Raw genomic sequence first — 60,948 nt, 5'->3', positions numbered from 1 at the left:
CGCCGAGAAGGACACAAGGTAACTTGTTCCCTGTTTGGCCTCGTTCTCAGTCTTTTATGATTATAGCTAGCTGGAATTGTAGAGGTGCTGGAGGAAGAGGTTTCTCCCGTATCCTTAAAGAAATTGTCAACAAGCATCATATTGATGTTTTCTGCCTGATTGAACCACGTATCAGTGGTAATAGAGCAGACACAGTAATGCGCAAACTGGGTTTCTCTCACTGGATTCGTATAGAAGCCTCAGGCTTTGCTGGGGGCATCTGGTGCTTGTGGAACGATGCCAAAATCAAAGTTCAGTACTTATCCTCTAACACTCAGATTCTACACTGCAGTATTTTTTATTCTAATTCTCAGAACTCCTCGCTCGTGTCTTTTGTGTATGGCGAAACTACTCCACTGAAACGAAAAGGTCTTTGGGATTCTATTTCTTCTCTGGCTGGTGTTGTCAATGAACCTTAGATTCTCCTAGGGGATTTCAATGCTTACCTTTCTCCTCACAACAAGACTGGAGGAGGAAACATAAATTGGAATTCCATCCATGACTTCAACAATTGTATTAACTCCTGTGGTCTTCAAGAAGTCCCGGTCGTAGGGGATATATTCACCTGGGAAAGAGGAGCAATTAAGGAAAGGTTAGATTGGACCTTCTGCAACTCTCATTGGGCTGACACAAATCCAACCACCAAGATATTCCATTTACTCCGTTTCAAATCTGACCACAGAGTCACTCTCTTGGCTGACACTGTTGCAAACCCCTCCCACATAAAAGTCAAACACTTCAAATATAATGCTGCCTGGGCTATGGAAGAAAGCTTTTCCCAACTTGTCGCTCAGTCTTGGGAAAATTCTACATGGCAGGAAGGGTCCACGAATTTTGCTATCTCTGCTCTCGCCTGGAATGATCAAAATCTTGGGAGTATACCGAAGAAAAAAAGAGAGACTTTGAGGAGATTAGAAGGCATTGACAAAGCAAGAACGCACAGTGATTGCAATGGGTTATAGAAACTGGAATCATCTCTCTGGAAATCCTACAACAAACTTGTTGCTCAAGAGGAACTTTTATGGTGGCAAAAATCTCGACAGAAATGGCTTCAATTTGGGGATCAGAATACGAGATTCTTTCACTCATCCACCATCATTAGACCTAAGAAAGAGAGAATCGACTCCCTTTTGAATGAACAAGGTGTATGGATAAGTGACCATAATAGTCTAAAGCAGATGGCCTTTGACTTCTTCAAAAAGCTCTACACCAAGGAACCCCGTCCTTATCAAGCTGATTTCTTTGCAAAATTCCCTTCTCTCCAGGTTCAAGACATACAAGCGATTGAAAGCGGAATTTTAGATCTAGAAATAAAAAATGCTGCCTTTTCAATGGGTGCCTTTAAATCTCCTGGCCCAGATGGTTTGCAACCTCATTTCTTCCAAAGCCAATGGAACCTTGTTGGTGATAAAATTTGTAGACTGATCAAGGAAACTTTTGACCACCCAAGGAAAATGGCTGAGTACAATCAAGCCAACATTATCCTCCTCCCTAAAGTTGACCATCCCACTTGTCTGAAGGAGTTTCGACCAATCTCCCTTTGCAACGTGAGTCTCAAAATCCTCACTAAGATCCTTGCAAATAGATTGAAGAGTCACCTTGACCATATCATTGATCCTCATCAAAGCAGTTTCATCATGGGAAGACAGAGTTGTGACAATGTTATATTGGCCCAAGAAGCTTTGCATACTATGAGAACAAGGAAAACAAAGAAAGGGTTCATTGCCATTAAAGTGGATCTGGAAAAGGCGTTTGACCGCCTGGATTGGGATTTTATTAGAGAAACACTCAAAAGCTTAAATTTCAGTGACAAGTTCATCAACCTCATCATGTGCTCTATCACTTCTGCCACCCTCAAAGTGCTTTGGAATGGTGATGAGACTCAAACCTTTTTCCCAACAAGAGGTGTCAGACAGGGTGACCCTTTGAGTCCCTATATCTTCGTGCTTTGTATGGAAAGGCTCAGTCAACTCATTTCCTCTCTTGTGGCAGATAAAAGGTGGAAACCTCTTCTCTTCAAGGCTAGGGGACCGAGCCTATCTCACCTTTTTTTCGCTGACGATCTCTTCCTTTTCTCAGAAGCTTCTTTGGACCAAGTTGATCTTATAAAAAGCATCATGTCTGAATTCTGCATAGCTTCAGGTCACAGGGTTAACCTGTCAAAGTCAAAAATCTTTTGCTCTCCTCACATCAACCATAACCGTGCCGTGGAAATTAGTCAACACTTGGGGGTTGGTCTAACTGTCGACCTGGGAAAATATCTTGGCGTGCCTCTTATTCATGGCAGGGTCACCAAGAATATCTTCACCCCTCTGGTTCTAAAACTACAAAAGAAGCTTACGGCTTGGAAAGGGAATTTTCTAAATCTTGCAGGGAGAACTATTCTAGTAAAATCTGTGTTGAACTCTATCCCTATACACTTAATGCAGACCATGCTTCTACCAAAAGGGATTACTGAAGAGATCTCGAAACTTAGCAGGAAATTCCTATGGAATGAACACACAGGTTCACGCAAAATTCACCTGGTCGCTTGGGAGAACGTTTTGCAGCAAAAAGACAAAGGAGGACTTAATATCAAGGACCTCCATTTGCAAAACCAAGCTTTCATCCTCAAGCTCTATTGGCAGCTTCTCACGAAACCTCATATGCTCTGGGTTCAGTGTTTAAGAGCCAAATACGGCTGCAATTTCAATGGTTTTTCCCAGATTCAAAATAAGAAATCTGCCTCTCTTACCTGGCGCAGCATTGTTAAAATGTGGGATCAATTTCTTGAAGGAGTGGGAAGGAAAATTGGGAATGGTTTAAATACTAGATTCTGGTGGGATAAGTGGTCTCCTTTAAACAATCCTCTCATTTGTTATATAGATCCTACCACCAACAATCTGGACACCCAAGCCTCTGTCAATGATTTTCTTCTCCCCAATGGAGAATGGGACATTGCTGCCTGCAATAGAGTCCTCCCTCAGGCAATTGTAAACAAAATTGTCTCCACCAGAATTAATAGACAGCTCTCTGAAGACCTATATTGTTGGCGACCATCCAATGATGGAAACTTGTCAGTCAAAACAGCTTATCAGTTTATTAAGCACAGTCCTGAATCGAACTACTGTTCCACTTGGAAGAAGATGTGGAAATGTCCAGTTCCAGAGAAATTAAAATACTTCCTCTGGCAGGCTATCCATGATAGACTCCCTACGAACTACTTGAGAGCTCAAAGGAAACTCACTTCTGATAGTTCTTGTCCCTATATGTGTGATTGTGAGGAAAACACTATTCATATCCTGAGAGACTGTGAGATTGCCAAGAGTGTCTGGAGAGGAATTATTAAAACTAACGTTTCTCGTGATTTTTTTGCTGGTAACTTGCAGGTGTGGATGGATTGGAACCTCAGAAACAAAGCTGGAACACATCTTCAGAAAATGGTCATGGCAACAAGTCTTCTGTACCATCTGTTGGTTACTATGGACTTCAAGATGCAGGAAAGCGTTTGAAGGGAAAGTATGCCACCCCTCAACTATCAGGAATATCTATCTTCATAAATTGTTGGAGGATAGAGATCATCGGAACTTTACCAACACGATCCTCCAAATTTCAAATAGAGATACCGCAAGATGGACCCCCCCACAGCGTGACTTCATCAGGATCGACGTAGACGCTTCTGTCACCAATATTCAACACGGAGCATGTGGAGGTATCATTCGGAACTCAGAAGGCTTATGGGTGCTAGGATTCAAACAGCGTTTGGGCTTTGTCTCGCCCACTGAAGCTGAACTACTTGCCATTCTCACTGGACTTCAAACCTGTAAGATGAAGGAATTTCAGAAAGTCTCCATGTTCTCCGACTCTCTTGAAGCCATTAATCTGATTTTTAGAGATGGTAATCAAGGCCACCCCCTTTGGAACATTATCCAGGAAATTCGCCTAACTATAGCTGAGATCTGGACATTTGAACTGCATCACTCACCCAGAGAAGCATTGACATGTGCTGACCTCCTGGCAAAAAATGCTCATGATGCGGACACGACACCAACTTTTTATGACTCTGTTATTTCCGTTTGTGCGGCCCAATGTGCACGTGATATGGGCTAATCCCCCCTAGTCTTTTGTTTGTTTCAAGCTTTGCTTGCCGTTGCTAATTCAAAAAAAAAAAAGAAAATGGGCCCATGAATTTTGCCATTAAGTTGACCCCAAAAAGAAAAAAGGAATTTTGTTTTTTTAAAAAATAAAACTGGCGCAATGAACATGGAAAATTGGAAATGCAGCTTCAACGCGGTGAAATATCCCTTTACCTTTCCAAGAATCTAAAATTTCGCTCGCGGCTCTCACCGGTATTTCTGTAAACTTTTTCTATGGCTTCTCGGTCTTCTTGCTCGCAAATCTGAATCTTCAAAACCCTAGCACGCGTCCCGATAACTGCTCCACCAATGGCGAGAAGATCAGCGTTACTTCTTAAACAGCTCCTCGCGGCATCACAATCGTCCGACACTCCCAACATCATCTCTTCATGCTCCCGATTTATTCCCTCCCGATCCGTCACTTACATGCCCCGACCCGGGGATGGGGCTCCACGCGCCGTGACCCTCATTCCCGGCGATGGAATTGGACCTCTCGTTACAGGCGCTGTTGAGCAAGTGATGGAGGCGATGCACGCGCCGGTTTACTTCGAGAAGTATGAAGTACACGGTGATATGCCGAGAGTGCCGCCGGAGGTGATCGATTCGATAAAGAAGAACAAGGTTTGCTTGAAGGGTGGATTGGCTACACCCATGGGCGGTGGTGTTAGCTCGCTGAACGTGCAGCTTAGGAAAGAGCTTGATCTGTATGCTTCGCTCGTGAATTGCTTTAATCTTCCTGGTTTGGTGACGAGGCACGAGAATGTTGATATTGTCGTGATTAGGGAGAATACGGAGGGAGAGTATTCTGGCCTGGAACATGAGGTCGTTCCTGGAGTCGTTGAAAGCCTTAAGGTATGTGATAAACTAGGTTGTTATTCTATGCTGAACTTTTTGAATGGAGAGTAATTGATGATCAACTAACGTTTTGCTCTCTGGTAGCTCTGCTATCAATGGGATTCATTTTCTTTTGATGGATTCAATGGTGTCAAGACGTAGGGTACTGTTTGTTGAACTAATAGCTTTCCCATTCTAATGTGTTCTGTTTAGACTAGCTGAAAATTATTGATTGAATTGCTTTTATTTACACTTGTAGGCAGGTACCGACTACTAATCCAACGCACTTTTTTTTTAATCATTAATTCCACAACCTTAAAATTAACCTTAAAATTATTACATACGAATATATGTTAGTAAGAGAAGAAGATAAGATGATATTTAAGAACTGATAGGGAATTGCATCTAATTGTTCATGAACTTGGTGGATGGTTCTGTTTTAAACTGTGATTCATGGATAGTGGATAACTTAAAGAGATGCTAATAAGTAATCCATGAAGTTGATTCAACATGGATATTTATCTAAAATATTTCTAGTTCTTCAGACTGGTTGTTTTTATTTGTCAGGATTTTGGTGACCATGTTCATGATGATATCCTTTGATAAGGAGACCCTGTCTTAGTTGAACTGCTGACTGAAATGGATAAATATTTAAATTAGGTTATAAATAAGTGCTGCTTCGCATGGCAGCTTTTATTTGTATTCTTATGGTTTTCGCCAATCTTCTCCAGAATATGTCTGGTAAAATTGGTTTAAAAAGATGTTTAATAAGTTTATCAACTGACCTTTGGTTGATAATGCGATAAATTTTTGTTTCCAAGTTCTTATCTGAGTGTTCAGTGTTCTATCTATATAGCAAATGCCATCCAGATATGTTCCGATTTATACTTTATAATGGTCTGCTCATATTTTGGTTAAGTAATTGACTGATTTTCGCCTATGATTGTGGATTTTTTGTGTATATCATGAAGTTGGTTGGGACCTCATACTAGTCTTCTGCTAGGTAATCACAAAGTTCTGCTCAGAGCGTATAGCTAAATATGCTTTTGAGTATGCTTATCTAAACAACAGAAAGAAAGTGACTGCTGTGCACAAAGCAAATATTATGAAGCTAGCAGATGGTCTATTCTTGGAATCTTGTCGAGAGGTTGCTACAAAGTATCCTGGAATCAAGTATAATGAAATTATTGTGGATAACTGCTGCATGCAGCTTGTTTCAAAGCCTGAGCAGTTTGATGTCATGGTATGTGAATCTACAGTTGTGTTGTTTGTTTACAAACTTGGATCTATGTAATTTTTGTCTTTTAGCTTGCTCTTTGATTGATTGACATCTGATATTCATTTTCATTTGGGACGTTGGAGCCATAGGTTTGGCGTTTCTTCTAAAGTACCTGTTAGTGGAAAAGTGGCCTGAGAAATGAGCGGTAGTGACTGAAATTCAAAAGAATATGAAAGACAAGTATTAACGGAAGTGGAAATAGTAAGACTATTAAGATTAATTATTTATCAACTCTTGGCCTTTGGGGAAGGATAAATATGACTTATAATAATGAAGGAGCTTGGACCCTATGGATATGATATTAATATTATTGGGAAGCATGAAGTTTGCCCTGCTTTATCTATTGTCACGGATGAGAATCATTTGATATGTTTTTGATGATTCTATCTTGCAAGTTGCAATTCACTGACTTTCCTTCTGGCACTCATTTATCTCTGTTTTTGCTGCCAACTGAATACGTTCTGAAGTTCATGAATCCTGCTTCAACTTGCTAGGTAACCCCAAATCTCTATGGGAATCTAGTTGCAAATACGGCAGCAGGTATTGCTGGAGGTACTGGAGTAATGCCAGGAGGTATGGTTTTTATTATTTACAAAATTTCATTCCTTAGCTTATTGGATGCTGTTCCCTCAGTTATACCATGTCTTCAAAATGTCCGATTAGTTCCCACCTTTTGATAGTATGAGAATCAAGTTTGAACTTTGTTTGCATGTCAAAATGCGCTAAGCAGTCGTGAAGACAATTGTCAATGTGGACATAACGGAATTGCTCGTGGTTGTAATAGCAGCAATATCAAGGTGGTAATAGTTGTGTTGGACTGGTGGTGCCAATGCTAGGTTTGTACGGAGATGGGTTTATTGAGGACAACAAATTGGATGATGAACTGGAGTGAGGTGGCAATTGCCTTAACATAGAAGTGGTTGCTTAAAAAATATTAAATTCTACAATTAACCTGTTTGTTTCGCCCATGTGGAAAGGAATTGCTTTTCCGCTGCACATGAACAAGATTTATAATATTTATTATACTGGTATAATTATTATTTATCTCATTATTATTATTATTATTTAGGGAGATAAGTGTCTATTTACTATATAGAATTACTTTTGCTTCAATATAATTTCGTTCTGTATACTAAACTGAAGATTATTGCATAAAAGTCACTAAGAATGGGTGTTATCGTTGCAGGAAATGTGGGGGCTGATCATGCTGTGTTTGAGCAAGGTGCTTCCGCGGGAAATGTCGGTAATGAGAAATTATTGGAACAGAAGACAGCAAACCCAGTAGCACTGCTTCTCTCATCAGCCATGATGCTCAGACATCTTCAGTTTCCTGCTTTTGCCGACCGATTGGAAACTGCTGTGAAACGAGTCATTCTTGAGGGCACACACCGGACTAAAGACCTCGGAGGGAAAAGCACCACCCAAGAGGTTGTTGATGCAGTGTTGAATGCTTTAGACTGATACAATATATTTCTGCTTATCTGCTGCACAAAGGAACCCTCGTACATTCCACACTAAGCTTTCATAGTGAAATTATCCACTCTTGGCCCTGAATAATGCCAATCCAATACAGAAAATGATGCAATTTTCTGAAACGATTTATTGAGGAGGTGATCACAAACGGCGTCACTCCTTTCATGACATTATTAATTTATGCTTCCAGCTCATTTTGTTCATGGCGTTTTCATAGAAACTCGTGTTAATTTTGGAATGACTTTCCATGTAATAAACAGAGATTAACTTGATCAATTAGAAAGCCCTCCGCTTTTTGTCTACGGATCTTCTTTTAAATCATGAAATGGCACATTCACTTCTTAAGTTCTGAATATAGACATCCCCGATGGATTAGGTTGTGGGCTAAAGGTTAACTACAATCATAGGAAGCTGAAATCAATTGTGAACAGGACTATATTTATATGTACACAAACTAAAACGAAATCGAACCCTCACGTGTTCCATGCTCATCTGCAATTGGAAACCATAAAAAACATTCACGTTTATAATTATATCGAAGACTCTTGTTGGGATGTTAATGTTAACCCACCAGAATGGAGAATCTGATGATTTGAATAAGCGGGAGTGGTTGAGGCAGAGGGAACGTGTGAGTAGGTTTTTCTTCGACGTTGGTTATGACCTGCCAGTCTTTCCCTGCAACTCCTTTTGCTGCCATCGAACTGTGCCACTTCATGAAACCTGCATCATCATCAGCATCAATATCAAGAAAAGAAAGCAAGGACGATGGATATATATATATAAAAATAAAAAACTAAAGATACATACTTGCTGCACTGTTGACAGAATCTCTGACGAATGCCAAAAACTAGAACCACAGAAGCTTTGGAATGTCTGTCACAAACCCTGTGCCTCTGGTGATACTTCTTCGCCATTGTCAAGTCCACTCCACATTCGTCTGCTTGACAACGCAGCATTGACCCCTCACTCTCACCCCCCATCTCTGTCTTCGTCCTTGCCCCAAAAACCACCCTTATCACTATCTTCTTCTTCTTCTTCGTATCGCGATCTTCTTCTTCTTCGCTTTTGAATGATCTTTTGGCCATTAGGAACGTCACCAAGGCGCCAAACTGGAGAGAAAGCAAGGAAGGATTTTGAGAGAGGGGAGAGAGGAGTGAAATGGAAGCGACTGGGTGGATGCAAGACACACAAAGAGAGACGCAATTTGGGGCCTTGCAATTCCGTACGATGCGTCATGGTCCTTTCTGCACCGGTGACCGAGCTATGATTCCATGCTTCGCGACGCTGATTTGTTGTTATGTATACTTTAATTTTCTTAAAACTTCATAATTAGTTTTTTATTCGTGATTTTTACATTAAATTTCCGGGTTTTCTTTTTTGGACCAAAATTAAAGTTCTGAGTTTAAAGCAGTTAAATGTTATATTTTTCTAAAAGATTAAAAGTCAAAATGCATTGTTCAAATTATCATGCTTAAAAAATGCATTGTTTGTATAAAAATACATTGTAAAATATCCGTGGGCCTCGTAAAATGTATTATTTATGATAGACCGCAGATGACCTCACCGGTGAATATACACCGTTTGATTAGAAAGAAATCGCTCCGCAAGGATTTGAGATGTGCAAAATCGGGCCGTACGATCTTTATGATCGGCACGCGTACGCAAGCATCTCTGGCTCAGTGGCTCCAGCGACGTACCGTACGGTAGTGCACAGTAGTTTTCACATGCATTTCGGGCTCCAGCCTCTCTTTTATGCTATGTGTAGGCCCAAAAAAATATGTGCTTTTATTTTGTTAAAAAGGGAAAATCCAATTTTTATCCTTATACTTTGCCTCACTTGTCCATTTAATTTCTAAATTTTAACTCAAAACAATTTAATTTTTATAATTTTTTTAGTTTAGAATAATTTAGTGCGTAACGATGAGAATGTATAATATACATTTGAAAAAATAATATTTTTATTAAACATGTAGGAAGAGTTTTATTGAGGTTGTGGATAATGAAAACCTAGAGATGGAGACGAAGGATGAAGGGATAAAGCAAAGAGCCAAAATAGATAGAACTTGCGATCTTAATGCCACTTGAAACCAAAATCAACTCTGTATCATTGTAATGACTCATTACTTTTCCTTCCAAGTCCACAGAAACAAGTCCCCCACTTGCCTCCATAATCTCTGCCACTGCTTCATGCCTCAGATTTGACGGCTGCCATTCATATCACAAGTAAATTGTAAAACAATGCAGTTTAATCAATAGGCCTTCATCCTAATGAAAGGGATTGTGATCGCTTAAATATGAGTTTTTGGATTATTATAAAGAAGTGGAGGGTTAGATTCAGAATTACCATGGCCATGGCAACCCAATAACGTTGTGATTGTGCATCATAATGAATGTTATCGGGGAAACCAGGTAGATCTTCAATAAAATTTTCAATTCTCCCCTTCTTAGAGCCCTTTATATTATACTTTCTGCACCTCGTCCTGCACAGTCGCTCAGCCATCATTTTTAATTCAAACCACACACACATGTGGAAAATGGGCTTTAAGTTTGATTGGAAGTGCGTGTAAATAGATAGATAGAGATATATATATATATATATATATATATCTCACCTTGGGGTTTCACAGAAGACCACAAATTGTTGATCTGGTGAGACTGCAACTCCATTGGCAAAGTGGAGATTGGAAGCCAAAAGTGTGGTGCGGTTGGTTGATGGATCATAGCTTATGAGTCTTCCATGAGGCTTCCCTTCCAGAAAGTCGAACATGAAATTATTTAAACTGTATCTGTAGGAAGCGTCTGTGAAATAAATGGTGCCATCTTCTGCAACATCCACTCCATCTGTTAATTTAAACTTTACTCCTTCAACCTCATCTGTCAGCAACTCAATCTTCCCTTCTCTTGTCACTCTCACCAAGCCCTGCATCATTCGCTTGAATTTTATATATCTATCTATATATATATATATATATATATATATTGAAAGTTCATGCAGATACATGTGAAAAAGGTATCTACTCAACCATGAAACTAAATGTGAATGGAAGAAAATTACCTTGTATGCATCACCGACTAAGATATCACCATTGAGGCCCAGAGCAAGACCGAGAGGTCTTCCTCCAGTGTTGACCCAGTCATGGACCACCGAGTCGGCCGCCGAATCGTTCACCGTGACTCGCTTGATCCACCCATCGCTACACCCTGTATATATCACGCCTCCGCCACTTGAGTCATAAAGCAAGTCTTCAGGTCCCTCCACTTGTCCCAGTGCCATAACCTCCCATCGCCGGCATCGAACCGGAGCCACCGCCATAGAGAACATGATGGTAAATACCACAGCCAAATGCCTAGCTTGATTCGGCCAAGGTGACATTTGGCATTGATACGAATGAGCTCTACGGGTTAGTACGATATTTTACGGACGGAGTCCAACTTTTAAGATATTAGATACGGAGAGAGTTTAGAGAGAGTAGATAAATAGAAAAACTAAGTACAGCGAAGGAAATTCCATCCCCAGGAAATTAGATTCTCTATTTAGAGAAAAGAGGGTGCTCGATACAAACGAGTGAGATCGAGTTTAACTTTAACTTGCGTATAGCTTTATTGTTAGGTCTTAACTGTGAAGAGGATCCGTATTAGGCACCTGAAGCGTGAGTGTGCTTAGCACTCCTACATGTGCAGTTGTTACCGGGCAGTTAGGCCCCTTACATGGGCACCAACGTAAGACAATGATTTTGAATCAATCTTCTGAAATTTGGGGTGAAGCTACGAAGAAAGTGGCAATGTCTGTCTTCATGACGTATGAACCTCGGTGTCAAATACTGGTGGCAAAAAGAAATACATGTTTATAAAACAGCAGAAAGAAAAAGAAATATATGTTTACAAATTCTGAAAAATTAACTATTGAAAGGAGAACCATCCTACTTAAATATCTCATGTCTTAATTTCACTGTTTAAGATTATTGCACAGTTACATCCACTGATAAACTCTAGGAAAATTCTATCTTCATCTTGCAAGGCGATGCCTGATTACTCCTCGCTCCTCATCCAGAACAAAATTGGCTCTTGCAAAGTGAGTGCTACTAAAAAAGGGTCTAAGATCATAGATTTCATGCTCTTGTGCCTGCATAACGCAAACAAACACGAATACCAATCATTACTATCCAGTTTGAAAATAACCACATCTTATTGTCTGCTCCTTTATTGGACATGAATGTTACCTTGTTGGAGAGATCATCTACTCTGACTTCAATGTGCGTGAGGTTTGAAGTAGATCCAGTAACAATTCTTTCAAAATGCAATGCATTCTTTACAAGCTCACGAAGAAGGAACAGAAGCAACTCATTGTAGTCCTTCTTGAAAGTCATATACTTCCTAAAGCTCTGCAAAAGTCCACTTTCTAGATTAAGGCCAAGGGCTGAATATTGTCACCAAGTCCAATCCAAATTCCTATGGCCAGAAAAGAATAAAATCGTTTTTCCACAACTACTATGGCATGTTAGTCTGCATCAATCGTTGTGGATTTAACATCATGGATAATAATGCTAAAGACACCAAAACAGGCAGGGATGGAACATTATGCTGGAGAAAATCCAGAAGAGTTTAAAGTGCAAATGAGGTAAATCCCAAAAATAAAAAAAAAGGAAAGAAAATAACCTTCTGCAGGGCTTTTTGCACCCCAAATTTCTGGGTTGAGATGAATGAATCAAGTAGAACACGAATTGCCATGTCCACGTCCTCTTGCGTGATATGCTGCCTGAGATGCATTCTAGCATGGGCTTCGGACATCCTTATCATTGATTCTATGTGCCTTACAGCAATGGGAACTCCTTGTCCATGCTATATAAAGATAACGAGCACAGCATGTTAGCAAAGCTGATATGAATAGTAATCACTAGCAGTCAATTGGTAAGCAGAAATGAAGCATTACTGAAGATTCTCTCCGTAGTTCAGCATAAACATGTGTCAGTTTATCCATATCAGCATCATGTAACCTTGGGAACACGTTCATCTTGGCATATGTGAGGTACTTCTTCAGCAGGTCTTGAGGAAGTATCTGCAGACCGAATTTAAAAGTATAATAGATATGGAAGCCACAAACTAATTATCCAAAGTCAAACTACTGACAGTATTTGGTAATGACCTCTGCATCAGCAGACATCGAAGCCGCAAGAACTTCTTCATGCTCATGTAAGGAATCCATGTTAGCACCCTTAGGCTGTGACTTGAAGTGACTATCAACTACAAACTTTGCAAGCATTTCATCAGTGACCGGATCAACAACATCCTGAATAATCAAGAGTTCCCTCTGTTAATATAATAAAATAAAGTGTTTCATGGAGAAACAGTGAAAATGATCATAACCTTGACAACACAGAGGATATCAAAACGAGAAATGATAGGATCCGTCAGTTCAACATTTTGAGAAAATGTTTTTGAGGAGTCATATCTGCCAAATAAACAAAAACTTCAAGTTAAGAGTAGTTCATGAGAGAAATGGTTGGAAAATGCTACTATACTTTCTGAAATAATCCACTAGTCATCTCTTGTACCACATGTATTGCACAGTAGTCTACATTATGGCCATATGCACACTCATTTAGAAGATTTCCACTTCAAGTTAATATATTGCTCACCTTCCTCCAATAGGATTGGCAGCAGCAATGACAGAGCAACGTGCCTGAAGAGATGTGACAATGCCCGCTTTTGAGATGCTTATACTCTGCTGTTCCATAGCTTCATGGATACTCACCCTGGTATTGCATGAATATCCTTAAGCTTAAAAAAAAACATGTGCTTACAATCTCCCTTCCTCTAGTGAAGTTGGGAGCTAGCAGCATCCATTGGAAATCACAAGATTACAAGAATAGTATATATATATTTGTTACCTATCCTGATCATTCATCTTGTCAAACTCATCAATAAGACAAATTCCTTTGTCAGCCAGAACAAGTGCCCCTCCTTCAAGGGTCCACTCCCTTGTGACTGGATCCCTGTGAACTGCTGCAGTAAGCCCTACAGCGGAAGCCCCTTTACCAGTAGTATAAACGGCTCTCTGTCCAGTCTTTTCAACATACCTGGAAAGTGATTGTTGTAAGAGGCAATGCCAGATCACCATTACTATTGCAGAGAAATCTTTAAAAGAGAATCGCTAAACTCTTACTTCAAAAATTGTGACTTTGCTGTTCCAGGATCACCAAGAAGAAGAACATTTATGTCTCCTCGTAGACGGTGCTTTCCTTCAACATTCTTTTCTAGACCTCCAAACATAGCTAAAGCTATTGCAGTTTTTATGTCTTCATGACCATAAATTGACGGAGCAATAGACTTGACAATCTGAAATCCAATTTACAGAATGTTTCAGATTAAATTCTTAATGCACCAAAATGACAACACATCATCTACTAGAGAACAAACCCTTTCTCCGATTCTGGGATCTTTGGCCAACTTCTCAATCTCATCTTTATCCTCCTGTGTGAGTTTGTAGGAAGAAAAGAGATCTTGCTTCTTTGAAATATAATTTGCCTCAACCACAGTGGCAAATACTGGGAAACCGTTCTTTGTGTTCAGAGACAAGTCAAAGTTGTTTGAATAAATACCTGTGACCTCCTGCAAGTTTTATAGTATAGAAAGCAAAATAAGGAAATCATTCAGTAACACACAATGCTAGCTAACTAGTCCAGGTAAAGGTTAATACAATCTCTTCTCCAGGTCTCGCACAATCAATCAGATCATTCAGTAGTATCACTTCTTTGTATCTTGGAAGTCGACCCGCAGGCACTGTTCCTGGACTTTCTTGGAGAGTAAGCTTCTGGTAGTTCCTATAAATTGTCTACAAAAAGTAAAACAAGATTTAATTAGCTTCTCAGAAACAAAGGTTGTTTATGAATTTTGTAAAAGAGAATTCGTAAGTTATATCATTTGGGAATCAAAAACAAGAAGATCAACACGCCCTATACAGCTGCCTAGCCAAGTTCAAGCAAGGATTAGTGACAAATCCCTTATATAGTTTCTGTCATCAAAATTTTCATTTGATATCCTTGTTTTAAACATAAAAGAAAAGAGAACTATGTAAGGATTTGGGAAGTAGTACCTGCTCAATATTGACAGTGAATGGTCCTTTTGATTGACACTCGGGGCAAGATCCAACTTTCACTTCTGAATAGGAATTCTGGAAAAACGGTCCCAGGATTGATCCACATTTGTTACAGTCATATTTTACTTGTTGCAACTGGGGGAAGACACCAGAACGCCTTGTTACAACCCCTCCAATCCGGATCATGGTGTTCAAGTGGATCTGCCTGCTCTCAATAAAAATTAAAGATTAGGCTTTATCCTTTATCAAATTCAGGTAAGGGGAGGATGGGGGAATAACACTTCAGCTTTGGTTGGAGTACCTTATATTTCGAATTTGATCGTAAACTGGCAAGTTGGTTATGCGAACATAGATTTTTTGATGTATGTTTCTGTAGTTGGGATGTAATTGAAACACAACCTTTTGGGCAACATCCTCCATTACTTCTAGAACAGATTGAGGCGCGTCAGCCAGCCAGATGGCAATGTTGGGATGAACATATATAAATTGCTTGTAATCAATCTCCAAACTGCACTTATTAGCTGCATGTTAAGGACACTTGGTTAATTTGATGGATACGACAAACTAATTCATACTTCATCAGAGATCAGCAAGCAAAATACAGGTGTTGGCGTTAACTGTGACAATTCAAACAATCTAAGTTTATGCATAATAGATATACCTGAGACCATCTCATTTATCAGCCGCACATATTCAAATTCGCCATGTTCATTCTTTGAATTAACATATTCAAGTAAGAAATCTTTGAATTTTTTGGCAATGAAGCGGCGCACTTCATCTCTGGTCACCCACTCTCTTAGTGTTCCTTGAACACGATACATCTCATATTCACTGTCGTCACCATATTCATCCTACAATCCAGGTATCCTTGTTAACTGTCAAACGAGTCTTAACAATTTATCCCCAGGATACAAAATGCAAAGAGTCAAAATATTTGTTACATCGTATCGATCATCCTCTGTTTGATCAGTCATTGGAATGTCCTCTCTTGAGTGCCCTTGGGACCTTCCAGGTGAACTTTGTGTCCCATCAATATTATCATTACCTCCACCACGCGGAGGCCTGAAATCAGCTCGAGCCCTTTTCGAAGGCCTATAGCTGTCATCATCAGTATCTGCAATACAAGCAAGAATAAATAAAAATTGACCATCAGGCCATGCTTCAATGCTTCATAATATTGATGCTCCACTCCTTGCTCAATTAGAGCCAATAAATAATGAGGTTCAGGCAAGGCTCTCCTATCACCAATTCACCATAATAATGTCACAATTCCAAGAAACCAGTATCATTCTCCACATTTAATTTGTAACCAGCAGCAGCTATTTGCAAATAAACGGCCTCAAGCTGATACAGTAATTTACATAGTAAAAATAGAGGTATGGGGTTTCGTTTAATCTATTCGAGTCGAAAATTCAAGATACAGATAGCACGATTGAGAGGGTTCAAGGAAATGTGCCCTGTATCGGCGTTTAGCATCAAAGGATTTATGATAAAAATAAGAAATGAAATGGCATTACCCTGGTCGAAAAGAAGCTGAGGAAGCTTGCTGCGAACGGGAAGGCGACCATCTCGGCCTTCGAGCTCCATCTCAGCAGCCCTTCGGTCCTCCATGATCTGATCAAAATCCCTATCATCCTCCAAGGAGTCATCTAATCCAATTGATTCGTACTGGTCATGTTCCTCCATCCTCCGATAGTCACTAAAATTCATTTAAATATCAAGTTAGAGAACATCAGTAAAAATTGGATAGGTTTACTAAGAAAATTGCAAACAGGACTTACTCCATGAAATTGTCATTGTAAAGATCCTCCCCATCTTCCTCTTCCTCGAGTTCTTCAGGTTCATCCCGTACAATCTCTGGATCAACGGAAGCCTCGGCGTCGTCCTCGGATGCACGGCTTGTGTAGGGAAGTTGATCGGTATTGAAGCCAACCGAAGGAGAGGTCGGCGACTCCGGTGATGACGGATCCCCTGGAGTTGACGCTTCTCCAGCCATATTTTTCTATGCTGATTCTTCCAATCCAGATAGAGTACTGTCTCTTCCTCCGTTAGGGCAAAACACAGATGATAAACCCCCAAGGAGCAGGCGGGGTCGCTCTGTGGCGGGAAAGTTTCGCGCCAAAATGGTGTGCTGTATAGCGTGGATGCCACGCGCGTATGCACATTGCACAATCCCGCGCTCGGAGAGTTTTTTCTTTTCCTTTTTCTGGTAAATGCCCGAAAACTTTAATTATCTTTTTAAAATTATTACATTGTTTTTAAAATCAAAAGCAAGATAAAATCCGGAAAAGATAATCAAATATAGGTCTCACAGAAGACAATTTATTACTCTGAGGTCCCACGAAATGTCAAAATCACTGACAAGTCCCAAGGAACCTCAGAGTAATATTTTCGATTTGTAAAATGACATTACTGCCCCTCATATTCCAGATTCACATTTGCTCTGTCATTGCGATTTACAACCTCAGCAGCGACTATTAACAACCTAATGAGAGGGCGTTAACAACCCTAGCAGTATCCGTTAACAACTTACTTTATAGAATCATATAACCTCCACGTAAGAGTAAATTATAACCAAATAGTATAATACAACAACTTTAACACTAAAATGGGAAGCTTTTTGATATCATTAAGAATTTTAACTAGATCCAATAGGATTATAGTAATATTTTAATGCGAAGATCCATTTACAATCTCAACAGCGACTATTAACAACCGAATGAGAGGGCATTAACAACCTAAGCAGTATCCGTTAACAACTTACTTTATAGAATCATATAACCTCCATATAAGCGTAAATTATAACCAAATAGTATAATACAACAATTTTAACACTAAAATGGGAAGCTTTTTGATATCATTGAGAATTTTAACTAAACCCAATAGGATTATAGCAACATTTTAATGCGAAAATCCATTTACAACCTCAACAGTAAGTATTAATAACCTAAGTAGAACTGTTAACAACCTCAGCAGTGTTTGTTAACAACTAACTTTATCAGATAATATAACTTCTAACTATAACTAACTAAATTATAACTAGATAGTCTTAAAGTTAATCTTATATAGTTGTTAGAGGTTATATTATCCTATAAAGTCAGTTGTCAACAGATACTGCCTAGATTGTCAACAACTCTCTTTGGGTTATTAATACTCACCATTGAGGTTGTAAATGGATCTTCGCATTAAAATGTTGCTATAATCCTATTGGGTTTAGTTAAAATTCTCAATGATATCAAAAAGCTTCCCATTTTAGTGTTAAAATTGTTGTATTATACTATTTGGTTATAATTTACGCTTATATGGAGGTTATATGATTCTATAAAGTAAGTTGTTAACGGATACTGCTTAGGTTGTTAATGCCCTCTCATTCGGTTGTTAATAGTCGCTGTTGAGATTGTAAATGGATCTTCGCATTAAAATATTACTATAATCCTATTGGATCTAGTTAAAATTCTTAATGATATCAAAAGCTTCTCATTTTAGTGTTAAAGTTGTTGTATTATACTATTTGGTTATAATTTACTCTTATGCGGAGGTTATATAATTCTATAAAGTAAGTTGTTAACGGATACTGCTTAGGTTGTTAATGCCCTCTCATTCGGTTGTTAATAGTCGCTGTTGAGGTTGTAAATGGATCTTCGCATTAAAATATTGCTATAATCCTATTGGATTTGGTTAAAATTCTTAATGATATAAAAAAGCTTCCCATTTTAGTGTTAAAGTTGTTGTATTATACTATTTGGTTATAATTTACTCTTATGTGGAGGTTATATGATTCTATAAAGTAAGTTGTTAACAGATACTGCTAGGGTTGTTAACGCCCTCTCATTGGGTTATTAATAGTCGCTGCTGAGGTTGTAAATCGCAATGACAGAGCAAATGTGAATATGGAATATGAGGGGCAGTAATGTCATTTTACAAATCAAAAATATTACTCTGAGGTCCCTTGGGACTTGTCAGTGATTTTGACATTTCATGGGACCTCAGAGTAATAAATTGCCTTCTGTGAGACCTGTACGTAATTTTCCCTTAAAAATAATAATGGTTAGAAACAAAATTTGTAAATAATATTTTTTTCAATGTTATTTTAATATGGTTTAGTTTGTTACAAATATTAATTGATTGATTGATGTTAAATTAAACTGACTATTTTACAAATTAAATTGTTGTGCTTGGCGGTTGGCACAATGACAAATCACTAAGGATTTATTCCTGTAATTTATTCTTCGACAAGGCAATTTCCTCTAAAAGGATGGCTTCGGCTTTGCCCAAAAAAAACGAAAGAAAACAAAGGGAAAGGGATGGCTTCTGAGCAAGGATGCTTTGCCAAACAAGTTGTCTTGAAATTGCTTGTCCAGAGCAAGATCACGATAGTATATTATGGCAATTGATATAAAAATAAAGGATTCCATTAAAATTTTTGTAATGATACTTAAGTTACGTGCAAGTAGAAGGTAATTAGAATTTATTAACCCGGCTGCTCGTTAATTGGTTGACTAATTTCAAGGATCCAAATACTTATTTTAATTAGGCAATAATGATTGACTATTAATTAATTAATAAACTAAGTAAACGCTGTGATCATCATCTTAAAGACAGCTACTGGGGGAAAAACATATCGGCTCTTTTTTTTTTTTTTAAATGGCTAAATCTAATGACGATTAAAAAAGTCTCTCAATCTCCATGTAGCAGAGAGACGGAGACGAAGAGATCATTTTCTTCGTCCTCTATTGTGTCTTTGCCGCAAAGATCGATTGGAATCTGTCTGTGATGTTGTGATTTTATGTATGCAGGGAGAAGAATTATAACGAGTATATCCAAAAAAAAACAGAGAGAGAATTATAATAAACTCCCAAATAAAAAATATAACTATTAAAAAATTCCAATAATAATAGAACAGCTTGTAATAAATGATAACTATTCACTTGTTATTAAAACTTATTAGTTTTTTTTTTTAATTTCATTATAATTTTTCCTTTTATGTATGGATAGCAAAAAAGAAGTACAAAATTCACTGTACAAGAAATGATCCGGCAGATAAAAACTAGGGAAAATTGCAAAAAAAGACCTTGGAATTGCAAAAAAACGCAGATAGGGACTCTTGACAACTTCACTTTGGGTTTTAACAACTTCAGGGCATATTATTCTTGTCAAAACCCAAAGTGAAGTTGTCAAGGATCCCTATCTGCGTTTTTACAATTCCAAAGTCTTTTTTTGCAATTTCCCCTAAAAACTATCATAGAGTTGCTTCAAGACCCACGGAGAGACTTTGATTACAAAGATACAAGAACATGTCCGAAAGTGGGAAATTACAATAACAAACCATGTTCAATAACATGTAACAAACTGCCCTGAACAACTCAATATAATATATTCTTCCGGCCTAAATATAAAACTCTTTTTGTATTTAGGACCATAAGAGTGTTATTAGGTGCCCATTTAGATTAGCTGTAAAAAAGTGATATTGTGCTGTACGAGATAAATACATAAGAGGATTTTATCTCATAAAGCATAAAAACACTTATTTTAAACTCATCCAAATAACTACTTACAAACCAAACAGGGAAAATCACACAACAAACCAAATTCACTTTTACATCACACATGTTGTTTGGTTGAGGGGAGGGCAGGAAACTTGTTCAGATCCAAACGTATGATGGAAGGATAGTGAAGGGAACCACAGTACAAGTGATTCCCAATTCTAATGCCACTTGAAATGAGTGAAAAGGCAGCATCATAATAATGGGCGATTGGTTTTCCTTCCAGGTCCACAGCAATAACCCCTCCATTCTTCTCCATGTGTGGCCTTACTCTATACCTCAACATCATTGCCAATACCTTCCGAATGATTGGGTATCTCAGTGCTAATTCCCAAGAATACGTGGGCGACTGCCATTCACACACAACAAGATAATTATTCTCTACATAAAATTGAGTAGATGGCCAAGTGCAGTGTATCTATGCTTTTCCTTTTCCAATTTTAGTTTCAAATGAGTTGCAAAGAAGGGATAAATTGCTGCAGAGATGCGCATTACTTACAGAACTCAACGCAATCCAATACAGGCCTTCTCCGTCATAGTGAATGTTATCAGGATAGCCAGGCAAATTCTCCGCAAATCTTTCTATGCTTCCTTTCTTGGGGCCTTTTATGTAATATTTTCTGCACCTCCTCCTGTAAATCCATCCCATCATGTCATGACACGTCACCAAGATTCATCAACAATAATAGTTTGATAAATTTTCCATAAATTGAAACTAGAAAGGTGGAATGGGAAATGTACGAGTGATAGTAACTCACAACATCGTTTCGCAGAAGATCACAGATTGTTGATCTGGTGAGACTGCAACTCCATTGGCAAAGTAGAGATTGGGAAGCAAAAGTGTGGTGTGGTTGGTTGATGGATCATAGCTTACGAGTCTTCCATGAGGCTTCCCTTCCAATATGTCAAACATGAACTCACTGAAACCGTATTTGTAAGAAGCATCTGTGAAATAAATGGTGCCATCTTCTGCAACATCCACTCCATCTGTCAACTTGAACTTCAACCCCTCAACCTCATCCGTCAACAACTCAATCTTCCCTTCTCTTGTCACTTTCATTAGCCCCTAATTTACAGTGTCCTATATATTATTAGTATTTAATTTAAAATTTAATTTCCTAACATACAAGAGTGTTTTTAAGAGTTCGTTCCGCATTTAATAAGCTTACGGCGCAAGCACTTTGCTTGTTTTCAGCAATTATTTCAGAATAAAACTTGTAACGAGCTTCACATGTACATCTCAAAATTATAAATAAGGTATCCGACCTATCTAGCTGTCAAAATCGTGAAATCATCACATAATATTTAAATCTAATCCAAAAACATCGAACACGATCTAATCTGATTGTATTAAAAAAAAAAAAAAGTCAAACACCACTCATTGTTTATAATTACTCCTCCGGTCCTAATTATAAGACCCAATTGACTTATTTGAGGAAATTAAGGAAGTAAGTTAAGTTGGTTATTTATAATAACTAAGTGTTGTCATTCCTAAAATATCCTTGCTAATTAAGTATATTGGCTAAAACTATCATTATTAGAAGGATTATCTTGGAAAAAAATGCATAAATATAAGAGACAAAATGGATTGGGTCTTATAATTAGGACCAAATAAAAAGTCAAATTGAGTCTTATAATAAGGACCGGAGGAGTATAATAATAGTAATAGTAACCGTCCTTGTTTTGCCAACAATTTTTCTTTTGCCATCCGTTGCCCACAGATTAACCCTCGGTAACGATGGATTTAGGTTTTAAACACTAATTAGATACATTCTACTATATAATATGATTTGTTCTAAATTTGCTGGGGAAAAAAGGATTTGTTCTAAATTTTATTATATTAGTATAAATTCATATAGAGTTACTCAATTTTTTACCAGATATAAAGCTAGTCATGTTTCAATATGTCACATAATTGCGCAGAAAACGACGGGGCCGATCCATGACCTCGATGCATTTAAACCTTTCATTTAAAAAAGATTTTAAATATTTGTTTGGTAAGCCTTTAAATAAGGAAAATTGCAACAACAAAAAAAAACCACTAAAATAGAAAAATTACACACAAAGATCCGTTCCTTGTCAAAACTCAAAACCCATGATGATAAGATTATCATGTGTCCCAATTTACAATTTTTCTATTTTGGCAGTCTCTTTTTACCACTTTCTCTTTTAAATATTGTTTAATCTAAACACAATAAATTATTACCTTGTCGGAGTCTGCCACAATAAGTTCACCGTTCCGGTGCAAAGCAACACCCAGCGGTCTTCCTTCAGTCCGGACCAAACTTTCCACCGCCGGGTCGCCCGCCGATTCCTTCACTGTAACCCGCTTGATCCACCCGTCTACGCAGCCGGTATAAATGACACCTGTCGCCGCATCGTAAACGACGTCTTCAGGTCCCTCCACGTGTCCCTCCGCCATGGCCTCCGATCCTTCACTCATCTTGTCGTTGCGTGCCGGCGCCGTAATGATTCTCCAGCTCATCACGTCGGCGGGGAAGTGAGCCGGCTGGAAGCGGTCGAGCCAGAAGAGAATGGCGGCCAGGGCAACGGGGAGGATGAGGGTGAAGAACAAGAGACGCCATGAAGACGTCGACGTCGTGTTTGCAGGTCTCTGATTCGACTGAGTCGGAGAAGAGGAGTGGAGATTCGTTGACTGGGGCATGTGTACAGGCAGTGAGAGCCCGGGAGGCAGGGCTCCGAGAAGGAAGGTGTCTCGATAATGTATTAATAATTAGTAACGGCTGAAGGCGCAGCTCTTGAATGTAGATGACGACGCCGGATAATATAAACTTAAAGTCTTGTGGGGCCCACGTGTAGTCCCGTCCAATTTAGAATTTCCGATTTTACTGAAATAAAAATACTTGAACAAAAAATTTACAGCTATTTCTTATTTTATATGAGCAGAAGAATTATAGTCAGTTGAATTGTTTTAGTGTTACTAAATCACTTAAGTATTGATTTAATATTTTAAATATTATATTGAGTCCAAAAGCGTTATTGCTGTTTTTTTTAATATTAGAATCTACAAAAAAAAATCTATTCATAATATATGTGACTTTATATTGATAGTTTTTAAGAAATTATAAAATGTTTGCAGTTTGAACAAGTTTATGGCAAGTTAATGTGTGAAGATTTCTGGTCAAAAAAAGTTAATGTGTGAAGATAAGACCAAGCAAAACCAGCTATGCTGGAACGTGGAATGTTCTGCCGAGCTCATTCCAGAGACTCAAATGCATTTTGATTACTATTAAATATTAAATTATTAACTCCAATACTTAATATTCCTCTCGTTCTAAATAGAATAGGACCGAAGGAGTATAAAAATCAATTGACCGATTAAAGTATATTAAAAATATTATTTAAATTAATTGTTTATAATAAATATGTGTTATCTTTTTTAATATAATATTATTAATAATATGTATTAGTTATAATTAGCATTTAATGAAACATTTAACATGTGTAGTAATTATAAAGACTACTTTAAACAAAAATAAATAAACATAAAAAACAAAATAAGTTTGAATCTTACATTTGACTAGCACTTATATTAATAACCAGGGATACTAAACGTTCTGAATTAATTAGTTGAGCATGATCTAACATTGAAGGTAGGTATTGAAACGTTTGATATAAACAGGTCTCCTTTTTTGCCATAAAAATAAATTAGAATTGGAAAAAAAACATTTGTCTTTTTTTAATCGGGAAATCCTATGGATAAAAAGAGAGACAATAACAAAAATCACCTTTTGTCTCAACTAATTTAACTAACATTATTAATATATTCAAATTAGTTAATTAAGATTTACATTAAAAAATACTTCTTCGCTCCTTAATATAAGACCTAGTTAATCAATTTGATCAGATTAAGAAAGTTAGGTAGGTTAGTTAATTATAAGAAAAGTGACACATTTTTTCAAAACACTATAATCATCTTTCTTAATACCCCATCTCCCTTTCTACTTAATTATGGTTGATGGAATATCCATAGGGGTAATTTAGAGAAAATTGATAAATATGAAAAATATATCTTACATCTAGGAACAAAACCAACTCAGAAATTGAGTCCTATATTAAGAACCGTAGGAGTATTAATTTTCTGTCGTATGTGCACGTATATAAACACGTGTGTCATTCTAAATAACAACTATCCTCAGAGGGGTAAATATTGATTTAAATATTTCGTTAATTTAAAATTCTGTCCTTTTTTTTTACCAAAAAATTTAAAATTCTGTCCTCGAGACACTAGTTTCCAGCATTAATTTGACGTTACGACAATGTATAATTATACTTGATGTAAAAACTTTTTTGCTTGAGCAAATTAAATAATTTAGAAATTCCCGTGACAATCTGTCCCCCCAACCCCCCCCCCCCCAAACATTCAGGAGGGTCAAATTAAGGCCCCTCTTTAAAAACAGTCAGAATTGTATTCACTACAATATTAGACTAATATTCAAGAATTAAGATCGTTATAAAAAAAATGAGGTCACCATAATAATGGGCTTAAACATGGACCAAAGCCTTCCATGACGGATCAAGCTTATAACCTGCCAGCAAATCCAACATAATTAGACTCCAATATGTTTGGTACGAGAGAAATGGAAGGGAGAAAAATTTTAATGAGATTAATTTAAGAGAAAGAAAGAAAGAATCAGAAGAAGGAAATCAAGTTTCAGCATCAAAATAACTGACACAGCATATCACAACTACCTTATACATGTTTGGTTGTGGGGATTGCGGGAGACTTGCTCAAATCCAGACGTATGATGAAGGGATAGTGAACGGAGCCACAATACAAGTGATTCCCAATCTTAATGCCCCCTGTGATGAACGAAAAGGCAGAATCATAGTAATGTGCAATTAGGTTTCCTTCCAAGTCCACAGCAACAACTCCTCCATTCTTCTCCATATTTAGCCTTCCCACATACTTCACCATCATTGCCATTGCCTTCCGAACGATTGGATATCTTCTTCCCAATTCCCAAACATATGTGGGTGCCTGCCATTGATCATATGCAGAGAAAAGAAACTGAAACTTCTTATCATGAAATAACAAACTAATTCGTTAACTTGTCATTTCAGTTTTTAATATGACAAGCGATGAAGTGTACGTAGAGTTAGATATTACGTACCGAGCCTAAGCCAATCCAGTAATGGCCATCCCCATCATAACGAATGTTATCAGGAAAACCAGGCATGTCATCAACAAACTTTTCTGTGGTTCCTCTCTTAGGGCCTTTTATGTAATACTTTCTGCACCTCATCCTGTAAATTCACCAAGACATCAAGAGGAGAATTGTTGTAAAAGTCCCACAAACAACATAACAGCTCGTAATAACAAGTTCCAGTATAAAAAATGACAGTTTCTTTTCTGTCCGAATAAACAAACTGTTGGGAATCATTGCTAGAGATCATGGTGACTTACAGAACAGTCTCACAGAATATGAGAGATTGTTGGTCCGGAGAGACAACGACTCCGTTGGGGAAGTAGAGACGGGAGGCCAGAAGAGCTGTGTGGGCGGTGGATGGATTGTAACTTAGGAGACGTCCATAAGGATTCCCTTCCAATATGTCAAACATGAATTCACTCAAATTGTATTTGTAAGAAGCGTCTGTGAAATAAATGGTGCCGTCGTCTGCGATATCTACCCCGTCTGTTATTCTGAACTTTAACCCCTCGCTCTCATCTGTCAACAACTCCAGCTTCTTTTCTCTTGTTACTTTTATCAATCCCTAAAAATAGTGTCATGCTAATTAGTTTTATTGTTATTATTATAATACGTTTTTTTTTAACAGCAAAAATTTACATGTGGGATATTTTTCCAACTTTTAAAAGGAGACCCTCAATTTTCAAAAGTTATAATGTATTTTATTGAATAACGGTGTTTTACTCCATATAATTAAAAAAATAATAAAGGACATTATTTCTTGACGGTGCAATTTTCATTTACAAAGAGGCACATGTATCTCGTCCATGAATGAGGTCCCATTTTGGAGACGTGGTGCAGATGAAAAACATTTGATGGCCCACATAAAATTGCCCCTTCCACTAAACAAACAATTGCTTCCAATAATGAGAAGACAACTATATCTAGCTAAAAAAAAGGCACACTGCACAATGAAGATATTGATGTGACAGAATAACCAGGCCATGTGATATTCCGACCTCCGAGGACCTCAGCTTCTTCACATTTATTTATCCTAGACTTTTTTCTACTCCTCGTTTAAACTAAGGGTGTGTTTGGATGAAACCAAAACGTGGTTTGGAAAAGTGATTCTGGAGAATAGATTCTGTGAAGAATAGATTTTGTAAAAAAGTGATTCTGAGAAGTGAGAGTGTTTGGATAGTTGTTATCAGAAGCACTTTTTATATATACAAATTACTAAAAAAAAGACATAAGTTAATATGATAATTACAGAAAAAATAGATTTTATGATATATTTTAATTTGAAGGAATAAAATTGTTAATAATATATTTTTTACCAACATAATTAATAATACATAAGATAATATAATTAATAAATAATTAATGTGTATATATATTTATAAAATATAAGATTAAATATGTTTATAAAAAAATATGTTATAAAAAAAATAACAAGATATATATCCTATAGACTCTCATACTCTCCTTTTTTTCTCTAAAAGCAAAAAAATTTTGTTTTTTTCAAAACCATGGTTTTGGAGTCAAAACCATGGTTTTGACCCAAAACCATGGTTTTGGTTTTTAGAGGGGGTGTTTGGGTGATTGACACCCCAAACCATGGTTTGGGGTGTCACCCAAACACACCCTAAGATGCTATCGCTGGTCCAAAAAAAAATAGGATGCTATCAAAAAAAAAAAAGGGTGCTGCGGCAATGAGTGAGTAATTACCTGTTTTCATCATATGGTTTTTTTTTTCACTTATAATATGAAACAGAATATCTTCCAATTAAATTTCTTTTCATCATCAGCCCAATTGAATTTAGATGATTGGGGTTGGCCGGAGAGAAAACAGAAGCATATATGATTATCCTCTCCTAGACAAGCGGAGCAAAGGAAAGAAACTCCCTTGTTCTGTCGTTCTTTTTTGTCTGGCCAAAACAACAGTTATTCTTTTACCTTGTCAGCGTCAGCTACTATGAGTTCCCCATTCCGGTCCAAAGCGACACCGAGCGGTCTGCCTCCGGTACGGACGAAACTTTCGACCGTAGAGTTAGCCACCGGTTCCTTCACCGTGACTCGCTTGATCCACCCATCCTTACACCCTGTATAAATGACACCTTCGGCCGCATCGTAAACCAAGTCTTCAGGTCCCTCCACGAGTCCCTCCGCCAGAGCCTCGGATCCTCTTCGCATCTGCTCGTTGAGCGCCGGCGCCGTCGTAACGATGCTCCTGCTCATCGCATCGTCAGGGAAGTGAACCGGCTGGAAGGGGTCGAGCCAGAAGAGAATGAAAGCGGCGGCGATAGGGAGGATGAGGGTGAAGAACAAGGGGAAATGCCATGAAAGCGCCGTCGTTTTAGAGTGAGGCATGTGATGGTGAGGAAAATGAAAATGCTTTTTGGCTGGCAGTGAACGAAGGCCAAGAAGACAATGTGTAATACCGTCTTGAGAAGTAAGAGGTGCTTTATAGATATGTCGCGCCAAAAACAGGTGGCGGTGGGCTCAGTCTCTGCTTAAATGGTCCTATGATATGGAGGAAGGGAAAAAGGTATGATTCATTACGGAACCCACTTGACAGAGAGTGACATTATTATGGGATGCAATGAAACTCGTCTTTACAGTAGCGGCGCCCGGAGAGATTGGCATAGGAAACTAATTTTTTTTTTATATTTTACTCTTTAGATATTTAATATTACTTCCGATCCTAATTATAAGAACCAGTTGACTGATTTAAGAATATTAAGAAAGTAAATTGAGTTAGTTATTTGTTCTAAATAGGTGTTGTCTTTTCTAAAATATTCTTGCTAATCAAATATATTGACTAGAACTATCATTGTTAGAATGACTACTTTGGAAAAAAATATATAAATATGAGAGACAAAGTAGATTGGGGTCTTCTATTTAGGACTAAAATAAAATTCAAACAGGATCTTATATTAAAGACCGAAGGTAGTATATGACTTAATTATCAAGTTAATTTTGGTCATAAATATATGACCTATTTTTCGTATTTATCAATTTTTTCTAAATTACTTTTATAAATACTCTCTCAACCATAATCAAGTAGAAGAAGAAAAGAGAATATTAAAAAAGATGATTATGATATTTTAAAAAAAAACATGTATGTTTCTCATAATTAACTAACTTACCTAACTTTTTTAATCTAATTAAATTAGTTAAATAGATATTATATTAAGGATAGGAGGAGTATTACTTTCAGAAAACATTTTTATGATATATTATTATTCATGTAATGAATTCTCCTTCCTGGTTGTAATCTTTACGATGTTTTGTTTCTATAGTATCCGGTTTCAATTCCAACAAAAAAAAAAAAAAAAAGATCTCCTTCCTGGTTTATAAGGAAACAAAAGGGTCAGAATTCACATGTGGCGAGTGGCGTGAAATCGTGAATGACCATTTGCCATTTTGCGCACGTACGAGCCAAAAGAGTCTTGTTTGATTTGGTCTTGTTTTTTTGTTGTTTTTGAACAAACAGAGGCAAGCTAAGCTTGAAGAAAAAAAAGAAAAACAGTAGGAAGTGACTAGATTAACATCCCAACATGCATGACAAAACTAGCCAACGAAGCCATTTGGCTTATCCCGAAGAAAGAGGTCAGTACACCCCTCTCGCACATCCTTAGCTTGGTTTTGTTATTCGAGACGCAGTACCACTAGTACCTTTCCAAGCCAGTGCAAAAACGGGTTTTTCTTCCCATCAAAAGTACAAACCAAATTCACTTTTACATCACACATGTTGTTTGGTCGTGGGGAGGGCAGGAAACTTGTTCAGATCCAAACGTATGATGGAAGGATAGCGAAGGGAACCACAGTACAAGTGATTCCCAATTCTAATGCCGCTTGAAATGAGTGAAAAGGCAGCATCATAATAATGGGCAATTGGTTTTCCTTCCAAGTCCACAGCAATAACCCCTCCATTCTTCTTCACATGTGGCCTTACTCCGTACTTCACCATCACTGCCAATACCTTCCGAAGGACTGGGTATCTCAGTGCTAATTCCCGAGAATACGTGGCCGACTGCCATTCACACACAACAAAATAATTACTCTCTGCAGTTAAGTGTTGAGTTTCTGAATAAAACTGAGAAGATTGCCAGGTGTATCTAACAATAAAGAAATTGAATTCTTCTTATCCCTTTCCTTTTCCCAATTTTGGTTTCAGATGAGTTGTAAAGAAGTGATAAATTGCTGCAGAGATGCGCGTTACTTACAGAACTCAATCCAATCCAGTACAGGCCTTCTCCGTCATAGTGAATGTTATCAGGATAGCCAGGCATATTCTCCACAAATTTTTCTATGCTTCCTTTCTTGGGGCCTTTTATGTAATATTTCCTGCACCTCCTCCTGTAAATCCATCCCATCACGTCACGACACGTCACCAAGATTCATCAAGAATGTAGGCCCCATTTGTCATTTAGTTTAAAACAACGTATAAAACTTTTATCATATTTCATAAATTATAATTGAAAATTAAAAAACTGTTTATGAGCTATTCTAAACGGGTTTATAATCTGATAAATTTCCTATATATTGAAACTAGAAAGATGGGATGGGAAACGTATGAGTGGTAGCAACTCACAGTATGGTTTCGCAGAAGATCACAGATTGTTGATCTGGTGAGACTGCAACTCCATTGGCAAAGTAGAGATTGGGAACCAAAAGTGTGGTGTGGTTGGTTGATGGATCATAGCTTACGAGTCTTCCATGAGGCTTCCCTTCCAACATGTCAAACGTTGACTCACTGAAACTGTACTTGTAAGAAGCATCTGTGAAATAAATGGTGCCATCTTCTGCAACATCCACTCCATCTGTTAACTTGAACTTCAACCCCTCAACCTCATCCGTCAACAGCTCAATCTTCCTTTCTCTTGTCACTTTCATTAGCCCCTAATTTACAGTGTCCTATATATTATTAGTATTTGTTTTAAAATTTAATTTCTTAAAAATAAAAGTTCACGTCAATGTTTCGTGCAACATATAAGGTGATGAGGATTGAAACTAAGTCCCCTAAAATTAGTTTAAGAACTAAGTAAAAATATGTTACATATAACAAAAGAAGAATTAGACGTGGCAACTAACATCTCAAATTACAAATACGGTGCCCGAACTATCTAGCTGTCAATATCATGAAATCATCGCATGATATTTAAATCTAATCCGAAAACATCGAATACCATCTAATCTAATTGTATTAGAAAAAAAATCAAACACCACTCATTGTTATAACAATAGTACTCCTCCGGTCCTTAATATAAGACCCATTTAACTAATTTAATTAGATTAAGGAAGTTAGGTAAGTTAGTTAATTATAAGAAAAGTGACACATTTTTCCTAAAACACCATAATCATCTTTCTTAATATTCCCTCTCCCTTTTTTACTTGATTATGGCTGAGGGAGTATTCATAGGGGTAATTTAGAGAAAATTGATAAATATGAGAAAAGGATCTTATATTTAGGACCAAAACCAACTCAAGAATTGGGTCCTATATTAAGGACCAGAGGAGTAAAAGTAACGGTCTTTGTTTTGCCAACAATTTTTTTTGCCATCCGTTGCACACAAATTACCTCTCGATAACGATGGAATTAAATTTTGAACATTAATTAAATAAATTCTACTATATAATACTACTTCTGATCCTTAATATAAGACCTCGTCTCACTTTTATTTTAATTCTAAATATAAGACCTCAATCCACTTTATCTCTCATATTTATATATTTTTTCTAAAGTAATCATTTTAATAATGATAATATGAGCCAATATATTTTATTGGTAAGGATATTTCAGGAAAGATAACACTTATTTATTACAAATAACTAACTTAATTTATTTTCTTAATTTTCTTAAATTAGTCAACTAGTTTTTATAATTAGGACCGGAGATAGTATGATTTGTTCTAAATTTTATTATATTAGTATAAATTCATAGAAAGTTAGTCATGTTTCAATATTTCATCTGCTTTATACGTTTTGAAACCCGTGACGTGTTTTTAACTTTTTATTCTAATGATATTTTGACTTTTTATCCCCAAAAAAAAAAAAAAACAACATCTCATATTCTTGCGCATTAACGGAGGGGCTGATCCTCCATGCACTTAAGCCTTTCATTTAAAAAGACTTTAAATGCTAACCCTTACCTTAGTAGGCATCTTAATATAACAATTAATTTCTCTATTTTTTTAAAATTATATAGTTACACAATGTTCACCAAATACACAACATTTATGTATTATAAATAATTAATTTAACTAATTTTACTGATTTACTCAAATTAATTAGTCGAGTATTAATTACCGGAACTAACATTTTTTAATCTAAACACAATAAATTGTTGGCAAAAATTTAAAAAAAAAACACAATAAATTATTACCTTGTCGGAGTCTGCCACGATAAGTTCACCGTCCAGGTGCAAAGCAACACCCAGAGGTCTTCCTTCGGTCCGGACCAAACTTTCCACCGCCGGGTCGCCCGCCGATTCCTTCACTGTAACCCGCTTGATCCACCCGTCTACGCAGCCGGTATAAATGACACCTGTCGCCGCATCGTAAACGACGTCTTCAGGTCCCTCCACGTGTCCCTCCGCCATGGCCTCCGATCCTTCACTCATCTTGTCGTTGCGTGCCGGCGCCGTAATGATTCTCCAGCTCATCACGTCGGCGGGGAAGTGAGCCGGCTGGAAGGGATCGAGCCACAAGAGAAAGGCGGCCAGGGCGATGGGGAGGATGAGGGTGAAGAACAAGAGATGCCATGAAGACGTCGACGTAGTTTTTGCGGGTTTCCGATTGGATTGAGTCGGAGAAGATGAGTGGAGATTCGTTGCCCGGGGCATGTGTACAGGTAGCGAGAGCCCGAGGGGCAGGGCAACAAGAACGAGAAGGCGTGTCGATAACAGTAACGGCTGAAGGCGCAGTTGTTGAATGTGGAAGACGACGCCGGAAAACATGAACTTACGTTACGTTTGCTATGGAATGTTAAAAACGAGTTACAGGATTGAGATTGGAGTTGAAAACAAAAAGATACTTAGTATCAGTGATTTTTTCTCATATGGGATTAGACAATCCTATATAAATAAGATTAGAAAATATCACATTCTCTCATAGTATTCTCCAATCCCACATATATAGACTTGTCTAATTTCAAATATCACAGTTACTCATACTTAACACTCTTTTAACATGTTTTTATACTTTCAATGTCAGTCCATATCCTTCATTTTTAAAGCTTCACACCTATCTTGTGGGGCCTACATATAACCCCGTTCTTCTCGTTCTTTTGCCTTTTGCTTTTTTTTATTTTCCCGCCGCCCATATGCCCCCATCGTTTGATCTCAACGTTGAAGATAATGGTGGATATATCACAGGTCATAAATTTTACTTGCAAAATTTAGATTTTATTTCGATTTAATTTTTAGAATTTTCGATTTTACTGAAATAAAAATACATGAACAAAAAATTTATAGCTTTTTTTTTTATTTTACGGGGGCAGAAGAATTATGGTCAATTGAAGTGTGTTTTAATATTACTAAATCACTTAAGCATTGATTTAATATTTTAAATATTATATTGCGTCCCAAAGCGTTATCACTGTTCTTATTTAATATTAGAATCTATAAAAAAATAATTTATTCAAAATATATGTGACTTTATATTGATATTTTTTAAGAAATTATAAAATGTTTGTAGTTTGAACTAGTTTGTGGCAAGTTAGCGTGTGAAGATAAGACCAAACATAACTCGGAATGTTTTGCCGAAAATGCCAGAAAAGGCAAATGAAGTGCTACCTCTTATCTTTAATATAAGATCATCTTTGACTTTTATTTTGGTTTTAAATAAAATATCCCAATCTATTTTGGCTCTCATATTTACTCAATTTTTTTCAAGATAATTCTTCTAATAATTATAGTTCTAGTTAATACACTTGATTAGTAAGGATATTTTAGGAAAAACAGTACATATTTATGACAAATAATTAACTCACCTTATTTTTTTAATCTCCTCAACTCAGTTAACTGGTTCTTATAATTAGAGCCGGAGGTAATATTTTAAAACCAACCATACTACTATTAATGACTAATCGGTGGCGGCAACGACAAGACACTTAAAATGGATTGATCCCATATTCATCGAATGAGTTGATCCACTCGCGTGGTTAGTTGGGTGAGTCTAATTTATTCGTGGTTAGTTGGGTGAGTCTAGTTGGGTTTCCCCATTGACTTGTCAAACTCATTCTAAAGACTCAGATACATTTTGATTACTTATTTAATACTAACTCCAATACTTAACATAAAACTCAGCTAACTAATTAAAATATATTAAAAAAGTTAGTTAAGTTCATTCGTTCTGATAAATATATATTGTTTTCCCTAAAATAACCATGTTAATAATTTGCATTAGCTAAATCTAGTATTTAATGAAACACTTAACATGTGTCGTAGCTAAAGGATTACTTTGGACAAAAGTAAATAAATACTTTTCCGATCTTTAATATAAGACCCAATTATCGAGTTGGTTTTTATCCTAAATATAAGACTTATTTCTCATATTTATTAATTTTTTCTAAATTACCCATATAAATATTCTATCAGCCATAATCAAGTAGAAAAGGAAAAGGGGTATTAAGAAATGTGATTATGGTGTTTTAAGAAAAAACGTATCATGTTTCCTATGATTAACTAACTTACCTAACTTCCTTAATTTAATCAAATTAGTTAAATGAGTCTTATATTAAGGATCGAAAGAGTATGAGAGACAAGATAAATTGAGATATTGTGTTTAACATCAAATTGAATGTGAAAGTAGCTCTCATATTAAAAATAAGAGAAAATACATCATTGTGAATTAGTTAGTTGAGCATGATGTAACATTGAAGGCAGGTGTTGAAATGTTCAATATAAGTATATCTTTTTTTGTCATAAAAAAATGAATAGAATTGGAATAACAGTTGTTTTTTTCCAATCCGGAAATCCTATGAAAAAAATATAGACAAGGACAGAGATCACTTTCTCATCTCAATAGAAAATATCGTACTAATTAATTTAATAAATATTATTAATATATTCAAATTAATTAATTAGATCCTACATTAACAATAAGAGAAGCATGAGTATTAATATTCTGTCATATGCGCACATATATAAACACATGCATGGATGTATATGTGTGTCGTTCTAAATAACAAGTTAACAACCATACTCGGAGGGCTGAATATTGATTTAAATATTTCGCTAATTTTAAATTCTGTCATCTAGACGCTTGTTTCCAGCATTAATTTGACGTTTAATAAATAATGCCCGAAATAGACCAATTAGTGCAAAACTTTTGTCTAGATAAATTACAATAAACCATACGACAACATGTAATTACACTCGATGTAAAAGCCTTTTTGTTTGAGCAGATTAAATAATTTTGAAATTCCGATGACAGTCTGTAATGAGAAGTGTCAAACTAAGGCCTCTCTTAAAAACAATCAGAATTGTATTCACTACAATTTTGGACTAATATTTATCACATCATTCGACTTTCAGCCAACTACGTACCATGCTTAAGAATCAAGATCAAGCCACACAATCAAGCTTATAACCTGCCAACAAATCCAACATGGTTAGACTTCGATTCGTTTGGTATGAGGAAAATGGAAGAAAGGAGGAAATTTTTTTTAGTGAGATAAATTTAAGAGTGTTTAATTCTAGGTTTGAGATTTAATTTTTCTCTTCACCGAAATTCAAATGGAATTGTTAATTCCTATATACTGCTTGCAAATTGTTTAATATGTATTGTAAATCGTTTTATTTTAGTTGCTCATCACACACACACATATATATTTTCACACATTCTTAATGGAGTTGTGAATTTCTGTATTTCTCTTGTAAATCATCTAATCTGTGCTGTGAATCACTTTATTTTGGTTGTTTGTAATATTCAATCTTTCTTTCCAGAGAATCTCAAATGAGATTATGAATTTCAATATTCTTCTTGGAAATCTCTTAACTTGTATTGTAAATTGCTTTGCTTTAACTATTCATGCAATCATTGACATTTAATTTTTTTTTATCCATTGAACCTCAAATGAAGTTGTGAATTCCTATATGCCTCTTACAAATCACGTAGTATGTATTGTGAATCACCTTATTTTAGCTGCTCATACATATCTAGATACTTGTATTTGTTTTGTTATATATATTTTTCTTTGCATGATATAATCAGATAGATTGAACGGCTTGGTGGTTTACAATCCTTTTAGTGTACTAGGGGTCATGGATTTAAATGCCTAGCTCCCTTATTTTAAAAAATATTTTTCCGGCCATTGGCAACCCTCCAAATAGGAGGCTAGAGGTTGGTGGCCAGAGCTCCGGCGATGGACCACCAAAGATCCAACGAGGCCGATACTTTTTAATAAATAAAATAGTGCAAGGACATAATTGTATTTCCACCCATAACATTTAATTTTATTTTGGTCAAAACGGCTGAAATGATGTTTTAGAATCTTATGAGGGCTGTTTGATATTAAATTGCTTTAGAAGGGGTATACTAAAATTTTCCCTAGGTAAAAATATCTCCCGATATACATGATATAAAATTTAATTATGATAACATACTACATGTAGAAGTTATGAACAACATGATTTATTTTAAATCCAAGCAAGACAAGTATCTTGAATGAAATTAATTTTCACTACCAGGGGAGAAAATTCTTGGCTCTACCAACAAATTTTTTGAAAATTATATTTCTTATTTTTAAGAAATAAAACGAATACTCTTTCGGTTCTTAATGTAGGAGCTAATTAACTAATTTGAGTATATTAAAAATGTTAGTTAAATTAGTTAATATGATATTTTTTTAAAACATTGTAAGTATCTTTTTTAATCTTCTCCCTTGTGCACCTAGTTGATTATTAGAGAGAGATATCAATAAGATTAATTTGAAAAAAATTATTAAACATATAAAATGGGTTTTACATAAAGGATTGATATTTAATTAGGCAACGGGCGCATTGTAGAGTACCTTCTTCGCCAACTATAATTTTCAAATTTATTTATTAAGAAAAAATAAAACAATAACATGAGGAGCGTCATCACTGATTCTTTTTTTTTTTTTGGTAAAGTCATCACTGATTCATTAATCAGTATATTGGTGGTAAACATTCCAACGCTATGAGAATTGGGCGGAGGGGGCAGCAAATGCTAGGCTTATTGATGTGATGGTGGGCTATCTTAAACTAGTTTTATGGCCAGTAAGCCCAGAATGAATGGTCCCGTTCAAGGCCCATCATTGGTGGGGAAAAAAGTTTGCCGCGCCCTCCTCTTCCTTCTCCTATTCCTCTCATCGTGCCAAGTTGCCGCCACCTCCTCCTTCCTTCCCCTTCTCTCCTCTCTCTCATCGCCACGGTCTCCTCCTCTTCTTTCATGTTTATCTGAATAAAGACTATGCCCTCGAAGAATTCCGACTTCATTTGTTTAGTTTCGATCATCTGATTGCAGAACGGTAATCCAACAACTTTTTACCTCTCTTCTTGTTTGTTAGCTTTCTTAGTTCCCCCTCCCCCCATTTTTAACTGAGGACCTTTTTCTTGGCTCACATATAATTAGGCAACTTATCCGTAGCTCACGCTCTTCGCCTAATTTTCATGTATTTGATTAACGCAAGTCTGTATGAACTGCGTCATATTAATCTCTGCAATACGATTCGATTGGGAAGAGATTTGGATGCTTTTGCTGTATGGTTTCGCGTGACTGTAATGCGAAACTTAATGCTGCGCTATTTGAATTTCCAAACCTCTTGCCATATTTTCAGGACATTTTCGTCTGCTTATATAGTCACTCCACAAAACTGCGGGATCTTCTAAAGGAAGCTGTATACATGCAACATTGCAGCTTGCTGCCAACGCAATCAAGTGTCGCAGTCAATTGTTCGTTTCGTTCTTCTTTTGTCATTGCAAAATCTTAAACATCAAGCATCACAAATCTGCAGTACCCTAGTAGAGTTAGGATATTAGGTACCATAAATGGGGAAAATTCCACCTTCCTTTCGTTCTGCAATTTCAAACCCACTGCTTAGAAAGCCATCGTCTCTAGTTCCTGCAGAAACTTCACAATCAGCCGTTACTCCATCTGGAAAGCCCCGTTACTTACCCAAGAAGTCCTCCAATAAAAAACCATCCCAACTGCCTGGAAAAGTGAAAGAGACCAAGGATTCTGACCCTTCAACAACTCAAAAAGCACTAAAACTCTTCAAATCTCCAAGCCTCTCTGATGCCAAGGATGTTTTTGACTCGATCATTAAGAGTTCAAGGACCTTCATTGACCATCGTTTTTATAATTCTCTTTTTCAAGCATATGCTTCAATCTCTACTGTGAATGATTCTGTTGCCTTTCTCCGTCATATGATGAAAAGCAATCCTACTTTCTCACCTGACAGATCAATATACCACATCTTGCTTTCCCAATCCTGTAAAACGCCTGATTCAGGCCTTGCTCCTGTTCATCAAGCCCTGAATTTAATGGTCAGCAATGGCATGAACCCTGACAAAGTTACAACTGATATAGCTGTCCGATCACTATGTTCAGCAGGTCGCTTAGAGCATGCGATTGAATTGGTCAAAGAATTGTCCTTGAAACACTCAGTGCCTGACACTTACACATTCAATCTTCTTGTTAAAAATTTGTGCAAATCATGTGCATTAAGCACTGTCTACAATTTTATTGATGACATGCGGAACTCTTTTAATATAAAGCCTGATCTTGTTACTTATACAATTTTGATTGATAATGTTTGTAACACCAAAAACTTGCGGGAGGCTTTGCGATTGGTGAGTGTGCTCAGAGAGGAGGGGTTTAAGCCTGACTGCTTCGTTTACAATACAATAATGAAGGGATACTGCATGCTAAGTAAGGGAAGTGAGGCGATTGAGGTTTATAATAAAATGAAGGAAGAAGGAGTGGAGCCTGATCTTGTCACTTACAACACTTTGATTTTTGGGTTATCAAAAGCTGGTCGAGTTAAGGAAGCTAAAAAGTTCTTGGGTATCATGGCTGAAACGGGTCATTTCCCTGACGAGGTTACGTATACCTCATTGATGAATGGAATGTGCAGGGAGGGGAATGCCACGGGTGCATTGGCATTGTTGGAGGAAATGGAAGCAAAAGGGTGCACTCCAAATTCATGCACATATAACACACTGCTTCATGGCTTGTGTAAATCAAGGATGTTGGATAAAGCCATTGAGCTGTATGGAGTGATGAAATCTGGTGGTCTGAAGCTTGAAACTGCTTCTTATGCTACATTTGTCCGGACTCTGTGTAGGGATGGGAGAATTGCAGAAGCTTATGAGGTCTTTGACTATGCAATTGAGAGCAAGAGTTTGACAGACGTCACTGCCTACTCAACATTAGAGAGCACGCTTAAATGGCTGAAGAAGGTCAAAGAACAAGGTTACACAATTTGATCGGTATGTCTTTCTCTCAACTTAAGGTCATGTAACTCATCGTCCTGAAGGCTTTTTGTATAGTTCGTGTTGATCCTTTACTGTTGTGAGACACTACGAAGAAAATATGTATGCCTAAGGTTTGTTGTACTTGTGAAATATGTTATTTACTAATAGTCAAATCTATGCTCGTGGGGTTGTCCATGCAGTAACTAGGCATATTGTAGTTTAAGGTATCTGTCTTGCTCCAGTATCTAGATTGTGTTATTTTTTCTTGGCTTAAGTGTGACTATAGTTGTTGGAAACCCCTGATTTATTGGTCATGTTTCTCGTCCTCGAGTTCTGTGATTGGGTTAACCACGGTATCTGTCCATGAAAAACTTGATGGTCGAGGCAGACGAAGTTGCAATGTTTTGAACTTTGATACGTACTGATTTTTATGTTCCATACCCTGTCATGGTAAGTGGCGTCTTTTGTTTTTCTGCATCTTCCATTGTAATGTAATTTTGAATGGTTGGAGTTATTTGATGCTTTGCCCGTAAAATTGTGCAATTTATCTAAGCTATTGCATTTTCTTTCACAAGAGTTGCTAACCCAAGCAAATATTTCTCCGTTATTCTTGTTGCCAGGTCTGTGATGCCAGCGAGGGCTGCTTAGCTTAGTTCCTTGATGGAGTGCGGCAAACATTTCTTCACAAAAAATTAAGGTCGGCTTGACAGCAAAACTTGGAAACTACATGTGTAAGCTTATTAGTTCATTTCCGATCAAGTTGCAGTGGTGGTACAGATGAGAGATCTCGTTAGGCTGTCGGAGGAGTTTCTCAGCCATGATCCTTTGCTTTGCACAAGTTTCCAGCTAAATCGAGTAATAAGTGTAAAATGCAAGGTAATGAAACCAGTTGAACTCCATGGCTTTCGGCCTTTTGAGATATGTGCAAGATCTAAGCCGCCAAAACTTCCGACGGAGGAAATTATTTGCTCCTTCATGCAAGATGGCGCCTTCGTACACACGAAAGGATCTGTTTATGTTCTTGCAGACTCTAATTTTGCCATCAGTTGTTCCTTATTTTGGTGTCATAATGTGCAACCGTGCTCCTGATTTGTGGCATTGATATAATTGATTTCATATAGCGGTAAATCGAAAGATGTTAATTTCTAGGCAGATTTGTGGAGAGCATGCTTCCATCTAATTCATGAAGAATGTGGAAATAGCGAAATGCAACTAGCTGTTTGAACCCTTTTTTTTTTTTTTTTTAATTTTTTGGGAGCGGGTCAAGAGGAGCTCGTCGTGCATCTGGATTGTTTTAGTTGGGGAAATTTTATTGAGTTTGAAATCTGGAATTAAATATGATGAGTTCATATTTAATTTGAACAATATAAGGGTTAATTATCTTTAATTCTGATGATTTTTTTTTTAAAAAAATTTTGACTAAAGAAATCGAAGTCGTGAAAAGAATTGCAGAATTTCAGAATTCTGTCTACTATCGCATTTGTCAAACAACAGCACATGCCAAGCAGAAAGCTACCACGGTTGCCCGCACCATCCTTCAAATTGGAGTGTTGGATAAAGGAATAAAAGTATATTACAATCAACCACTAGCAGCATAAGTAAGATTGTAACTATCAATGAAGACGAAGAAGTACGCCCTAGTCAAAGACAGCGAACACCGATATTTTATTGACATTAACCTTAAACCACAACTGCCAAGCTGATGACCCAACACTAATACATGAGCCAATACTGCAAATCTTTGTCAGTACTTGGAAGTTCCACCAAGGCTATACTCAAACATGTTACTATGTTGAAATCTAGACTATAGTATGCGTGAAAAGCAAAAAGCAGGGGCGCAAAAGAAAGCTATGGGTGACTTGTCTAATCCTGGGTTTAGAAAAAGCCATATTTTTTTATTAAAAAGAAAGGAGTTTCAAGAAATGGAATACGAGTATGCGAGCCTTCAACCCCACGAAATCCAGCTTCCCTCACTCCGCTTTAGGCCGGAACTTGCTTTATTCGAAACACAGACACAGAATGAGACAAGTGGTCCTATGATTTGCGGGCAGATCTTGTGCCTGTTTGGGATTATGGTGAAAATTTCCTATAAACATGTTTTATGTAAGTCGAGACAAAACTCCTCTTATATATTTCTTTCCTGTAAATCTAAAAATTACTTATAAACTGTTACAACTGGGCTCTTTGTTATACTGCTCCATCTTCCATGCAACTTTATTTGATTCCGCTGCACAGGTTCTTTCAAAACCCTAAAATGCCCTTGAAATATGATTACGTTCCACCTTTTTTCCCTCTTCTTCAATGTTCCAAGAGCATCCGACACTGCCTTTTCTTTTTCTTAATAAAATAAAAAGAAATATCAGAAAGAAACAAAAACAGTTGTAAAGTGTACATGCCTGAGTCATCATCCATCATCCACCATCAACGCTGCTTCCAATTCTCAATATATATATAACTCTGATCCCGCTCTGTTCTGCGACGGCCTTTCCTTTCACTCTTATTCATCTTCCGGCCTTGAAGCTGTAAGTAGCAAACTTCACTATTGTTATTCTCTCTTCCTTCTGTACTTCTGTGTTGCTAGTTGAAGCATCTTTTTTGATTGCTTCCTTTGGTTGATATTCCGTCTTTGATTATTTTCTCCCTTTATACTTGAACTTTTGAACTAAGTCTCTGCATTGCAAATTGGAGAGATTGGATTGGATGCTTGCCTATCCTAAGTGTTTTAGGAGTTCATCAGTTCATGGCAGTCCCCTCATTTTGGCCCACTTTAATTACGATCTTTCGAACTATGGTTGGAAATTCATTTGCATGTTCACTATCTGTTTCTCTCTGTCATAGATAAAAAAAATATTCGATAGAAGATCAAATATTTTTTATTAAGATGCATGCATTAGGATTTTTTTTTTTGCATTTCTTCCAAAAATTGCATGCCTTTTCAAGCTTTTGGTTCACATAAACTCACGTAACAAAAAGACTAATGTGTTATGAATCTATGAATTAAGAAAATATAAGAGCTGAAGTTGTTGCATGCCTTAGCGGTTGACTTCCTTCTTCTAGTTTGTAAGAATGCTAGGAAGTGTGACCTAGTGAATGCTTTTGCAGATGCTCTTGTTTGTGCAGTTAAGAAAGGGAATGTTGAGTTTATGTTTCAAGTATCAATAGCAAGCCCGGAAATTATGCGTACTAGGGACAGTTCATTTCGAAACATTTCTGCTATGCCGTTGGTTACCAACAAGCTTGGCCTTTCAGCTTCATCCATGGGATTTGCTTCGAGGATGTAGTTGCTACAAGCAAAATGTACATGGACCAACACCACAAATGCAAAGAGAATTGCAATGGTTTAAGGTTAGAAAAAAAAACACCGCGCATCCATTATTGGGTCGCCATATCAGTCTTTGCCCAGTTCTTGCCATCTTATATCTTTCTGAAGTGAAATACTGAATGTTCAAGAATTATTTGTGAACTGTACAGGAAAGTCACAAATCACATAACCATGTTTTTTGAATCGGTTTTTGTCTTTTGAAATAAATACAGGAGGCGGAGAGGATAATATCTGCAACTACTAAAATAAATTAGTGCAGGGTAGCTTGACGGCTGAAGAATTATTCAAAGAAAGTCACAAGGAATTAAGGAGAAAAATGGATGAATAACACAACATCTCCTTATTCCGTAATAGTTGCCCTCACAATTATTTTGTTGTAGCTTTTACTGTTCCGGGAGGAAATAATCAAAATTTCATACCCCAGCAATCCTTACCTCTCCCTTCTCAGAAGAAAAATTCCTTAAATCCTTACCCACAAAGTTGATTTTAGGTCTTTGTTTGCATTTTATCTCCATTAGTCATAATAACAACTTTTCTTTCTACCATTCGTCTCATGCTGAAGCATACAGACTACTTATGGAATCTTCTTCTTATTATTATACCATCACATGTTCCAATACTCCTCTTTATGCTGTCTCAGTTTCCTCCTCTTCGTACTGCCTTTTCTACTTACAGGGATATCTTTAACAGGGAGGTGCAGTTATGACCATGAAAATGTACAAGTAATTAATATTCCATTATGTAAATACTCCTTTAATGTGACTTTAAAAGGCTGTTGGTTGTATTGTTCAGAGACAAAAATTTAAGTTGTATTATTAAGGACTGACAATATAGCTGGAAAATGGGAACATATCCTCTGGCTATTGCAAAGGCTCACGGTTTGTATGCTGAACTGAATTTTTGTTGGAGGCAAGGTTTCAAACATGTGAAGCTTCATTGAAGCAGCATGGAAGCAATTAGTTTATGCATTGTAGAATATCAAAGACATCACTCTTATCAAGATATTATCAAAGATACAACTCTCTCCTCGATGGGGACCAGCACGTATCATTAGACTGTGTATAGAGATGTAATTAGTAGTAATGCTTATTCTTTAGCTAGGATAGAACTTGAGAATGAAGTTGATTTTTGGTTCTGTGACAACCTACCACCTTGTTTTTGGAGGTAGTAAATGATGAGGAATTATTGATGTTTTGGTTGTATTACGTTGTTTGTACTTCTTTGTTGAATGATAAACCCCAGTTTTCATTTATCATATAGCTTATGAATAATGCTAGAGATTTATGATTATGATAAACGTACATTTTAAAATAAAGCAGCTTATAAGACTTATTCTCTGCAATCAAACCTGCCTCAATTGAAGACTCACAAGAGTGCTAAATTTTCAGAGGCCCTGTCAAAATTCTTCAATTCTACTCTTGACATCAGAATCCGCGGAGCTTACCTCTTAGAAGTGTTTCAGTGTTTTGCCTTAGCCAATGGGACTTTCACTAACATAAGGAAAGATCAGAATAAAGATAATACTCCTCCGGTCCTAATTATAAGACCCAATTGACTTATTTGAGGAGATTAAGGAAGTAAGTTAAGTTGGTTATTTATAATAAATAAGTGTTGTCATTCCTAAAATATCCTTGCTAATTAAGTATATTGGCTAAAACTATCATTATTAGAAGGATTATCTTGGAAAAAAATGCATAAATATAAGAGACAAAATGGATTGGGTCTTATAATTAGGACCAAATAAAAAGTCAAATTGGGTTTTATAATAAGGACCGGAGGAGTACTATTTTCGACTCTTAATATAAGAGCTAGTTTGATTTTTAATTTAATCTTAAATATAAGATCCCAGTTCATTTTATTATATCTCATATTTAGTCATTGTAATAGTTGTACATGTTAAAAGTTTCATTAAAAAATAATTTTAGTTAATACACAAAATTAGCAATGGTATTTTAAGAAAGATATCACCTATTTAATACAAATAACTAACTTAACAATTTTTTTAATTTACTCTTCCGGTCCTAAATATAAGAACCATTTTGTAATGCAAATTGTATTACAAAATGAGTCTTATATTTAAATCGGAAGAATACTTAAATTAGTGAATTAGTTCTTGATATAAGAACAATAGGTGGTATAACAACTTAAATGAGCCCATTTCTTGCGGCAAGGTTCATATACAAGAGCAAACAGTCCAAAATCCAGCATCCACGTTCAAGTAATGTGAGGTTAATATACTTTGGACCCAAAAAAAAAAAAAGAGAGAGAGAGAGGTTAATGTACTGAGAACCAATTAACCTTCTAAAAACTGATCGAATTGAGATAAGGAGTAATTCAAAATTCACAAGTCCCTAATTCGTCAACTTTTCAGCCCCATCGATTGCATGGTCCCAAGAAAAAAAAAAAACTAATAAACTGAATCAATCTATTTTTTTTACCGGCTCTTTTTCAACAATCAATGTACTTATCAACATTCCTCTGAAAAAAATAATATCTATACATGTGTTCCTTCGAATGGATAAGTGTGGAATAAATTTAAACAATATGTTCTGGCTCAAACATTGTAGCCTAAAGTTTCCATCATAGGCCTGGAATCTGGGCCTCCGCCATTGATATTAACAGCCATGTTTCATAAATCATGTGGAACAGGAAACATAGGAGGCATAAGCCATATTACTTTGGCTAATATAAATTTTGATACTTTAAATTTATTATCATTTTGATTTTAGTCTTTTAAGTCTCAAATTATAGGTTTTGATCCCTCAAGTTTCTTGTCATTTAAAATACTGGTCTTTATAATCTAATAAAAACTTAGACGATTTTGCTCCTTGAGGGATTAAAACCTATAATTTGAAACTTAAGAGACTAAAACCAAAATAAGAGCAAACTTGAGGGGCTAAAGGTTATATTAACCCTTTTAAATATAAATCTTAAATTTAATATTTATTATATCCTTAAATAATGTCTTAATAATGCAAATTTTTAGACATGAGATTTACATGTTTTCAAAGTAACACCTTCTAGCTATGATATTACATCCTTAATATGAAATCCACTTTAATAAATAACTTGTTTGTAAACAAATGAGGTTTAAAATATTATGACATTAGATAAAGGATAAAAATAGAAAAGGAAAAAAAACAAACTTCTACATAATACATAAGATTTTGGTACCTCTTTAATTTGTGTGTTTTTCAATATCAAAATTTGTATCTAGGGACAGAGAAAGTATATAGTATAATATTGTAACTATTATTTAATAATTTTTAAATAAAAAATGAAAATATTAAAACAAGTGTTATATACATGACGCAGTGTTGCGGGAACACACATTAAACAAAAAGAGAGAGAGATATTAGATTGTTTTGATTGAATAGCTATAGTTTAAGCTCAAGTGGCTACAAAAATTAGAAGCATGGATAGCATTAAGGAGACAAGGGAGCAATGAAGCAGTGATATTTCTTCAACCTGGGAAATTGATATGTTAGCTATACATATAATGAAAACATTACAGCAAATATTGCACCAACTTGTGTTTGGATTTCAGAATAAAAGGGAAGGGACAATGTATATGAATCACTTCTTCATTGAATAAGTGAGAGCTTGATTCTCTCTGTCTCCTGTGTTTTTTTTTTTCTGCATAACAATATCACATTTATTGAATAAGTAAACTAATGAATTAATACTCTCTTGATCAGTCTAGTCAAAAGTTTTGAACAAGTCAACTGAGTTATATATTAACAACCATGTGTTAAGTTAAAATTATTGCGGTCCATCATATTTATTTTATATCTCAATAGCTCTATTATGTTTGATTAGGTGTGATTTATATATAAATAATTAAATATTACATTTACGTTTTTCAGAAAAAAAAGTCTTGACCCCTAACCCGACCTTCCCTATAAGAAAGAAAAACACATGCACCAACTTTGAAACTTGCTAGACATCCTTTTATTTCAATATTACTCTTTTTAATTAAGGTTATATATGAATATTCGTGCATATTTAATTGAATTATAAAAGTTAATAATGATGTGGCTGACCTCTATTAAACCATTGTTAGAGCATTGATTTTTAGCTATTGTCTCGACTAATTTAGTGAGTTAATAACCGGTTTAATTTAATTACTTACGGTACATTGCTCCTATTAAATGACAAAGGACATAAAATAAGGAAAAAGAAGTTTCTGAGTATACACGGAGTTGTAGTTCAGAGAGTTTTAGACTAACACATATAAGAATCTAATTGGTTTATTATTAATAAACAAAACTATGTTGGTGAGGAGGAGTAGAAACAAGTCAGGCTTGTTTAGTAACACGTTAGCTTAAACTTAACCTGTGACATATAATAGGCTTTTTTTTTTTTCCAGCCTAAGCCTGAACCTGTTAAAAAACCTATATTTTAAAATTTTCAAAATACATAATAAAAAATACATGAGCTAATAAAAAATGTAAAATATACAGCTACACAATAATTATTTTTTATTATTATCTTTTATTTAAATTTTAATATCATGAGTAATATTTTAAATCTTAATTATAGTTAATATTATTGAAAATAAGTTATAATCATATATTAAAATTTAAAATAAAACTAGATATGGGTACAAAATAAAATAAAGAATAAGATAAAAAACAAGTCAGGTTAGACCTAACAGGTTTTTCAAAAAGCCTAGACCTTGTTTATTAGACTAAATAGGCTATCAAAAAGACTTGAATCTTTTTTTATTTTGAAAAAAATAAGGCCAGCCAAATACACGCTAAGCCATATGCTCCTGAGCTATTTTCACTCTTATTGGCGAGGTCGGCTGCAAATAATTAGAGTTAAATTATATGAAACACGTACAAGCACGACTATTATTGCCCTTAGGGCCTGTTTGGTTTGAGGGGAGGGAAGGGAAGGGAGGGGAGGGAGGGGTAGGGAAGGGGGAGGGAGGTTTTGTCCTCACCTTGTTTGGTTTGATTAAAAAGGAGGGGAGGGGAGGGTATTTAATGATCCCTTGTTTGGTTCAAGGAGGAGAGGGGAGGGATAGTAATAATCAATTTACCATTTTATCCTTACATATTAGTTTATGTTTTTTATTGATATATTATATAAATTAATTTACATCTTAATTTAAATTATATAATTTAATAAAAATTCAGTCTTATCATGTTAATATGTGTATTAAAAAATTGGTATAGTAATTTTTTATTTTAATTAATATAATAATATATTTAAAATAATCAAATTAACAAATTTTATATGCTCTAAGAAAAATGAAATTTTATTTTCTTTAGGCTATCTTTTTTTCCAGCTTTAAAATATATTTAATAAATAATATATTTATAAAAAACAATTTTTATAATATTATAATTTTTATTTAAATAATTTTTTATTTTTAAATAATTTTTATAATATATTTTTAATTATAATAGTGTATATATTTTTAATTTTTTTTACTTAAGATAATATATTTTTTATTTAAAATAAATATTATAATAATATATTTTATGGATAGAAGTGGAATATTAAAAAAATCATAAGGACATAATAGTCTAAAATTTTAACTTCCCTCCAAAAACCTCCAATTTAGAAGGGAGCCAAAATGGGGGGAGGGAGGGGAGGGGAAGGGACATTTTAGCTCCCCTCCCCTCCAAAATTTTCAACCAAATGAGGGGAGGAGCTCCCCTCCCCTCCCCTCCCCTCCAACCAAACACACCCTTAGTGGGAATAAGCTTTGTTGAAAATATTGGTTGAGACTTACAATCAAGCGACCTTCCAGCACAATACGCGTACGTGTCATATCCTTTACGTACCTACTAAAAAATTTTCTCGAGAAACAATCACGCAGAAAAGAAAAGGAAAAAATGGTGAGAATCTTCAGAGCTCTTCATATGAAATGGAAAGCTCATAGTAGCAAGTAATTAGAGCGTTGTTAAACAAAAAGGAGACATTAAGAGTACATGCCACTCGTGCACATACTAAACAAAGTCAGAATTTGTCATTGGAATCCCAATCTATTATCTTATCTAACACTCAAATCTTAACCCATTTTCTTAAAATAACCAAATTAAATCTGACTCTCCCAAAACAAACCATTTGTTTATTTCGTTTTGCAGTAGAAGCAGCTTCATGTGGAGACAAGCCAGACAGTTCACATGTTTGAGGATGAAGCAGCCTTCACTTTGGTTTATGGGGAATGAAACCCTAAGGTGGCAGCACAGGAAACACACTATGAGATGACTAATGACGTTGTTTTTTCCCAACACATGCAGTAATTCTCTACTCCCATGCCCCCATTCCTCAATCATCTATCACCTAACAAAAAATTATAGAAAATAAAAATTAGATGTCACACATATTATACTCCCTTCTTTTTATAAGGTCCAAAATTTAAATTGGCTTGATTCTTCGATTTTATTTAGGAGTGTCTGGACATTAAATATGTTTTAATCAATTTTGAGTCTAATTAATTTTGTATTTTCCATCATCATATTTTTCTTATACTACATTTTCTTTCATCATTTATGTCATTACTAGTGTTTTTCTCTCTCTTATTTGCTCTATTATTAAATAAGGATATACTTGAAAAAACAAATTTGAATGTTAAAATATTTATTGTTTTAAACTAATTTTAATTATTTTCTTAAATCATGTAATTTAATTAAAAGGAGCTTATAAAAATGACTTGATGGAGTATTTTGATTAGAGTCTTGACTGATTTTATCCTTCAAATTTATAGATCATTTTTCAAATTATTTTTATTAAGAGACTTCTATGAGGAGATAACTCAAATACAAATGACTAAAAAAGATTTTAGGAAATTAATTTATTATGAATAATCTAATTAATTTTTTAAAATTTGTAAAGCAATAATTTAGCTACTTTTCTAAGATTAATTACAAAATATTGATGGATGGATAGATGGATGGGTAAAATAATTGTGGACCTCCATGTCGGGCAGAAATGAGACAATGTCACCAAACTTGAAGGGAATCCATGCGGGCACCACATGCCCCTTCACCTTCTTTGCCGTCCTCATTTCCGCCTCTAAAAAAATCATCCCTCTCACTTGTATATAAACAACCATTCCAAGACTTCAAATTTAATACAAACATCAGTTTTGAGGCTATCCACAGAGCAGAAAAAAGATCAACCAGAGCAGCTATGGTTATGAAATACCATGCTCGCTCTATCAGTTTGCCCTCTAGATCTCACCCCACCACCATTAAAGTTGACGAAGAGCTCAACAAGCTCAAGACTTGGGAAGTAACATCCACACCCACATCAGACTCTGTTCGTACAGGCCTGTCCTTGCTTGAACACGTCTACATAAGCCTGGACGAGCTTCTTCACATGTCTTCAATTCAACTGGCGATTTCTCAGCATCAGGCTGATCACTGCGTTGAGGAGCTTTTAGATGGATCAGTTAGGGTTTTGGACATATGTGGCATCACGAGGGATATATTGTTGCAGATCAAGGAAAACGTTGAAGCCCTTCATTCTGCAGTCAGAAGAAGAAAAGGAGATTCGTCTGTTGAAAAAAGTGTAGCAGAATACAAGTTCTTCACCAAGAAGATGAGGAAGAACGTGAGGACACTTATCACAGACTTAAAGCAGATGGAAGGCAGGTTTGGTGCAACCCCGCTCCTGAATCTTGATGATCAGATGGCTTCTGTGATAAGAGTAATTAGGGAAGCCATTTTGATGACCGCTTCAATCTTCCAATCGCTTTTGGCCTTCTTGGTGATGCCAAAAGAGGCCAAATGGTTTGTGGTTGCTAGATGGATGCCCAAAGGCACTGTGGAAGCATGTGAAGATAACTCAGAAATAGCCAATGAGTTGAAGAGCGTAGATTCAGTGTTGAACAGTTTTGCAAGTGAAGGAGGTCGTTTTGAGAAGATGAAGATTGTTCATACAAGATTGGAGGCTCTGGAGATGGCCATTGAAGGCCTTGAGAATGATTTGCAGATTGTGTTTAGGCGGTTGATCAAAACTAGAGCCTCCCTTTTGAACATAATCTCTCAATAGAGGGTTCATGTCTGGCAAATTATGTTTAAAATCCTGCAAGCCATCCATATTTTAGGGATGAGGATTCAATTTTAAACACGTATATATATGTATTTGGATGTTTATACTATGAAATACAAACAGCAGTTTATACTCTATATTTGGGGTCATCTTTTTCTTTTTAGTCTGAACTTCTTTTTTCCGAATCAGGTATCTAGTTTCTTCAAAAAAGGTACGGCTTAAAATAAAAGATTAAATATTCATATGTTCGTTACATCTTCACTTGAAGAAAGCCACGGTGTTATAGCAGACATAGAAAACAGAAATTTCTATTTTTCCCCTCACCAAAAACGGAGATATAGAGTAAAACGGCAATTAAAACATATTATGTTAATGATGGTCAAGATCCTTGAAATTCAAAACTTTTTCAAGGATCATAACCGATAGCGTTTGAAAGATTTCTTGTAATCATGTGAAATTTAAGTGTCAATGTTAATAAGCATACGTGATAAATTAGTTTTATGTATAGTTCTCGAGATGAATTTTACTAAAATGTCCACCTTTTAGTTTTGGATATAATAGAACAAACCTCTATCTAAAATAATTTATCTCGAAGATCCGCACTATAGATTTCCGTCAAACCAAATCCCTGTGCTGTTAAAACCTTGAGTTTTGGTTCATCAATGGAAGAGCCAAAATATTTTATTTTGTATGGTCGGTACCTACCTGCAGCAACATATCAAAGCATTGAACTTATACTGAGTCTTTATAGTAACCTACCAAACGACATGCCACCCGTGCAATAGGAAGATCTTACGTATATATTTGTATAAAATTTTCTCCAGCCATTCTTCAACTACCAGACACATCCAAGAAATTGAAAAAGAAAAGAAAGAAAAAGAATAAAGTATAGAGAAAACAGAGCAAAAACAGAGAAAGGGACATGAGGATGGAAATGCCGCCCGGTATCAATTGCTTCCAAAAACAGAGCAAATCTCTGAGGCTTTTATGCAAGACGTGTCGATATGTTCATAAAATAAATAAATAAATATAAAAAGATGGGTAGATATTTGCAATGCTGATGGAAGACCACAAAACCACTACACACAAAATCCTTCATGAGTCCACAATGTCTCTCATGTCTGATATCTTTTTGGTGCATCCGGAGGGTTTCAAACAGGGGCAGATTAAATAATACTAAAGTATGGGTTGTTATGGAGATAAGAGGAGGCACATTAGCTGTGAACTTCAAATCATGATTTGGCACATCGAAAACGTGATTTCAAATGTTTGGATTAAAAGAGATTGTGAAAGCCAATTAAAAGCTATTCTCCTCAACTTCTATAACCAAGGTTTTGGGTTCAGAATCATGGTTTGATGGTTAAAATTTCTTTTGGGTTTTAGACCCTTGCTTGACTACTCTGCTTTTGAAACCATGATTTGAACCAAAACGTTGGTTTTGAAAGTTCTCCCAACCAGAGATATTTTGACTTTTGTAACTGGTTCCTATAGGGTGTAAACAATCAATACTGTCTTAAGACAAAAGGCCTTGCTTTGATAAATGAGTGAGCAGTTCCATTCTGGCCTGCCCTTAGCGCTGGCTTTTAAATATTGTCAACAAACAGATATGCGTATGAGTGACTTGTTTAGTTGTTTTGGGCAGAATTGAAAGGGAAGGAAGCATTTGACAGTCCCTATTGGTGCCACCAGATTTAGGAGGCCTTGGTGTTGTTTAACATTATTTCTTTGATGGGTTTTCTCAATTCCAATCCTAATTTCAATCCTTACCTTTCATTCTTAATTGTAATGCTTTATACTCAACGGGACCTAAATGTTTTAACAAAGGATTATTGCTGAAAATAAGCACGCATGGAGTATTGTCTCAAAACGACCATAGCCTTATTCTATGGAAACTCATGATCAGATCTGTGAAAGAGCCATCATCTTAACTTGGTAGGGTCATCAGTCTCTTGATCATCTACTTCTCTTCTGCTATTTGGTCTCTATCTTAGTTGGATCGATCAACTCTGATGATAATACTCACCATTCATACCCCCACTTTTGCCACTCCATATTCTCCACACAGTATGCTTCCAGGTTTCAAGTCCCTGGTGCTCATGTCTGACAGTTCGGTTGCTGCGAATCACGAAGCTACCTGTCATTGGATTCAACGCACAGCTTCACATTTGATTTTAGAGTCTTTCGAAGGTAATTTATATCTGATCATGTGCGCAGGTTGCTGGTTTTGCTCACACCACGACAAATATCCTTAACCTTCATCAAGTTTCGGCATCTTATTTTGTCACATTCATTACCCAATTTCCCAGTTTTCTGCTAACATTGGATCTCAACTGGTCAGCGAAACTTTAACGCAGATCCAAACCCGCCAAACTTTGACTTATAGCTTCCGCAAAACTACCAAGAAAAAATGACATTTAATGATTTATGCCTATAGGACTCGGGTATTTTCATTTTATCCAACATAAACTAGCAAAGTATTATGATTCCTTTCAATATCAAGATCAGTTAAGTCATCACTTTTTCTTTTTTGTGGGCATTTTCATTCTATTATATTTTCCCATACTTTTTCTAAAAATATAAACAACCCCAAACTTAGCGTTTCTTCCCAGCAAAAAAATATACACACATGCGTGTGTTGAGTTGAGCAGATAACAGGATAAGATATGGATGATTGATCTCACTGAAATATTTATGAATAAAATTAAAAAAGAAATTTTATGAAACAGAAATTCACTTTCTAAGAATAAAAATTGCATATTTCATATTTATATTTTTTAATATTTAATAAATATTATTCGTAACGAAATAAAGAATAGAAAAATTTATTTTCCGTTACCGAACAATTAACATCGTGGACTCGTGGTCAAATTCTGAGTAACCCTTCGTGATCCCTGTTGCATAGGATCCTTACCCCCTCATCGCAGCTTCACTGTCCACGTGTCAAATCTCCTAACGGCTAGATTTTCCCAATGCGGAGCCATGACAGCAGAGCGCACAAGTGGAGCCCATGGGATCTCCTCGTCGACGAAGAAAAAGACGAACCTTTTGTAGCTTTCCTTTTCACTGAACCGTTACTACTCTTCTTCCCTTCCTTCCTCTTAAACCCCTAACTTCACCCTCTTTTTCTTCCTGTCTCTCACCCAGCCATGACTGTTGCAGACGCAGCCACTGCCCACACCAAGAAGCTCATGAAGCTCTTTATCTCTCTTCTCCGCAGAGGTTTCAGCTCCTCCAAATGGTACATTTTTCCTCATATTTCTTCAAGGTCCCGAATGAACACAGTTGCTTGTTATTATCAGTTTTTTTCCTCACATTTTCTTGGTAAAATCCAACCGAGATGGTCTGTTCTCGCAAAATCTTAAGGAAAGAATTTTTGCTCCGCCACCAGAAATTCTAGTTATGTTTCTCGTTTGATTACGGAATTAAGCTAAACAGCATGAATGGGTGAAACAGCAAAACGGCGGCAAAGATGGCGGTGGCGAGGATAAAGTTGCTGAGGAACAAGAGAGAGGTGGTGGTGAGGCAGATGAGGCGAGACATTGCGTTGCTTCTCGAGTCTGGTCAGGATGCCACTGCTCGTATCAGGGTAATCTTCGTTTAGCGCTCACAATAGCCATAGCTGATGCGTTATTCTCAAATCTCTCTTAACGTTTTCTTTTAAACTTCAAGTGGAGATTTTTCACCCTCCAAGTATCACCTTCTTAATGATTGACTAATTGATTCAAAACTCCCGGCGAATATAATCTGTTATTTTGCTTCAAAAGGATGGCCACTCTGTTACAAAGAAAGAGAGATTATCACATATTTGATACTGTTGATTGCTGAGTCCGTTTATCATATTTTTAATACCTGTTTATTGCCGTCCATCTTGCGTGTTTTGGAATCAGTGCACCATTTACGCCAAGGACTCCCGGGGGGGGGGGTTGTTCGGTTGGTATTGATTTAATTTCAATAGTACTTGCGGATGCGTATGTACCAGAGCTCCTAGTGTTCTATATTTGATATTGTTAAGTGTGAAGTGCATGTGTTTAGATGGATCGTATAAGAGAATGTAAATAAATGTTTGCTGACTCATGTTTCTAGTTAATATGGTCTTCTTTGATAACACGGCTCTGCTTTTGAGATGCTAAGTGCTAAATAGTCAATAATAATGAACACAGTGTGGGCAGTTCACCAGATCAGCTATAAACGTCTGAGCAAAGTTCCTGCTTAAAGGAAGTTGAAGTTTTGATGGAAAATGATAATCTATCTTCAAGTCATAGGTGCAATTAATCAAATGGAATGATGGGAACCCTTTGAATATCCCCCTCTCCTTGCTTTGCAGGTTGAGCACGTGACGAGAGAGCAAAATGTTTTGGCTGCAAATGAGCTCATTGAGCTCTTTTGTGAGTTGGTCGTGGCTAGACTTTCAATCATAGCAAAACAAAGGTGAAAGATAGGCAATTTTTTTTATTAGTATTATTTGTAAAGTTAGTATTTGTGAAAATTTTGATGCCAATCCAACTTATTTCAGGGAATGCCCTGCAGATCTAAAGGAAGGGATTGCTAGCTTAATATTTGCAGCCCCAAGGTGCTCAGAGATTCCAGAGCTATTGGCTCTTAAAGACATCTTTGAGAAGAAGTATGGGAGAGATTTTGTATCCGCTGCTACTGATTTGAGACCAAACTGCGGTGTAAATCGCTTGGTAAGCCTTGTTTTTGGGGGAAAATTACAGGGACTCTCTACGAGTTTTGCTAAATTTACATGGACTCACCTTCGTTTTGAAACTTAGATCTCACAAAAAGTAAATTGTAATGTCCTCTATTGGGTCTTGTTATATTGTGCAAACCTTACTTTCTATTTTCAGAAATTTAATGTCCTCTATTGGGTCTTGTTATATTATGCAAACCTTACTTTCTATTTTCAGAAATTCACTTAAATTTGCTTAAAAACAAAGAATAAATTATGCATACCTTCTTCCTATTTATTTGCTTATATTTTGAAATAAAGGGGATGTGTGTAATTTCAAACTCATGGGATGTTTGTATAATTTAGTCTTCTTGTTTTAGGATTTTTTTCTTGTTAGTTTTGAAAATAGAGAGAAGATCTGTGTAATTTTAATGAAGTTTTCAGAAGTTTTGTATTCATTTTGAAAATGGAGTGGGTGATTTGTGTAATTTTGTCAAAAGTCATAAAGGTCTCTGTAATTTACTATTATTTAATTTGGTGTTTGCAAACTTTGTATGTTCTCTCAGAACTTATTAAGAACTTGTTAATTGCAATGATTATTAGCTAATTGACAAGCTCTCGGTACGAACACCTCCTGGTGAAGTAAAGTTGAAAGTGATGAAGGAAATAGCTAAGGAATATCAGGTTGAATGGGATACAACAGAATCAGAGAAAGAACTTCTCAAGCCTCCAGAAGAACTAATAGTATGTAATTTGTCTTTCTTTTCTTTTTGGTTTTTCCTCGTCTTGTATTGAAAATTTGGCTCTTATCTTTCATCTCCAGGAAGGGCCAAATAATTTTGTCAGTGCCAGCAACTTACCAATCAAGCCTTCCACAACTACTCAATTCATGGAAACTAAAAAGCCTACTTTCAGGTAATTGATTGAGAATTAGTAGTATGGGATATTAAATCTCACATTGAATAGAATGGGATATGTGATACAAAGTCTCACACTACGTAAAATGGGATGTTTATTTAAATGGGTGGGTTCTCCCACCTTAACAACTACTCCCTCCGTTCCTTATTATAAGAGACAAATAACCGATTTACGTTGATCAAAAAAACAGTTAAAATTAGTTAAGGACAATCAATGTGTAAAAAGTATAATTTTTTTTTCAAAACTACCCTCATTAATAAGGAGAGAGAACATGAGAGAGAATAATTAAATTATTAAAAGAAAGAGAAGTATGAGGGAGAGAGAGTGTGAGTTGGAGACAATAAATATGGGTAAAATAGGAAATCAACACAAAAAAATAGAGACAACTTTTAAGTGTCTCTTATATATAGGAACATGCCATAAGCATCAAATGTCTCTTATAATAAGGAACGGAGGGAGTAGTTTTTAGGGAAGAGTTCCTCATTCCAGTTAGATTTATGAAAACTAACAAGCATACTTCAAAGTAATTAATTGAGACTTGGTAGTATGAGATATTATGCCCCACACTAAGTAGAATGGGATACGGGATACAAAGTCCCACATTGAGTAGAATGGGACCCTCAGTGGGGCATTTAAGTGGATTGGTTCTCCTGCCTGCCAACTAGTTTTTGGGGAAGGGTTCCTTATTCCACTTAGATTCCCTATAAATTGGTATTAAAGCCATGTTGTTGACATTTCTAGAGGGCTAATTGATGAAAAGCCCATCAATTAGTATTAAATTCATGTTGACTTCTCTAGAGAGGATTACCCATGGAGGCTGAGCAAGAGGCCTTTTCATGAAGGGCCGATTGACTTGGGACATTTAAGTGGGTTGGTTCTCTCACCTCAACATCTAGTTTTTGGGAAAGGTTCCTCATCACGTAGGTATCCATCAATTAGAGTCATGTTGACATTGCTGGAGAGAGTATTAGGCTTCTGACCAGTAAGACGCCTTTTCATGAAGGGAAAATTAGAGAATTGAGGTGGGTTATTTTTTCCAACTTAACATCTAATTTTTGGAGAAGGATTTCTTATCCCACATAGGTTACCCATCGACGCATCGGCAAGAGGCCTTTTTATGAGGGGTCAATTGATGGAGACCTGGTATAATGAGATGCTCAATGGGCATTTAAGTAGGTTGGTTCTCCTAACCGAACAACTCGTTTTTGAGGAAGGGTTTTTCATCACACTTGGATACCCATCAATTTATATTAGAGCCATGTTGATGTTTTTAGCGAGGGCTACCCGTGGAGGCTTCTAACTAGCAAGAGGCCTTTCAATGAGAGGCCAATTGATGGAGACTTGGTAGAATGAGATGCTCAAAAGGTTATTTAAGTAGCTTGGTTTTCCCACTTAGATGCCCATCAATTGTTATTAGAACCATGTTTTGATGTTTTCAGAGAAGGCTACCCATGGAAGCTTCTGACTGTTAACATGCATTTGGGTGAGGAGCCAACTGATAGAGGCTCGTTAGAATGAGATGCACAATTGAGTATTTAAGTGAGTTGGTCTTCCCATCTCAACCGCTAGTTTTTGAGGAAGGATTCCTCATCCCACTTGGGTGTGCCTATCAATTAGTGTTAGAGCTATGTTGTTAATGTTTCTAGAGAGGGCTACCCATGTAGGCTTTTGACCGCTAAGAGGTCTTTCCACGAGGGGCTAATTGATGGAGACTTTGGTACCCCTTTCACTTAGGTGCTAATTAGTAACATAAATTTATGCATTTGATGATACTGTGTGCCTCGTGACCAAAAAAAGTAGGGAAAATGATTTTGTGCCTATGAAATATTTACATTTTGTAGTTATTTACTTTCCTTTTCTTTTTCTGGTAATCCATCAGGTCAACAGGCGGTGCTGCCCAGGACGGTAATGTTCAATTTGAAGACTCTAAGTCTGCTGCTGAGGCAGCGGCTGAATCAGCCATGAAAGCCATAGCTGCTGCTGAAGTTGCTGCTTATATGGCTAAGAAGGAAGAAGCTACTCAACGATCTATTTATGATGATAAGTTGAATAACTCAAGAATTAACTCGGCGTTGTTCCAATCAAATAATGGTCTTGCAATGGACCATCAAGTGAAAACTCCAGAGACAATGCACAAGTCGCGTAGCTTACCAAGGTCTGATCATATAAACGGTGAGGATAAAATGCCTACGGACATGCATTCTGAACAGGTTTATAGGAGATACAGCTACAATCCAACTTCTGCGCATTCGGATATAAAATTTGATGAGTCAGATTATGATGAAGAGACTGAAATGGAAGAAGAACCTCACGGTGATTTGCCACCACCTAATCGGCCTCCACCACCAGTACCGTCAGCTCCAGATGGTAATGCTGTTTCTCGTGTTCACCCCAAATTGCCGGATTATGATGAACTTGCTGCACGGTTTGAAGCACTGAAATTCAAGAAGTCCCAATTCTAGTTTATAGACTGTCTTAAATTACTTGCATATATGTATACACAATATTTTTGTTTTGATGATTACGCATGCCCAATATTTAAACACATAAAATTTGATATTATACTTTATAATTTAAAATTGCTGGGTGTCGAGACGTTAGGTGTGAGTATGCTTAACTTGATGTGAGATGTCTCGTATTGGATAGATTTTGTCTTGATGAGAAGTATACAAGTGGAAGAACCGATTGCCCTAAGGTTGTGGCTTAAGATGAGCCAACCTAAACCACCTCTTGACCTTTGCTTTGAGATTTTTTTCTCGCATCAATCAATTTATATTGCAAAGCTTCGTTGTCTCTCATGGAAAAGTTGTAAAATTTTCCAAAGGATGAAACACAAATGGATACCAACCCATCGTCATGGGATAGAAATCAGTCGTCAGTAACTTTCAAACTTGGCTGACACATGCAAATAATTTTAGTCATGAACAATGAACAGATCATGAAAATGCCGTGGTATTATTCCCTGCATGTGATACTTTTAAATGAACTTTGTCAAACTCATCGATAAGTATAAAGAAATTGTTTGCGTTATTCCGAGCCGTGAGTTCGGAGATTACGAAAGACAATAAATTTTCCCCTTTGTGTTAATACTTTTCCCGTCCTTAATATAAGATATTATTTTATTTTTATTTTGATTCTAAATATGAGACCCCAATCTATTTTGTCTATCATATTTATGCACTTTTTTTTTCAAATTAGTCCTTTTAACAATGGTAGTTTAAACCAATAAACTTGATTAGTAAGGATATTTTTGGAAAGATAACATCTATTTATTATATATAACCAACTTAACTTTTTTTATTAATCTCCTTAAATTAGTCAATTAGTTTTTATAATTAGGACCGGAGGTAGTATTCTAGAGAAGGTATATGAAATGTGAGATTTGAATCATATGAAAATTTTCCACTTCTAGTTTCATGAAATTCTTTGATTTCGTAATTTTTTTTAATTAATCATTTTCTATCACTAAACGCAGATCACCAAAGTAGACTTCATCGCAAATTCTCACGTATCTTGCTGGCCCTCCATTCTTTCACACTGACTTTTTTTTTGTTTTTTTGCCGGAGCATTCTTTCGCACTGATGATACACATGTTGAACAAAAGAACTTTATCTAACTAACTTGTCAAATCGAAGAAAAACCAGAAAAATGTGAGAATTATTCAACATACGCTTTTGGGGAAAAATAAATAAATAAATCTGTTGATTAAGACGGCTGTATGGGTCCAGGTTCTTTCTCAGTTTTTAAGCCCTTTTTCTGGTTTTAATATCTTTAACTGTATTCTGCCAATGCTATAATGAATTTAACCTTCCATTTTAAATACTATAATTCTGTTGGTATTAGTCAAATGAATAGATTATGTGCATGTGTCTGTGCAAGTATATTTGAACAGAGGTTCCTTGTGTTGACATTTTTCCTACCATTGAATTCAAAGAGGTGCCATTTAATTAACCATTGGTATTACTTTTGATTTAGTAAAACAACTTCATACGTATTGAGCACCAAGTACGGAAATGGAGTTTTAGAAGAGGGAAAGCTGTTCATATCTACGGGATTAAATTACTTTTTTTTAAAAAAAAAAAAGTTTTGTTAAGAAACATTAATGTGTTTAAAACCAGACCAATCAATGCACACCGGAGGCAAATATTTGACTTGTACATAACTAGAACTAGAAAATTACAAGGATGGCACCAATTAATTCATACGTCATGTATACATCACGCGAGTTGAAAATATTGAATTAAAAGAAAAAGTACGAAATGGTGTGCTCTCTCATAAAGAAAACCATTGAGTTGCAATCCTAATAAGTGCACACCTCTTAACTGAAAAAATTCAGTGGAGGCGATTCAGATAGAATAACAAAAATTCACTTAAACTATAAGAAATTTTTAATTAAGTTAATATTTTCTTACAAAAAAAAATCTAAATAACTTAATCCATAATTCATGCAGTGCAAGGTTGGAACAATCCCACTATATCGTGCGAACATTATGGACTTGTGGTTATGGACGCCCTAATTGACCACCAATCTCCAAGCCCATCCCACTATATATATATATATATATATATATCAGCTTATTTTAGTTTAATTATAATAATAATGATTTTGTCTTTGGCCTTTTATGAACTTTCTCTTCATTCACCTCACAGGGTTGTTGAGAGTTGAATGTCTCATTCCTCTAAGGCGCAAAATGCTGACCAATGCTTGTTTCCTCATAAAGATTGCTCCTCATAGCAAAACGTTCAAAAAGGTATTAAAAGATATCATTTCTTTCTTATTGAAAATAATCATCTTTTTGACTTTTGTGTTTAAATTGCTTTTGCAAATAATTCATTCATTATTCGTTCAATTCGATTTTTTTTTGTTTAACTTTTTTTCAAGCAGCCATAAAAACACTTGCCACTTACCACTAAACAATCACAAATTTATCCCAAACAGGAGAGATAATTAGCAACCATTGTTGTCCGTGGTCACTCTCATTGCTATAAATAATTAATAGACCTCCACCAGCCAATTAATCCGAATACTTTAATGACTCAACCATTTTCA

At 36.1% G+C, this 60,948-nt stretch overlaps 9 protein-coding genes, 1 long non-coding RNA gene and 1 pseudogene across 12 annotated transcripts; 5 read left to right on the top strand and 6 right to left on the bottom strand.

Moving 5' to 3' along the window:
* The first annotated feature begins 4,344 nt into the window (after positions 1-4,344).
* LOC114733425 (isocitrate dehydrogenase [NAD] regulatory subunit 1, mitochondrial-like) lies at positions 4,345-8,058 on the top strand. Of its 2 annotated transcripts, none has more exons than XM_028920893.1 (4): positions 4,345-5,006; positions 5,992-6,231; positions 6,762-6,840; positions 6,998-7,435. In XM_028920893.1, exons 1-4 carry the CDS (start codon positions 4,464-4,466, stop codon positions 7,069-7,071), a joined length of 936 nt encoding a protein of 311 aa, XP_028776726.1. In that variant the 5' UTR covers positions 4,345-4,463; the 3' UTR covers positions 7,072-7,435. The 2 variants fall into 2 exon arrangements, with proteins under 2 accessions (XP_028776726.1, XP_028776725.1); XM_028920892.1 differs by lacking the exon at positions 6,998-7,435 and adding an exon at positions 7,454-8,058 and having other exon boundaries at positions 4,347-5,006.
* Positions 8,059-8,194: 136 nt separating this feature from the next.
* On the bottom strand, positions 8,195-8,865 carry LOC114733388 (squamosa promoter-binding protein 1-like). Its single transcript, XM_028920848.1, has 3 exons — positions 8,548-8,865; positions 8,312-8,460; positions 8,195-8,232 (listed from the first exon to the last, which is right to left on the bottom strand). The coding sequence occupies exons 1-3, from the start codon at positions 8,823-8,825 to the stop codon at positions 8,195-8,197; spliced, it is 465 nt and encodes a 154-aa protein (XP_028776681.1). The 5' UTR covers positions 8,826-8,865.
* An 882-nt stretch (positions 8,866-9,747) lies between these two features.
* LOC114733387 (protein STRICTOSIDINE SYNTHASE-LIKE 5-like) lies at positions 9,748-11,053 on the bottom strand (annotated as a pseudogene).
* Positions 11,054-11,663: 610 nt separating this feature from the next.
* LOC114733359 (DNA replication licensing factor MCM2) lies at positions 11,664-16,866 on the bottom strand. Its single transcript, XM_028920817.1, has 17 exons — positions 16,618-16,866; positions 16,354-16,535; positions 15,778-15,950; positions 15,498-15,687; positions 15,138-15,357; positions 14,834-15,041; positions 14,438-14,572; positions 14,158-14,349; positions 13,904-14,076; positions 13,629-13,817; positions 13,377-13,493; positions 13,105-13,189; positions 12,884-13,027; positions 12,671-12,796; positions 12,397-12,579; positions 11,961-12,122; positions 11,664-11,863 (listed from the first exon to the last, which is right to left on the bottom strand). Exons 1-17 carry the CDS (start codon positions 16,830-16,832, stop codon positions 11,747-11,749), a joined length of 2,811 nt encoding a protein of 936 aa, XP_028776650.1. The 5' UTR covers positions 16,833-16,866; the 3' UTR covers positions 11,664-11,746.
* Positions 16,867-20,286: 3,420 nt separating this feature from the next.
* On the bottom strand, positions 20,287-23,063 carry LOC114733379 (protein STRICTOSIDINE SYNTHASE-LIKE 6-like). Its single transcript, XM_028920842.1, has 4 exons — positions 22,586-23,063; positions 21,138-21,445; positions 20,879-21,011; positions 20,287-20,728 (listed from the first exon to the last, which is right to left on the bottom strand). Exons 1-4 carry the CDS (start codon positions 23,042-23,044, stop codon positions 20,438-20,440), a joined length of 1,191 nt encoding a protein of 396 aa, XP_028776675.1. The 5' UTR covers positions 23,045-23,063; the 3' UTR covers positions 20,287-20,437.
* A 1,708-nt stretch (positions 23,064-24,771) lies between these two features.
* LOC114733381 (protein STRICTOSIDINE SYNTHASE-LIKE 6-like) lies at positions 24,772-27,955 on the bottom strand. Its single transcript, XM_028920844.1, has 5 exons — positions 27,486-27,955; positions 25,808-26,115; positions 25,515-25,647; positions 25,093-25,381; positions 24,772-24,929 (listed from the first exon to the last, which is right to left on the bottom strand). The coding sequence occupies exons 1-4, from the start codon at positions 27,897-27,899 to the stop codon at positions 25,094-25,096; spliced, it is 1,143 nt and encodes a 380-aa protein (XP_028776677.1). The 5' UTR covers positions 27,900-27,955; the 3' UTR covers positions 24,772-24,929; position 25,093.
* Positions 27,956-29,052: 1,097 nt separating this feature from the next.
* LOC114733380 (protein STRICTOSIDINE SYNTHASE-LIKE 6-like) lies at positions 29,053-32,464 on the bottom strand. Its single transcript, XM_028920843.1, has 4 exons — positions 31,918-32,464; positions 30,127-30,434; positions 29,759-29,891; positions 29,053-29,565 (listed from the first exon to the last, which is right to left on the bottom strand). Exons 1-4 carry the CDS (start codon positions 32,374-32,376, stop codon positions 29,275-29,277), a joined length of 1,191 nt encoding a protein of 396 aa, XP_028776676.1. The 5' UTR covers positions 32,377-32,464; the 3' UTR covers positions 29,053-29,274.
* A 4,424-nt stretch (positions 32,465-36,888) lies between these two features.
* Positions 36,889-39,926, top strand: LOC114733378 (pentatricopeptide repeat-containing protein At2g17670-like). 2 transcript variants are annotated; one of them, XM_028920840.1, is made up of 3 exons: positions 36,889-37,028; positions 37,338-38,991; positions 39,597-39,926. In XM_028920840.1, the coding sequence occupies exon 2, from the start codon at positions 37,549-37,551 to the stop codon at positions 38,986-38,988; it is 1,440 nt and encodes a 479-aa protein (XP_028776673.1). In that variant the 5' UTR covers positions 36,889-37,028; positions 37,338-37,548; the 3' UTR covers positions 38,989-38,991; positions 39,597-39,926. The 2 variants fall into 2 exon arrangements, with proteins under 2 accessions (XP_028776673.1, XP_028776674.1); XM_028920841.1 differs by lacking the exon at positions 36,889-37,028 and having other exon boundaries at positions 37,143-38,991.
* A 1,990-nt stretch (positions 39,927-41,916) lies between these two features.
* LOC114733383 (uncharacterized) lies at positions 41,917-43,500 on the top strand. The gene is made up of 2 exons (XR_003739074.1): positions 41,917-42,321; positions 42,511-43,500. It is a non-coding gene; the product is annotated as an uncharacterized LOC114733383 (long non-coding RNA).
* A 5,926-nt stretch (positions 43,501-49,426) lies between these two features.
* LOC114733357 (uncharacterized) lies at positions 49,427-50,419 on the top strand. Its single transcript, XM_028920815.1, has one exon. It carries the CDS (start codon positions 49,448-49,450, stop codon positions 50,309-50,311), a length of 864 nt encoding a protein of 287 aa, XP_028776648.1. The 5' UTR covers positions 49,427-49,447; the 3' UTR covers positions 50,312-50,419.
* A 2,829-nt stretch (positions 50,420-53,248) lies between these two features.
* On the top strand, positions 53,249-58,543 carry LOC114733417 (IST1-like protein). Its single transcript, XM_028920880.1, has 7 exons — positions 53,249-53,549; positions 53,765-53,897; positions 54,636-54,739; positions 54,825-54,996; positions 55,584-55,724; positions 55,804-55,895; positions 57,778-58,543. Exons 1-7 carry the CDS (start codon positions 53,458-53,460, stop codon positions 58,358-58,360), a joined length of 1,317 nt encoding a protein of 438 aa, XP_028776713.1. The 5' UTR covers positions 53,249-53,457; the 3' UTR covers positions 58,361-58,543.
* The last annotated feature ends 2,405 nt before the right edge of the window (positions 58,544-60,948 follow it).

Source organism: Neltuma alba, unplaced genomic scaffold (assembly GCF_004799145.2).
Source record: "Neltuma alba isolate B1F8T4 unplaced genomic scaffold, ASM479914v2 tig00012996_pilon, whole genome shotgun sequence".
NCBI classification, from domain to species: domain Eukaryota; kingdom Viridiplantae; phylum Streptophyta; class Magnoliopsida; order Fabales; family Fabaceae; genus Neltuma; species Neltuma alba.
Note: the sequence above shows the minus strand (reverse complement) of the source record. Positions and strands in the feature narration are given on the sequence as shown.

What these genes read in the sequence shown, in the direction of transcription:
- LOC114733425 (XM_028920892.1), top strand. Translation starts at nt 4,464, where the DNA reads ATGGCGAGAAGATCAGCGTTACTTCTTAAACAGCTCCTCGCGGCATCA. An exon ending in GAGTCGTTGAAAGCCTTAAG is followed by an intron (nt 5,007 to 5,991) that starts GTATGTGATAAA and finishes GTCTTCTGCTAG; the next exon opens with GTAATCACAAAGTTCTGCTC. An exon ending in TACTGGAGTAATGCCAGGAG is followed by an intron (nt 6,841 to 7,453) that starts GTATGGTTTTTA and finishes TTATCGTTGCAG; the next exon opens with GAAATGTGGGGGCTGATCAT.
- LOC114733379 (XM_028920842.1), bottom strand. Translation starts at nt 23,044, where the DNA reads ATGCCCCAGTCAACGAATCTCCACTCCTCTTCTCCGACTCAGTCGAAT. An exon ending in ATCTTCTGCGAAACGATGTT is followed by an intron (nt 21,012 to 21,137) that starts GTGAGTTACTAT and finishes ATGGATTTACAG; the next exon opens with GAGGAGGTGCAGAAAATATT. An exon ending in ATTGGATTGCGTTGAGTTCT is followed by an intron (nt 20,729 to 20,878) that starts GTAAGTAATGCG and finishes TGTGAATGGCAG; the next exon opens with TCGCCCACGTATTCTTGGGA.
- LOC114733417 (XM_028920880.1), top strand. Translation starts at nt 53,458, where the DNA reads ATGACTGTTGCAGACGCAGCCACTGCCCACACCAAGAAGCTCATGAAG. An exon ending in GGTTTCAGCTCCTCCAAATG is followed by an intron (nt 53,550 to 53,764) that starts GTACATTTTTCC and finishes TGGGTGAAACAG; the next exon opens with CAAAACGGCGGCAAAGATGG. An exon ending in ACTAAAAAGCCTACTTTCAG is followed by an intron (nt 55,896 to 57,777) that starts GTAATTGATTGA and finishes GTAATCCATCAG; the next exon opens with GTCAACAGGCGGTGCTGCCC.
- LOC114733378 (XM_028920840.1), top strand. Translation starts at nt 37,549, where the DNA reads ATGGGGAAAATTCCACCTTCCTTTCGTTCTGCAATTTCAAACCCACTG.
- LOC114733388 (XM_028920848.1), bottom strand. Translation starts at nt 8,825, where the DNA reads ATGGCCAAAAGATCATTCAAAAGCGAAGAAGAAGAAGATCGCGATACG. An exon ending in TTCTGTCAACAGTGCAGCAA is followed by an intron (nt 8,461 to 8,547) that starts GTATGTATCTTT and finishes ATGATGATGCAG; the next exon opens with GTTTCATGAAGTGGCACAGT. An exon ending in TCATCAGATTCTCCATTCTG is followed by an intron (nt 8,233 to 8,311) that starts GTGGGTTAACAT and finishes TTCCAATTGCAG; the next exon opens with ATGAGCATGGAACACGTGAG.
- LOC114733381 (XM_028920844.1), bottom strand. Translation starts at nt 27,899, where the DNA reads ATGCCTCACTCTAAAACGACGGCGCTTTCATGGCATTTCCCCTTGTTC. An exon ending in TAGTAGCTGACGCTGACAAG is followed by an intron (nt 26,116 to 27,485) that starts GTAAAAGAATAA and finishes CACTATTTTTAG; the next exon opens with GGATTGATAAAAGTAACAAG. An exon ending in ATATTCTGTGAGACTGTTCT is followed by an intron (nt 25,648 to 25,807) that starts GTAAGTCACCAT and finishes GTGAATTTACAG; the next exon opens with GATGAGGTGCAGAAAGTATT.
- LOC114733359 (XM_028920817.1), bottom strand. Translation starts at nt 16,832, where the DNA reads ATGGCTGGAGAAGCGTCAACTCCAGGGGATCCGTCATCACCGGAGTCG. An exon ending in GATCAAATTCGAAATATAAG is followed by an intron (nt 15,042 to 15,137) that starts GTACTCCAACCA and finishes TATTGAGAGCAG; the next exon opens with GCAGATCCACTTGAACACCA. An exon ending in AAGATGAATGATCAGGATAG is followed by an intron (nt 13,494 to 13,628) that starts GTAACAAATATA and finishes ATGCAATACCAG; the next exon opens with GGTGAGTATCCATGAAGCTA.
- LOC114733357 (XM_028920815.1), top strand. Translation starts at nt 49,448, where the DNA reads ATGGTTATGAAATACCATGCTCGCTCTATCAGTTTGCCCTCTAGATCT.
- LOC114733380 (XM_028920843.1), bottom strand. Translation starts at nt 32,376, where the DNA reads ATGCCCCGGGCAACGAATCTCCACTCATCTTCTCCGACTCAATCCAAT. An exon ending in TCGTGGCAGACTCCGACAAG is followed by an intron (nt 30,435 to 31,917) that starts GTAATAATTTAT and finishes ACTGTAAATTAG; the next exon opens with GGGCTAATGAAAGTGACAAG. An exon ending in ACTGGATTGGATTGAGTTCT is followed by an intron (nt 29,566 to 29,758) that starts GTAAGTAACGCG and finishes TGTGAATGGCAG; the next exon opens with TCGGCCACGTATTCTCGGGA.